The 72089-nt window shown below is 35.4% G+C and overlaps 2 protein-coding genes across 3 annotated transcripts in view; one reads left to right on the forward strand and one right to left on the reverse strand.

The window, feature by feature from the left end:
- The window catches only part of LOC111063739, a 13422-nt gene extending 205 nt beyond the window's left edge, over window positions 1–13217 (reverse strand). The window contains exons 1-5 of the mRNA XM_039422628.1: window positions 12849–13217; window positions 12130–12331; window positions 8493–8664; window positions 5915–6054; window positions 1–91 (exon numbers count right to left, since the gene is read on the reverse strand). The exon at window positions 1–91 is cut by the window's left edge and continues 205 nt beyond it. Coding sequence (XP_039278562.1) covers window positions 1–91; window positions 5915–6054; window positions 8493–8664; window positions 12130–12331; window positions 12849–13009 — 766 coding nt within the window. The 5' untranslated portion in view covers window positions 13010–13217. The remainder of the gene's footprint in view (window positions 92–5914; window positions 6055–8492; window positions 8665–12129; window positions 12332–12848) is intronic.
- Window positions 13218–14842: 1625 nt separating this feature from the next.
- On the forward strand, window positions 14843–58960 carry LOC120350174 (transcriptional regulator ATRX-like). 2 transcript variants are annotated; one of them, XM_039422626.1, is made up of 8 exons: window positions 14843–15229; window positions 26278–26371; window positions 31724–31845; window positions 33931–34059; window positions 37038–37183; window positions 40353–40413; window positions 48646–48944; window positions 55515–58960. In XM_039422626.1, exons 2-8 carry the CDS (start codon window positions 26281–26283, stop codon window positions 55984–55986), a joined length of 1320 nt encoding a protein of 439 aa, XP_039278560.1. In that variant the 5' UTR covers window positions 14843–15229; window positions 26278–26280; the 3' UTR covers window positions 55987–58960. The 2 variants fall into 2 exon arrangements, with proteins under 2 accessions (XP_039278560.1, XP_039278561.1); XM_039422627.1 differs by lacking the exon at window positions 14843–15229 and adding an exon at window positions 21638–21835.
- Window positions 58961–72089: the final 13129 nt, after the last annotated feature.

Consider the following 72089-nt stretch of genomic DNA (forward strand, 5'->3'; position numbering starts at 1 on the left):
TCTCCTGATTGAGGCCCAGGACATTCATTTGCATAACAGGTAGAGTTTCTTCACATACGTCTGCACCACTCTCAGTTTCTCGAATTTTTTCCTGGAATTGAATATTTTGAATTGAATAATTTGTATTCAGCCAATTCTCACTATCATCAATCGTAAATTATTATTACAGTGTAAATGTCTAATTTATGGTCCGAAATGTGGTTATCAAATTAATCCTATATACTATTGAACGAGCAACTTCTGTTTATTGACCGAGCGAAGTGAGGTCTAAGATTCAAGTCGACGGTTTGGCATTTCTCTTGATGTTTAAATGTTTGAATGTTGCGCATTTACGGCGAAACGCGGTAATAGATTTTCATTAAATTTGAGAGGTATGTTCCTTTTTTATTTGCGCGTCGACGTATATACAAGGTTTTTGGAAATTTTGCATTTCAAGGATAATATAGAAGGAAAAAGGAGCCTCCTCCATAAGCCAATATTAGAGTAAAAATCAGACAATAGAATTATTCATCACTAGCCGTCAGGCTCGCTTCGCTCGCCATATCCGTCTAGCCAGGACCCCCGACTGGATCGTCCAGGAATGAGATCAGCAGGCTCGCTTTACTCGCCTGCATTTTTAATTTGAGCATTTTTATCATATGTTAGGACAATCCAGTCGGGGGTCCAGACTAAACGGATATGGCGAGCGAAGCGAGCCTGACGGCTAGTAATATAATATTCCCAGGATTGAAGTAGCAGTGCCCAATCAATTTTTCCGCGCATTTTTCCGCGAGTGAGTGAGTCAGTCAGTCAGTGAGTGAGTGCTATTTCGCGTTTATATATATATAGATACCGGGAAATTTTGAATCACAGCTATCAATATAGAAGGCAGTGGGAAAAGAGAATTGGCAACCATGCAGTCCTATTATGGCCACTAAATGCATTTAAATCTAAAACTTGGTGCCAACCTAACAAAGTCAACTCAACTTAATGCCAACCTGACAAAATTATTAATTTAGTTGCCAGTTAACAACTGTTTCGAAGAGGTACTCTCTCTAGATTATAGTTCTATATTTCCCATATGGTATGGACATTTTTCAATATAATTAAGAGAATAAGAAGAAGAAATACATGCTAGAAGACGAACTTTAAACCCTTAAAAACACCCTTAGAGTAAAATATTGCCAAAAGATTTCTTAGTGCGCCTCTAAAGGGCCAACTGAACATACCTACCAAATTTGACGTTTTTGGTCCGGTAGATTTTTAGTTCTTCGAGTGAGTGAGTGAGTGAGTGAGTGAGTGAGTGAGTCAGTCAGTCAGTGAGTGAGTGCTATTTCGCGTTTATATATATATAGATACCGGGAAATTTTGAATCACAGCTATCCAATATAGAAGGCAGTGGGAAAAGAGAATTGGCAACCATGCAGTCCTATTATGGCCACTGACCATAGAGAAAAGATTACATAAGTAGATATCTCATGGTATAGGACGTTTATGTTCCAAATTTCTATGTTAACTAGAGCTATAGTCAAATGTGACGCTGGTAATCTCTCTTACTGTGCCGTTCTTACAATCTCACTTGGTCCAAACAGTAATAATAGACAGTAGTTGACATTAATCGGCTCGAGTTGACAAAAATCTGCTTGAAATTTAGATCTTAAACGACCTTCATCGTCTGTTGATGATGGAAGTGAGTGAGCGAGTTCATGTGTGTGGGAATGTGTGAAAATTATGACTCAGCTGTTGAGCTTTTGTAATCATTCAATCAGGTACTTAGTGCCGGTTGCAAAAAAGGCGGGTTATTTTCAATCCTGATTGATTCCAGTCGATCCATTTTTTTGAAATGGTCTTCTCTCATTTGGTTCACGTGAAGTTAATCAGGAATAAAATTCAACCGGCTTTTGTGTAACTGGGCCTTTGTGAGGAAAATTTTTGCATTCCTCTGGGAATTAATCTCAATTTACTGTGATTAGATAGAACATTTCTGTATGAATGTTATTATAATTTCTTCTTTCGTAATAAATTTTTTATGCTTTCGTACTCCAGAGCGAAGCTCGGTCATCGATATTTGAGATTTAAGAAGCAAGGTCAATTATTGAATAAAGGTAGCAATTTTAAATGTTCCAAGTAATTTTCGAGCAAATGCTAGAATTCAAGTCAGCTGTATAAACTTATTTGTGTAGCTAGAACCAATGACTAAAATTTAAATTAAAAGTCAATTTAGTTTAAAGGTCAATTCAAAGTTTTAAAAGTAAATTTTAGTTGCTAGTCATTAGTTTGCAGTTTTTATTCAATCGACCCAATGTGTCTACTCACAGAACTGCAGAGCTTTCGAGGTCAGGTACAAACTAGGAATAGATTAAGGCAGGGATCTCCAACCTTTTTTATTCAAGGGCCACATTGTTAATTCTTGGAAGGCTTAGAAGGCCAATAACAAGGATGTACGTGGAATCAGACTTGTGGGGACACACACGACGGGGGATTTGGGGGGTGTAAAATTATTATATTTTCATTAAAATAATATGAGGAGTTTCCAGTAGGTTTAATTGAAACACAGGAAGAAACAAACCAATTCATTTCATTTCAATACAAAGTCCAATTTATTGAGTGTAAAAAGGTCATAAGAAAACTTGACAATGCATGAATTTAGCAAGTTAAACAAAATGATAACTTTTTTAATAGTGATAAGACAACTTGACAATACACGAATTCAGAGAAAGTTACCAAGCTAAAAAAGAATACTTATTTTTAGTGAGAAGATTGCATTTCTTTTCCTCTCAGAATGTCCGCCCATTTAGGATAAAACTTTGTGGTTCCGATCATTAAAATTGTTTTCAAATGTTCATCTGACAAGGAAGATTTGTATTTGAATTTAAAAAACTTCATTTTTGAAAATGTCTGCTTACACTTGTAGGTAGATCCAAGAAGAGAAAACATAGCTTGAGCATGGTTTTTTATGTTTTTAGAGTATTTTTCTGGGAGAGACATGTACAGTCCGTGCAGACCATAAGCTAATATCTCGCAATGGTTGATCGCTGCTTGTTTACAGCTTATTTTACACTTATTAAGGAATGGAGTGGCTAGTAAGAAAAGAGTACTGAGCTCACAGTTGTTGTCAAAAATGTGTATAGATATATATTTTAAAAAATCTGTAGCAATAACTCTCGGCGGGCCGGACAAAATCTCTCCGCGGGCCCGGATGTGGCCCGCGGGCCGTAGGTTGGAGAGCCCTGGATTAAGGAGTCATCATCATATAGTCAGCACTTGATTAACATTGCTTTGCTCTCCTTGTCTGTCATTAGACAAAGCAGACAACTTTTTTAGCTTCTTGTCTAATAGTTTGCGGACCATGTAGGAACATAATGAACAAATCTAAATTATGAGAGTTTATTATTCAATCATTAAATAATATATTTTCTTGACAAATCTATAACAATAATGTTTTATTTACTCGAGAGCTATATCTATAAAAAGGCTAAGTAGAGCTTACAGAATATTTAATCTCAACTAGTAGTTCTGTGAACAGTAGACCTCACGCAGTATTCTCATCCACAAGTACCTGATTGAAACTATAGACCTTATATGGAAATACAGCGATAGACTGGCTTCTCCACACATCTGTGTAATCACTTGTCAGCTGATTTATGAGAATAATTCTATAGTCTGATTTTTACTCTAATATTGGCGTATGAAGGAGGCTCCTTTTTCTTTTATATTATCCTTGAAATGCAAAATTTCCAAAAACCTTGTATATACGTCGACGCGCAATTAAAAAAGGAATATACCTGTCAAATTCATGAAAATCATTACCGCGTTTCGCCGTAAATGCGCAACATAAAAACATTCAAACATTTAAACAGAGAAATGCCAAATCGTCGACTTGAATCTTAGACCTCACTTCGCTCGGTCAATTATGAGGGCCAAGAAAATATATTTTCTTGACAAACAAGAGCTATATCTATAAAAGGCTAAGTAGAACTTACAGAATATTTCATCTCAATTATGAGAACCAAGAAATATATTTTCTTGACAAACAATATACCGGGTGATTACAAATGAAATAGACAACTTCAATAGCCTGTACAAAATTAAACTGGTGTATTTCAACATAGTAAGTGATATAGGTTTGTAGGGAATTTCTTAAAGTTTATGTTGGTAGAACTGTTGCTGGCTATTGTTGGCTGCTCCGTGTTACAACAGCCAGTTTAGTTTAGCAATATGGCTGCTACTCAAGTGGAGAAAGCTTATTGTGTTCTTGAATTAGCCAAAACAAACTCTGTTACTGTTGTGCAGCGTCATTTCAGAACAAAATACGGTAAACCACCACAAAGGCAATCAATTTATGACTGGTATGAACGTTTTGAAAGCAGTGGATGTGTGTGTAAGAAGAAGAGTACTGGAAGACCTTCTGTTACAGAAGAAAAAATGATAGTGTTCGTGATGTTTTTGTACGAAGTCCAGGAAAATCGACTAGATCAGCGAGTGTAGAATTGCAAATTCCTCAACCTACTGTGTGGAAAATTCTGCGGAAACGTTTGAAAATGACACCTTATAAATTGCAGTTAGTACAAAGTTAAATGACAATGATAAAGTTGTACGTAAAAATTTTTGTCAAGAGATGCAACATTGTCTTGAAAATGACGACACATTGTTTAATCGCCTAATTTTCAGTGATGAATGCACTTTTCACATTAGTGGAAAATTTAACAGACATAATGTACGAGTATGGGGAACAGAAAACCAAGAGGGACTGTACAGCATATACGCGATTCTCCTAAAGTGAACGTGTTTTGGCTTTATCTTGTGAGAAGGTTTACGGGCCTTCTTCTTCCAAGAACCATCAGTAACCGGAAGAATTTATCTGGACATGTTAACCGAATGGTTAATGCCTCAACTCCATGAAGATAGTTGTAACTTCATTTTTGTACAAGATGGAGCTCTGCCTCACTGGTACTCAGACGTCAGAGGGTATGTGGATGAACATCATCCTAGACGATGGATCGGCCGTGCAAGTGAGGAAAACGTTGTATTTCAGCCGTGGCCACCTCGTAGTCCGGACCTAACGCCCTGCGACTTTTTCTTGTGGGGCTATGTAAAAGACAGAGTTTTCGTATTACCGCTTCCTGTTGATATCGATGATCTTAAACAACGAATCACAATGCTCTTGCTACAGTTAACCGTGAGATGCTTAGTCGTGTGTGGTCAGAATTTGACTACCGTGTTGATATCTGTCGTGTTGCAAATGGTGCACACATTGAACATCTGTAAATTTTCAATAAAAACTTCAAGAATTCTTCTATGTAATCATGTAAGTAATGATCTAAACTTTTAAATAATAAATTCTCTACAAGCTATTCAAACTGTCTATTTCATTTGTAATCACCCGGTATTATATTTGAGATAGAAATTATCATTATTAACAATACTCAACCTACAATATCAGATCAGATACACCGCGGTAACTCAACAGCTTTCTGCTACAGAAGGCTGTGGGAACAGAGAAGTGGCAACATTGCGTTCCTATCATATCGACTGACTTTATAACGTGAATCTCTATAGTTTATCGAATTACTTTTTACTGTTTCTATAGGAGGCTTAATACTGTTTTCTACTACCTTTTATGTTATGTCTATTCGTATTATAGATAGGTCCCGGCTGAAGTATGACAGTCGTAAGGTCCATTGACGGCTTAAATTATAAATTCAGGCGAGGTAGAACCTTCCCGCAAGGGTTTCCCCACCAACAAAAACCATAACAATTTACTTTTTACTGTTATTGACACTGTTCCAAATATACCTGTATGAATGGAGTTTTTTTTTCAATTCAACATAATTCAAAGATGAAAAGAATTTTTGGACTGTAGTCTTTGTCCTTCAGTTGATTGTAAATGATAAATAAATAAATAATTTTATAATCGTTCACCGAAAAATCTTACCTTTAAATGATCAGGAATAGATTTTTCCAGAACTTTTTGCGATTTCCAGTCATTGCCTAATGGAGTCGGTTCAAAGTCTTCTCCGAAATCAGCTTTTTTAAGCAAATTTTCCACTGCTATGAACTTCAAGTACTTGCAGTCTGTAATGAAAATTCAACATCATTGCAATAAAATGGGAAGATATCATTTTCATTTATATCAATTTCTGTAGTTCTGAAACTAAGTAGGCTTGTATATTGCACAACTTGAGAACAATAAATCGTTTATTAATCAATAGAATTTATTTATTTACATAAATACATACATGGAGACAACAGGTTAAACCCTTATATGTCTCCTTGAAACATTACAACATTCTTCATTCAAAAAATTAGATTTAAAATAAACATCAAGCTGAGAATAAAACAAGAGTAAAATAAAATAAGAACAAAATAAATTATATAACAAAAAAAAGCATCTTAACAAGAGAAATATGTGTTTTTTATTAAAAAAAAAAATCCTATCTTATAGCTAGGATTCCCATCTATCCTGAATCTATCTTATCCTATCTATTGCCAAAACTACTTTCCAAGATAAAATATGGGAGGCGGGAAAATATGCACTTAAAATATCTTACATGGGTACAAACCATGCAATACAGAAATAACAAAGAATCATGTGGGCACTGAGAAGAAAAAAAGAGTCATAAAAAAGAGAGAAAGAAAAATGTCATACGGAAACCTGGCTACAAATATCTATCCTAAATTAAGCCCTTCAGAGTGCTGCGGAATCTGCCACGAGAGATCCCAAAGACGTCTAGGCGCCCAGAAAAGAGATTGAAAAGAGATTGAATTATTACAATGATCTATAGCAATAGATATCATAATCTGAAAGAGGAAAAGTAAGCATAGCTTAATAGTATATTTCGCACCTAGGGCCGAAAATGAGACTTTTCCGGCTCGAAATCGGTTTTCAAGTCCGAGGCCGTAGGCCGAGGACTAGGAAAGATTGAAAGCCGGAAAAACATTTTTGCCCATGGTGAGAACGTTATTTTTCGCCACACAGAAAAATAAATAATATAAATATGAGAATAATTGTTTATTAGGCACTTCCGAAAGCAAAACAGGAAGGTCATAGCTCTAGCAAATCTGAGATAATCTGAATATCAGGAAATTGTCCAAGTATTTTTATTTTTATTCTGATTTGTCTATAGCTAGCTAAAAGATGTGTTAATTATGTAAGAGGTTGAGTTTATAATTTTTATTCTTCCAAATGACAATAAGATGATATTATTATAAATGTTTTGATTCTTGAATAATAAACACAAATAATGAAAAGTTTTTTGATCAGCTGTTTTAGCACACTTGAAATTTGGCCAATCTGAATGTCAACGTCAACAATGCTTGTTGTCGTTGACTTCGGAAGTTTAGGTTAGAAGTTCTATCCTACTCTGAAAATCGAATTTGAATAGTTTATAATAAAATATATATCTTATCTGTATTTTATTCATCCAAATAAAATGATAGTATCTTATTGCAGAATACTTATTCAATTCTAGAAGCATAAACTGATTCCGTTTCATAAACCATTTTGTAAACACGTTCACATCAAATCAGAATCAGCTGACTTCAATTTTACAGCCCTAGGGCCGTAAAACTTTTACCGGCCTGGTCAGAAAACAATCATTTTCGGCCTCCATATGACGCACGAAAACCAGCTCATTACATCCAAGTGGGGCGAAAAAACTATTCCTCTTTCAAATTTTAATCGAATTGGAATTTAATTCATAGTTATCACCTTATTAAGTCAGTGCATAGAGGAAAGAGATGGCATAAGAAGATATCCCATGGATTAGGTCGATTATGATCTAAATTTCAAGCCGATTTTTGTTAACTCAAGCCGATTAATGTCAACTACTGTCTATTATTACTGTTTTGACCCGGTGAGAGTGTAAGAACGGCACAGTACGAGAGATTACCAGCGTCACATTTGACTATAGCTCTAGTTAACATAGAAATTTGGAACATAAACGTCCTATACCATGAGATATCTACTTATGTAATCTTTTCTCTATGGTCAGTGGCCATAATAGGACTGCATGGTTGCCAATTCTCTTTTCCACTGACTACTATATTGGATAGCTGTGATTCATATCTTCCCGGTATATTTTATAAAATATTAATTAATATTCTTGTTAATAATGATCAATTAAAACTCAAATACATTATATTTTGCATGAAAATATATACTTTTATAAAAATAGTTTGGTATTTGTCCTAGGCTATTTTCACAAAGGTCAATGGAGTAGAGTTGGAAAAGGATAGAGCTGCTATGTCAAATGACAGACAAGGATAGCAAACTAATTCAAATGAGGTTTTAACTTAAAACGTATATCTTACTAAGTAAATCTTAGTACTGGAACTTTTTCAATTTATAGTCAATGCGTGAACACTCCCATAAGAAGCAATGGTTTACTTTTCTACCCTAACGTGAACACTCCCATAAGAAGCAATCGAGTACTTTACAACCCTAACGTAAACACTCCATAAGAACCAATCGTGTACTTTCTTCCCAAATTCATTAATTAGCATTTGCTTACCTTTAACGAATTCGATTTTCGGTATCGATCCCATGAGGCTGAGCTGCGAGAGACTATGGCGCAACTCAGGCGCAATTTCGGCTAGGCGCTTCGTTGTCTCGTTGTCCGCTTCCTCGTTTCCATCAGCGAGCCAATGAACATTGATCTGGTTCAAAGTCGGAGAAATGGCCACCTGTCTCAATAAAACATATTTATTTATTTAAAAAATTTTAACTTCAAACATCAAATTCCATCCATCCATCAAACACGTGAGAGACCCGAGAAAAATATCTATCCTCACCAAGATTCGATCATGTAAACTTTGTAAAGCCTCTGGTTGAAATATATCGAGATATTTTTTCTCTTTTTTTCTACTTTCTTCTCCAATACTACCCTTTTCTTCTCTTCTTCGTCCTTCACTCCTTACTCTTATACCCACTACCTGCCTATTACATGGGAAACCATAGTTGGCTAGGTATTTTTCCTCCTTTCTTTCTTTTCAGCACACCCCACTATGAAGCCTGTTTTTTGTTACAAATTTATTTTTTATTGTTTTTTGATTACTTTTATGTATATGTGATGTGGAAAGCAAATAGGGACCAGTTGTTTCAGAAAATCTAATTTGAGATATCATTTTTCCTCAATAAAGGAGACTATAAAGAACAATTTTAAAAGTTCAGATTCTTATCTATGGTTCAATGAATCAATACAATTGTTTTCCTACTTGTTCTAATTATTGGATGGTGTGAAATTTATGTTTATGTCTCAGCTTATCACTCCCTTTTTCATAGTCACATCTTGTATGGAATCCTCCTGTGGGGACACGCGCCTTATTGCCATGATGTGCTGCTCCTGCAGAAGAAAGCAATCAGGGCCATTACTTTTGTGGACTACAGGGAGCATTGCAGGCCACTCTTCAAGGAACTGAAGATACTCACCATCTACAGCCAATACATCCTGTCCTCCTTGATGTATGTCAGAGACAACCTGCAGCAGCTGTCAACAAGAAATCAGATACACAGCTACAATACACGCCATGCAACTGACCTGGATGTTCCCCGATGTCGGTTGGCTGCTACTCAGAGAGGCTTCCCATCAGCTGCCTTGGGCTTCTACAATGGACTCCCAACTGAAGTAAAAAGTGCATCACGTGCAAGATTCAGCGCTCTCGTCAGGCAAAAGTTGATTGATAGAGCAATTTACTCGTTGGCAGAATTAGCTAATGAGCCTTTATTTTAATGACACAGTCTGTCTGGTAAACCCGGTCAAGGACGACGACAACAAGTATCAAGTAAGTATCAAGTATGTTAACTGTTTTGTTTTTGCTAATTGTGAGTTTCAATCTATTGCAGGTGTTGGTGACTTCTTCCAATGTGGTGCCCATTGTGATCTCAGTTGTGATGACTCTTTTTAGTTGGCACTAGATATTGTTGTGTCGTCAGCAAATTAGAATGCAAGCTGCGTATTATCCTTATTAGTAGATTCCAACTTCCTTTAATAGTTTCACTACCAAATACATTGTGATAATTTTTTTAACTACATTGATTGAAAATGGGAAGCAAGAATATGATTCAAGTTATAAGAAATTCTGGAAGTCTAAAGTGACTCATTCAATACAAACACTAGGTACTATTTGCTAACCAATAGCAAAATAAACCAGACATAGTTTTGAGTTTAATCAACGTATAAACGTGGTAGATGTAATTTATATATTTTGAAGTATGCAGTGTGTGTTTCATCACATATTATCAAAGAGAGAGAAGATAGCATAAGAAGATATTTCATGATATAGTTCGTCTATGTTCCAAATTTCAAGCCGATTACTATCTACTACTGTCTATTATTACTGTTTTGGCCGGGTTATAGTGTAAGAACGGCACAGAAAAAAGACTACCAGCGTCACATTATCACAAAAAAACGACAATAACTATCGGCTTGAGTTAACATTAAAATCTACAAAATAAACGCACTATATCATGAGATGTCTTCCTATGCTATCTTTTCTCTATGATAATATTAAAAAGAACAACCCACCTTTGATAAATGAAGACCTGTACCATGGAGAGTGGAGCTTAGTTCACCAGTGGATAAAATGTCGCTTATATTTCTCATGAGCATTTTATTCAAGACAACGAGTCTTTTTTGAGGCTTTGAAGATCCTGATTGTTTTCCAACAAAATCGAAAAAATTTGTCGTTCCTCCAACATTGGGCATGTCAATGTCCGGGTAGTATCTCCTACGAAATATAAATATGCATTTTTTTTTCATTTTTTCTTTTATCCAATGTACTTGGACCATTGTTAGAATAGAATAGAATAAGTTTTAATGTAACCGCTTCTGAGGTCTTCAGAAGCATTACCTCCGTCACAATGTACAGCAAATGTCACACATACAATACAATAATTGGAAAGATACTATTCTAAAAGAACTACAAAATCATGATATGTCCAAACAAAGAAAGATATTGAAAAAATATATATAAATATTCAAATATAAGATATTCTGGTCTTGAAATATAATGCAGTTACACAAATAAAAACGAACAAACAGAAATGAAAAGTAGCAGTAGTTGATACAGTATTTACTTAATGTAGGTACCTCAACATAATATTAATAATTTTACAAAGTTCTAGCCAGTTCATAGAACTCCTGGAAAGTGTAAACGGGGTTACTGATTAGGAACATCTTCAGCCTCTGCTTGAAAACTAGATTTGGCAAACCTCTAAATTGTTCAGAGAGCATATTAAAAAGCTTCACACCAATGAATAGAAATGTTTTTTGCGTGCTAGAATACTCGTAGCGGCTGGTGATCAAATTATTCCTGCCTCTAGTCTGCTGCTCATGGGATACTCCCTGCTCAACAAAACCATTCAAATTCTCCTTCACATAGGTCAGACACTGAAGAACAAAAATAGAGGGAAATGTCAGTATTTCTAATTCTTTGAAGCTCTCTTTGCATTGAGCGCGTTTTGGCAGACCACAAATAAGCCTGATTGCCTTTCTTTGAATACGAAATAGTTGTGATGACTCTTTTTAGTTGGCACTAGATATTGTTGTGTCGTCAGCAAATTAGAATGCAAGCTGCGTATTATCCTTATTAGTAGATTCCAACTTCCTTTAATAATTTCACTACCAACTACATTGTGATAATTTTTTTAACTACATTGATTGAAAATGTGAAGCAAGAATATGATTCAAGTTATAATAAACTCTGGAAGTCTAAAGTGACTCATTCAATACATACACTAGGTACTATTTGCTAACCAATAGCAAAATAAACCAGACATAGTTTTGAGTTTAATCAACGTATAAACGTGGTAGATGTAATTTATATATTTTGAAGTATGCAGTGTGCGTTTCATCACATATTATCAAAGAGAGAGAAGATAGCATAAGAAGATATTTCTTGATATAGTTCGTCTATGTTCCAAATTTCAAGCCGATTACTATCTACTACTGTCTATTATTACTGTTTTGGCCGGGTTATAGTGTAAGAACGGCACAGAATAAAAGACTACCAGCGTCACATTATCACAAAAAAACGACAATAACTATCGGCTTGAGTTTACATTAAAATCTACAAAATAAACGCACTATATCATGAGATGTCTTCCTGTTCTATCTTTAATCTATGATAATATTAAAAAGAACAACCCACCTTTGATAAATGAAGACCTGTACCATGGAGAGTGGAGCTTAGTTCACCAGTGGATAAAATGTCGCTTATATTTCTCATGAGCATTTTATTCAAGACAACGAGTCTTTTTTGAGGCTTTGAAGATCCTGATTGTTTTCCAACAAAATCGAAAAAATTTGTCGTTCCTCCAACATTGGGCATGTCAATGTCCGGGTAGTATCTCCTACAAAATATAAATATGCAATTTTATTTTCATTTTTTCTTTTATTTAATGTACTTGGACCATTGTTATTATTTACAAAATATATTCAGCTTACTACAACTTTATCAACACAACATTACTAATATTGTAGTCTGTTCTGTAAGTATGTGAAGTCTAATCATAATATAAAACTGCAATAAAGTACTATCTTCTATCTCTACCACAGTAAGCCTACGTTTTTAAAGAAAAGCAAATCAACTAAGACTAAAGGTTACTTAACTTTGACCTTTGAGCACTTTTATGCAATTAATTACGCTCGACGTAAAAATTCAACGTTTAATTATTTATTTCAATTACCTACCTAATAAATATAATATGAATATGTTAATTATCTATGTGTATCCTATTTCTAAGATTGTGGAGTAGAAAGTACCTAAAAATAGTGTAGGGCTATATTGAGAAAAGCATTGCTTTTGCTACCTTGAAGCTTAACAAAACACACTGATATATTGTAATAATGAAATTTATTTCAACTCACTTGCTATTTGGTTTATTTTTTCTGCCAGACATGATCTTGTTCATCATTCTTCCTTCTCGATTTGCATGAAAATTACTATTGTTATACCCTTTGTAATCTACTGTTGAAATACTGAATTTCCGAACAATGAACAAGTTTGATATCCTATTAGAAATATTCATATTGAAGCAGTTTAGATAGCCTAAATTTTGCAGGTGCAAGATAACTATTATGCCAAGTGTAGGCTAAATAATATAGTCAAAATATGAAAGAATGAATGTAAACATTTTAGAAAATAATAACTAATCAGAAATCTAACCTAAAATGATCGGAACTGAAGACAAAGTTAGGTTAGGATTGAGGAAAACTCAGAATACGAAAACTTCATGTCACAGCTGTCTTAATATATAATTGTTGTTTGAATAAAATATTTCCCCAAAAAATAATGAATGTCTTCAACAATCATCTACAACTCTTCATGACCAATAAAATTTTCACTGTCATTATTTTTGAAATATTGCTCATTTAGAATAATGGTTAGAATGTTGGAATACCAGCCCCACTTCAAAGTCAAAGTCGCATAACATGGTAGCCAAAAAATGTCTCCGTCGAAATTCGGAAAATCTGACTTTAAAAATAATCTTTTTTGAGGCTTTGAAGATCCTGATTGTTTTCCAACAAAATCAAAAAAATTTGTCGTTCCTCCAACATTGGGCATGTCAATGTCCGGGTAGTATCTCCTACAAAATATAAATATGCAATTTTATTTTCATTTTTTCTTTTATTTAATGTACTTGGACCATTGTTATTATTTACAAAATATATTCAGCTTACTACAACTTTATCAACACAACATTACTAATATTGCAGTCTGTTCTGTAAGTATGTGAAGTCTAATCATAATATAAAACTGCAATAAAGTACTATCTTCTAACTCTACCACAGTAAGCCTACTGTTTTAAAGAAAAGCAAATCAACTAAGACTAAAGGTTACTTAACTTTGACCTTTGAGCACTTTTATGCAATTAATTACGCTCGACGTAAAAATTCAACGTTTAATTATTTATTTCAATTACCTACCTAATAAATATAATATGAATATGTTAATTATCTATGTGTATCCTATTTCTAAGATTGTGGAGTAGAAAGTACCTAAAAATAGTGTAGGGCTATATTGAGAAAAGCATTGCTTTTGCTACCTTGAAGCTTAACAAAACACACTGATATATTGTAATAATGAAATTTATTTCAACTCACTTGCTATTTGGTTTATTTTTTCTGCCAGACATGATCTTGTTCATCATTCTTCCTTCTCGATTTGCATGAAAATTACTATTGTTATACCCTTTGTAATCTACTGTTGAAATACTGAATTTCCGAACAATGAACAAGTTTGATATCCTATTTGAAATATTCATATTGAAGCAGTTTAGATAGCCTAAATTTTGCAGGTGCAAGATAACTATTATGCCAAGTGTAGGCTAAATAATATAGTCAAAATATGAAAGAATGAATGTAAACATTTTAGAAAATAATAACTAATCAGAAATCTAACCTAAAATGATCGGAACTGAAGACAAAGTTAGGTTAGGATTGAGGAAAACTCAGAATACGAAAACTTCATGTCACAGCTGTCTTAATATATAATTGTTGTTTGAATAAATATTTCCCCAAAAAATAATGAATGACTTCAACAATCATCTACAACTTTTCATGACCAATAAAATTATCACTGTCATTATTTTTGAAATATTAATCATTTAGAATAATGGTTAGAAGGTTGGAATACCGGCCCCACTTCAAAGTCGCATAACATGGTAGCCAAAAAATGTCTCCGTCGAAATTCGGAAAATCTGACTTTAAAAATAATCATTTTTGAGATTTTGGTTGACAATTCGGGATGATTGAGATGAATTTCTGGAGAAAATTTCGTGTAATATTTTGTTCATTGCAGTTGTCGACACTGCCTCACTCAGCCTTCCTCAACCTGAAACCAGTAAAGGAGGATCCATAAACAATAATGCATAGTAATGCGCAAGCGTAGTTTACATCATCAAATTTTCTAATGTGAAATCAATGTTTTTGTTTTTGTTTTCCGCGTTTATTATTATATATTATACAAATAATATAAGTTTACTGCCATTCAACAGCAGAAACTCATACTATCACCGACTTACACTCCCACCTCAAACATAAACATAAACATAACCGTTTAGGTTACTATTGGGTATTGATCCGTGTCAATTCTTGTTGCAGTTTGTGTTTATTTGTCGTTTTGTCGATATCATTATTTTTTCTTGTTGTAAATGCTTTGACTTGGAAGCATCGCATCTTTTGCCTTTCCTGTTACTTTTTTGTTCCTCTAAATTTAAAGTTACACCATAATACTTTTTAACAACCAGGTAAGTTGCATTTTAAATTTTGTTACTATAAATTTGTCGTATTTTCACTGTAAAGCTCTTTCTTGGCTAACCATTGCAATAATTCATCAGAGAAGTTAATTTCCAAATTCTCACACACTTATTTTCAATATAGTTTTAAGATTTCTACCTTGTAATTGAATAGTTTCTCATAAGTAAAAAGGCTCACTCAAATGTTTGTTTTCTATTCTTGAGTGCTAGGTATGTAATAGTAATTAAATAGGTAGTTTCTCATAAAGGCTTACTCAAATTTTTTGTTTACTATTCTACCGGTGAATTAACTTTTCAATCTTTTTTTGTTGTTGGTCACACATGAAGTTGTTTTTATATGGATAGCATTTCCATTGTATTTTCAAAGATTAATGACTGCTTCTTATATCTTACACTCCATAAGTTAAATAATTGAATTATTAGCATTCAAAGTTTGTGTAGGTATTTCTAACATCATAAGTAACGACCTACATTCCTTGAGTCCACGTGTTGCATTTATTATTTTACTATTTTCCACTTTGTTTTATGTAGATTGCCATATTTATTCTATTCAATAAATTTTACAACATTTGATTCGTGTAGGTACTACTTTTATTAACAATTTATCGGTAGGCCTATGCTTTCAATACCTTTGAGGTCTTCCAGAACAATATTCAATTTCTATTTGTAAGTTAGATTGAATCCTAAAAGTTATCTTGAATCAAGTTGACTTGATTGACTTAACATGTTCGACTTTTACATTCAACTTAAAAATACAATCTAACCTAAAAGTTGGATTTTTTACTGTATCAACAACCAAAATCCAAAATACAAAACCTATTGTAGGTCCCTTAAAAGTATACGGGCATCTGACATGCTGAATTTATTTTGCCGTGTTTCAGAATATAAAATTCAGCCTATCATGGGGTGAGACTACCCCATAAAAAACAATAGGCCTATGGTTAACGAGCGATAAAAAACAGTGCGTCCGAGACGCCCGTATTTTTGGGGCCGTACAGTTGAATTAGTATTCATAAAAAAATTCTGATAGATATTTTGTGCTCTTCCTATTTTAATATAAACATCAATTTAGTTTGTTACAATAGAAAATGAATGGAAACAGTCAGTATAGCCCGAATGTATAAAAACAAATTACCGTAAATCTTTATTATCGAAAAAGCATGGTACAGGTGAACAAGAAGAATAAAAAAGCTATCAAAATAATATAATTATTGTGATGAGCTATTAATGATAAAGTACTATTGTATACTTATTCACTTGATACTTGTAGATATCCCACTAGTAGCGCGACAGCGCCGTGGTCGTCATTGGTTGGCCCTGTGGAAAACACCGTCATCATAGAATTCCTGAATGCTATAGTAAGGCTTTTGTTATAGGTGTCTCTTCTGGAGGTCCTTGAAGGCACCTATGCTTTCGATATTTTTTCATTTCTTCTGAGAGATGGTTGTAAATCCTGCTGCATAAGTATCTGGGCCCCTTTTGCGCCAGTCCAGCTCTCACTGTCAGTATATGGGTGTCATTATGTCGCCTTGTGTTGTATCCATGTATATGTTGGTTCCGTTGGAAATAATCCGGTCTTCTTTCAACCATCAGAGCTGATTCAAAGACAAGGGAGTGTTTGTATTCCAGTCTCAATAAATAAAGGTTTGCAATGTGCCAGGTAGTTTTCATTGCATATAATTCTAACGATTAATAACTAGTTGTTCTGCGAACAGTAGACCTCGCTCATAAATAGCCTACAACTTTCAAACTAATGAGAAGGGTCATTAAGAAAGTGCAGTATACAGAAAAATGGAATATGCAGTAGGTAATGTACACGATAAATCGTCTCACAGATGATAGTGAGACGGAAAATTATTTTAAATTAGATGGGTTTGTTGGTGACAATGACAGGAGGTTGCTAATAATGTTTTTCATGAAAAGTTGATCGATTCATTACAACGAGCGGCACAATCTATATTCAATTCATATAAAACCGGAGGTCTTATCAAAAATCGTTACACATACGTTTCTGCGCCCTGTTTCAAAGAACTTGCATACCAAATTTTATCCAAATCGGACAATAACTGCGACTGAAACTGCGGTACAAACAAACAGACAAAGGCCGATCGAGTCGAAACTAAGACCTCAGCTTCGCTTCGGTCAAAAACAATATAAAAATCTTGAAGTACCCTTTATTTTTAAAAACTTTAAAATAGTTCAACTAGTTTCGTCCATTAGGTCATTGAAATGTAAAATTGAAATAAACAAGTTGATACCATTTATTTATTTTCTACATTTTAACTTGAAAATCACCTAATGGTCGAAACTAGTTGTTGGACTATTTCAAAGTTTTTAAAAATGAAGGGTACTTCAAGATTTTTATATTGTTTTTATTAATTTATTAAAAGTAGCCCATGTAAATGGAGTGTTTTTCATTCTAACGATCCTTTTCTGCAGGAGAAGCACACGTATTTCGCTAGGACTGCTCCCCCAGAATGTTATGCCTTAATTCATTATGCTCTGGAAGCAGCCATAGTACACCTTCATTAGTATTTCAGTGTCGAGTAAGGTTCGCAATCGGCTCACCATTAACAAACTACAGCCAGTCTCTTCGAAATAAGGTCAATGTGAGTCTGCCATTTCAAGTTGCTGCTGATAGTAACTCCTAGATATTTTATATTTTCATCGACCTTTACACTAGATCCCTCTAGTCTGAGAAGAGGAGTTGAATCGTGCTATAGTTTATAGAACTGCAGGGCTCTAGTTTTCATATTGAATGAAAAAGACTGAGAAATTGTCAAAAAACCACTGATTTATTGATAATTAGAAAGACCGGTTTCGGTTATTACACCGAATATATAAACTCGTTTATCAGAGATTTACAATGGTGTAATAACCGAAACCGGTCTTTCTAATTATCAATAAATCAGTGTTTTTGACAATTTCTCAGTCTTTTTCATTCAATATGAATAATTACCACAATATCAATTTCTCAACTACACAAAAAGCTCTAGTTTTCACTTCGTTTAGTATTAGACTATTAGCATGACACCAATCACTCACATTCTTTAATCCTTCCTGAGCTCTGATATGGAGGCTTTTCATATTGTCTTCCTGTATTAGGTGACTGATGTCATCTGCGAACAGCCTCGCTTTTCCCGTTCATAGATATTATCCGCCATGTCATTTATGTAAAGTAAGAACAATACCGGATCCAAAATTGAACCTTGAGGGACTCCGGTGTGTATTGGCGGTGAAACGGATGATTTATAGCATTTAGTCATTCCATCTTGTACTAAGTATCTTACATTTACAGTCTGGGCTCTGTTCTTCAAGTAGGTGGCAATCCATCTCAATGGTTTATTCTTTATTCCTAGGTTTGACAATTTATACAAGAGTATGTTATGAGAGAGAAGGTCAAAGGCTTTCGTCATATCATAAAATATAAGAATAAGAATATTTGTTGACCAATAAGTGCATAATATTATACAATAGGCTTTGTTCTCCAAGCAATTGAGAAATATACATTTGTTCTCCAATTTCATCCAGATTCTCATATATTTTAATTATCAGATCGAAGATGGCGTCGGTTGTGCTCCTGTTTTTTCTAAAGCTGTATTGGTATTCATTGAACAATTCTCTTTTTTCTAGGTAGGGTATAAGTATCCCAAGAAAAGCAATTTCGTATATTTCAGAGAAAACACTTTGGACTGCAATGGATCGATAATTGCCTACTTGGTTTTTCTCAAGCCGTATTGATATTCATTGAACAATTTTTTTTCTAGGTAGGGTGTAAGTATCCTAAAAAGCAATTTTGTATATTTTAGAGAAAACACTTTGTACTGCAATGGGTCGATAATTGCTTGGTCTTTCTCATTTTTCTTATAGACAGGTATTACTTTCGATATTTTTATTGGATCAGGGAACTGGCCTTGGTAAAAAGATTTGTTTATCAAGGTTGATAGGAGTCCGGCTATTGAGTCTACACATACCTGCATCAAACTACAAGGGATATCATCCACACCAAAGCTCGACTTGGCACTTATTTGATTGATGGTATCCTTGATCTCTTTCGTGGTAGTTGGCCAGAGCTGGAAGTCACTATCTGATATTTCATGGGCTGTATCAATGTTGGACTCAATTGTGGTGCCAGTTAACTTCCGAATTTCGGATATGAAGTAGTTATTGAAAATATTTGTCAGCAAACCAGGATCGGTTATAACCTTCTTATCTTGTTTCAAGCATATATTGAGGTGCGTACTGATATACGCGCCGCGAACATAGCAATTCACTTTTAATCAGCTGATGCCAAGCTTTTTATATCTGTATCTTACCGTTTCTGTAAAAATACAGATATAGTCAGCTGTTTGAAATTGAATTGCTCATGTTCGCGGCGCGTATATCAGTACGCACTTTACAGTGGTTTGTTATATTATCATCATTTGTTAAGGCTGTGCAATGGCTAAAAATAAACTTTCTACTCGTGATATTTTTCAAAGTTTTTCGATTTGTATATCATCAAGCTATCAAAATGAAAAAGTTTTCTCAGGAAAACATTTTTTCCGATCATTACTTTTTGGGATATGAGCGACTGAAGTTTGAATTTTTGGGACAGAACATTTCAAATACGGTACGAAATAAATCCATGAGATGGATTCTTCATGGTATTGTTGATCTAGTAAAACAAAAATTTTCTGAAAATATCAATTTTTGGAAAAGTTATTCAATTTACCAAAAATAACTCAACTAAAAGTTATTTTTAGTAAATTGAATAACTATCTTAAAAATTGATATTTTCAGAAAATTTTTGTGAAAAAGTTATTCATTTTACCATAAATAACTCAACTAAAAGTTATTTTAGTAAAATTAATAACTATCTTAAAAATTGATATTTTCAGAAAATTTTTGTTCTACTAGATCAACAATACCATGAAGAATCCATCCCGTAAATCTCATGGATTTATCTCTCACCGAATTTGAAAAGTTCTGTCCCAAAAATTAAAACTTCAGTCGCTCATATCTAAAAAAGTAATGATCAGAAAAAAATGTTTTCCTGAGAAAACTTTTTCATTTTGATAGCTTGATGATATATAAATCGGAAAACTTTGAAAAATATCACCAGTAGAAAGTTTATTTTTAGCCTTTGCAGAGCCTTAAGCTTTTTACAACATTCCATGAAGCCTTACTTACATTTTTTGATTTCTCTATTTGTAGAATATGTTTTTGTAGAATTTTCTTTTTGCTGTTCTACACAGGTAGGAGTATTGTTTCTTAGCTTCTTTGTACTCTATTTCTAGATGTTGTCCTCCGTGTACGGAGTGTACGCCAGTATAATTCTTTTAACTCATCTCTTGCTTCAACAATTTCACTCTTCATTCATCCAGAATTGAGTGACTCCTTCCTTTCTCTGTAAATCATCTTGGGAAAGCAAACTTCAAATATGTGTAGAAAATTGTTGTAGAAGAGCTTAACACTTTCGCTTGCATCGTAGATATGCCAAGAATTCCAATCCTGGTTAGAGACCAAGGATTTAAACAGGTCCTGATACGGTTTGGTAAAACTTCTTTTTTCGGTTCTTCTGTTCAAGATACTAATGCCCGGTTGCAGAGTCGTTACATAAAATCAAACATAGCTATGTGAGACATAGTTTAAAATCACTCACATAAATGGTTGGTCGTTGCACAGTCGTTTGCGGAAGCCCATTTAGCTATATCTCGAATTAGCATCACACATAGGTCACACTGTAGCTCTAATCACTTTTTTCTGTACATTTCCGTACACACTTCTATCCAAGCAATGTCTTGGCATCAGGGAAAGTTTTAATCGACATCACTGTGAACAGACCTAAAAGATCTCACATAAAATATTGATAAACTTGGCGACTCTTGGCTTTAGGCGAGATTTCTCACCATATTTAGTGATTTGGAGCTTATAAACAACTTGAAAAACATAGGGAGAGAAAAATAATTTACTTTTGGTGGTTTTTCGTAAACATCTTTCAAAAAAAAGCTATCACAACCTCTAAAATGTATGTGGTGGGAGTAGACAAAGACCTTAAGAGGTATCTTTATGGGAGTAGATATTGGATTTTACAGCACGACTTCGGGCCCATAACTTAAATGACAGTTTTTAGCGATTGGAGACATAAATAAGCTCTATTTGAAGAGTCTGCAACGAAATCATGTGTCTAATTGGGCGTTTTTAGTTTTATAGGAGCTATAGTTTACTTTGACATCTGTGCAACGAAAAGTGGAGTTATGGCTTCATAAATAAGTTAAATGCCTGATTTTTACTTTATGTGACGATTCTGCAACCGGCCGTAAGAGACTTTAAATTCAATTTAAGTATTATAATATTGTTGTCAGAGAGTGGAGGCAGTACTTTTGTTCTGTGGTGTTGATTAGGTACCGTATATCTGTTATAAAATCATATGTTTTGATGTGTACATTAGTATAATTTTGGACTTGAGTAAAATTTTCAATATTTTTTGCAATTGTGAAGGAAGATTTATGTTGAATTTTTATTTGGAAATTGATCAATCTTATAAATTCAAAATTGTAGTGTAATTTTTGTGGACTTAAAATTGTGTGCGCATTGAGTTATCATTTAAGTTACGTAAGTAACATAACCTTTAGACTGTATATTCCAAATTAAAGCTGCGTTTACACCAAAGTTATTAACAAAATGTTAATAACTTAATCCTTACAGATTCTATTAGATTGAAAGGAATTTGACAAACACATATCTTAATCATGTGTATGATAAGTTTTGTTCAATCTAATAGAATCTATAAGGGTTAAGTTATCAACATTTTGTTAATAACTTTGGTAAAAACACAGCTTAAGGTTTGAAGCAGTTTTGGGCAAATGCCTATTGTTTTTGCATACAACCTGAGTTGTATTTGCATATGAATAAATGGAAAATAGTCAAGTTGGCTGAGACGGTATGTTCTGTGGTCCACTCCAGTTTGCTGCTCGGTCACATGCAGGTTATAAGATCCAATTAATCCATAGTGAAAATCTTTTCCAGAGCTATCTACAAGGTTGTCAATATTAAGGTTATAAGATCCAATGAAGCCATAGAGAATATCTTTTCAAGAGCTATCTATAAGGTTGTCAATATTGAGACAATAAGATCCAATGAAGCCATAGAGAATATCTTTTCCAGAGCTATCTACAAGGTTGTCAATATTGAGGTTATAAGATCCAATGAAGCCATAGAGAATATCTTTTCCAAAGCTATCTACAAGGTTGTCAATATTGAAGTTATAAGATCCAATTAAGCCATAGAGAATATCTTTTCCAGAGTTATCTACAAGGTTGTCAATATTGAGGTTATAAGATCCAATGAAGCCATAGAGAATATCTTTTCAGAGCTATCTACAAGGTTGTCAATATTGAGGTTATAAGATCCAATTAAGCCATAGAGAATATCTTTTCCAGAGCTATCTACAAGGTTGTCAATATTGAGGTTATAAGATCCAATGAAGCCATAGAGAATATCTTTTCCAGAGCTATTTAAAATGTTGTCAATATTGTGGTTATAAGATCCAATGAAGCCATAAAGAATATTTTTCCAGAGCTATCTACAAGGTTGTCATATTGAGGTTATAAGATCCAATTACGCCATAGAGAATATCTTTTCCAGAGCTATCTACAAGGTTGTCAATATTGAGGTTATAAGATCCAATGAAGCCATAGAGAATATATTTTTCAGAGCTATCTACAAGGTTGTCAATATTGAGGTTATAAGATCCAATTACGCCATAGAGAATATCTTTTCCAGAGCTATCTACAAGGTTGTCAATATTGAGGTTATAAGATCCAATTAAGCCATAGAGAATATCTTTTCCAGAGCTATCTACAAGGTTGTCAACATAATATTGAGGTCGCCACATAAGACAATTTGGTGAACAAAGTATGAGCTTTGACCATGCATAAAGTATTTTCAAAAATTTCCATGAATTGCAGAAAATTATTTTCATAGGGTGGTCTGTATATATTTATTAATATAAAATTTTGCTTACCGTTTTTTACAATTACACCACAACATTCAAATATTTCTTCGACACATACTTCTTTCAATTTGGCTACTTGAATTAATTTACTAGTGCCATGGATTGAGTGTAAAATAGTAACTCCACTCCCGGTTTTGTTTTATCTATGAATATTAGAAGCAATAGTATAGTTCTCAATAGATAGATAAATAGATTAAATAACATCCACTGCCCACCTAAAACAGGGGGATCAGGAACTTGTCAAAAACTCTAAATGGTCGAAGAAAAAAGACAGCCCACAGTAACAATGACATGGAATTATCCTCCTTCTTCTCCTTCTCCATCCCTTTCTGCTTCTCTTGTATCCTCTCCTCTCCTTTTTTCGTTTGACTTTACAGAAGGATCAATATTCAGATAAAAAGAGTCCGTGTTCACCATTTCGACTTCCCAAAAGAAACAATAATTAGTCCACCTATATCATCGGCTTACAACCGTGCAAAAATATTCTGGAATCATTCATTTTTCGCCGTTTTCTGTGGGATGGAACCACGGCTAGTGGAGGTCTTAGCACCAGTTATTCGCCGCATTTGTTTTGGCATTGATACACGGTCTTTGGGCGCACGGAACGGGGCTGAAAATATGAATTGCAAATTGAGTCGATGTCCGGTTGAAACCTAAATTCGCTCAGAACCCGTTCGTTGTTTCAGACTTCTCCGGTTCTGAATAATTTTTTCCGTGAACTCTTTTACACTCGGAGAGATAAATGTGGAGTAATATTGAATGTACTCTTCCTTTGAGTAGAAAGCACTCTTGGAGATATCTATCTTTAATTGAGATCTAAAGTCGCGTTCATTCATACTCTTCATGATATCAGGTAAAATATTATATAATTGGATACCAGAGCTTCTGACGCCTCTCTTATAGAAAGTGGAGCGATGCATCTCATCTCTCAACAAGTGTTTATTCCTGGTATTATGAAAATGAAGATCATCACCACGAGTAAAATAACATTGATTTCTCTTAACAAAACAAAGGGCCTCCAAAATGTAGACACTGGGTAAAGGAAGAATTTTAAGACTTTTGAAATGGGGTCTACAGCTATTCCTTTGTGACTCCCCAACCATTACCCTAATAGCCCATTTTTGAATCCTGAAAACCTCAACAGAGTCACATGAACTACCCCAGAAAACTATTACATAAGACAGTAATGAGTGGAAAAGACCAAAATAGATCTCTCTAAGGGATTCCAAATTGAGAGATTGTTTTAATGACCTTAACGTTTTAATTTTTAGAGACTTGTATTTCAACTCATTGAGCCAAGTCTCAGCTAAACAAACAATGGCACATCCATTGTCATACAAAACAGACTCCAGCAATTCAATTTTACCCGTCAATGGTCTTATATTCATAGACATGATCCTAGTATTTTCACTATTGTTGATGTATTGTGTTTTATTTTTAGTGTTATTGCTTTTATCTATTTTATGGTCATTTCTGATTAGCGCAGGAAGTGATGATTGCTATGAGATGCACTCAGTAGGGGCTCCAAGATTCTTCTCCCTTTCAGTTTGTATTATACTACAAATGCCGGCCTTCAATATGTTAGCTCCCTCTTTAAGATAGACACACACAGATCGTCATCGGACGGACGGCACGCATCGGATTATTAGATTTGATACATTGTTTTCAATTGGAGTGCGCATACCTATCCGCATCCGCATAGGTATGCGCACTCCAATTGAAAACAATGCATCAAATCTAATCATCCGATGCGTGCCGTCCGTCCGATGACGATCTGTGTGCGCCTACCTTTATTGAGATGCACACCATCCCAGTCAAGGTGTTGCCTTTACAGTTCATAAGTCTAGTCCAAGAAGTTAATTTTCAGCTGATCCGCCATGAAATGAAGCGCCATGTTTGTTTCCTCAATAAACCTCATGTTGCAATCTTCTCTGACTGATATAGTGCCGACATACCACTCGGTGCCCGGAAATTTCCTCTGGTTTGCTTCGATGGTGAGCCACAATGGTCTCATGACATGGTTAGGTGTTCGCGCAGCTCTCATACTAGTTGACCGAGTGAAGTGAGGTCTAAGATTCAAGTTGACGGTTTGGCATTTCTCTTAATGTTTGAATGTTTATATGTTACGCATTTACAGCGAAACGCGGTAATAGATTTTCATGAAATTTGACAGGTATGTTCCTTTTTTAATTGTGCGTCGACGTATATACAAGGTTATTGAAAATTTTGCAGTTCAAGGATAATATAAAAGGAAAAAGGAGCCTCCTTCATACGCCAATATTAGAGTAAAAATCAGACTATATAATTATTCATCATAAATCAGCTGACAAGTGATTTGTGGAGAATCCAGTCTATTACTGTTTCTCCATAAGGTCTATAGTTTCAATTAGGTACTTGTGGATGAGAATACTGCGTGAGGTCTACTACTAGTAGTTCTGTGAACAGTAGACCTCACGCAGTATTCTCATCCACAAGTACCTGTTTGAAACTATAGACCTTATGGAAAAACAGCAATAGACTGGCTTCTCCACACATCTGTGTAATCACTTGTCAGCTGATTTACGATGAATAATTCTATAGTCTGATTTTTACTCTTATATTTGCGTATGAAGGAGGCTCCTTTTACCTTTTATATTATCCTTGAAATGCAAAATTTCCAAAAACCTTGTATATACGTCGACGCGCAATTAAAAAAGGAACATACCTGTCAAATTTCATGAAAATCTATTACCGCGTTTTGCCGTAAATGCGCAACATATAAACATTAAGAGAAATGCCAGACCGTCGACTTGAATCTTAGACATCACTTCGCTCAGTCAATTATTTGTACTGATATTCATAATTACCTTGTCTGGTAGGATAGTCTGTGTTTTGAGTTATATACTCATGTCCTGTGTTCTACCGCCAGGGATTATCTCGACTGTATTTTTAATATAATTATTGTGATAAGCTATTAATAATAAATTAGCCTACTATTGTATAGTGAAGAGAACATATCTTTCTATTCTAATACAACAATTTTTTTTGTTTTTTTTTTCAGAAAATGGTGAACGAAAAAGTGGTTAGAAACCCCTCGCAAAACTGCGTCGTCGAGGTGTCGCGTGATGAAGAGAAATTCCGTAAAAAGTTCCCAAGTAAGTAAATCTAAAGCTGCGTACACATATACGCTCTTCCAACCCGCACCGAGCACGCTCCTCCCTCGTACCGCCCTCGTTCCTCCATCGAACTACAGTCGCGCCGCCCACGCACCCATCATGAACGTTACGGAAGATGTTAGATCTTCTCGCGTTCCCCGGTCGAACCATTGTTGCTCCCCGGTCGATCATCAATCGCTCTGCTGGAGTGACGTTCGGTTGCGGAGCAGAGCGACAGTCTGTACGCACCTTAAGTTGAGTTTCAACGCCAGTTTGGCATTGTCAACCAATTGTAGACAACTATAGTGAGGTCCACGTTATGATGGCAGTATCTAATTAACATAGTTGTTAGATCTTGCCTCTGCTTGCCTCGAGGGGAAAAGACGTGACAAAACGAGGTTCCTGGATAGGAGTCACCATGTGAAAGACACGATTTGACTCAATGTACTTCGACAAAAAAACTTGAACACTGTTCAGTGTTCAAGTTGCACGTCTCCTATCGTGTGAAAGAGGCCTAAGAGTAGACTAAAGCTTAAATATATAGGTTAGGTGTTTTGGTTTAGCCTAGGTACTTACTTATAAGTTTGGTGTTGAGGTTTTCTGAAGTATATAATTGTTTTCAATTTACGTTAAATAGTAAGATATTGAATGAACTCCTCAACACAGTAAAAAGATTTAGATGCTGTGACCACTAATCATGTTGTAAACTTCCTACATTTTAACTAAACGGTGATGATGTTTACAAGAATCTAAAAGGGGTAAGTGAACATGTAAAGTAAAGCAAATAATTATGTATTTTATGTGCTACATTCACTGTAAACATAATTGTATTTGAATTACTGTATTAATAATTTCACTAATGTAGTTATTATAGATAAATTTGATAAATATTATTTTTATTTACAATAACATAACCTAAAAATGTAGTACAGAACTTATAGAGGCGAGCTAGGCCTTGGGATTTTTAGGAAATCTAAAAAATTGTATGTAGCCTGCCTTTTCACTGTAATGTTTCCAGTCAGGAACAAAGAAAATGTTCGTTTGCTTCAAACCATTTTTATTTGTGATCGAAATCAGACTGTATACATTTTCAAATAAACATTTCTAATGTGAAACAGCAGACTGTAAAACTTCCAGCATAATTATGCTGTGAAAGTAAACTTATATTGAAAACAAAATAATAATTAAAAATTTCAGGTAAGAATTCATGTGGCACTTTTACTTTCTCTTCAACTAGGCTTACCATAGCAGCCTACATACATAGTACTATGCACTACTTCATGAGACTTTCTGCTTTGGCTGTCCCAAAAAAATTTATTCGATCTGAATAAATACTGCAAATTGATGATTTGAGTGTTTATAACTTGAAAAAAATATTCTCAACTCTTAGAAATCTATTATTTCATTGATATACTCGTAAATGTAAGGTGATGTTTTAGACCCATAAGAATAACATGCTCTCTCTCCATAGCAACGGTTTGTTTAGAGACTAAAATGGCGTCGTAGCAACGGCTTACGTCACACTTACATCGCCCATTATTATGTGGGGTCTTTATGGCCGTAAATTTGAAATATTCCAATCTGTTCATAACAAAATCATGCATTATGCGTTTTAAAAACAATTTTCTGGTTCAGATAATATGTAAATTCAGGTTTTCGATTTTTTAATTATGAAATTTCAATAATAAATGGTTCAATAATTCATTTTTATTATTAAAAATTGTTCTTATTCCTGTAACTTGTTATGATTCATAAGGCATTGGGACAAAAGGCAAACCTCAAAAAGAATGTGAAGTTCCCAATCTAAAAATCAACAATTCAGTTCCTAGTTGGAATCTAAATATTATTATTCTGTGGGAAGAATTTATTTTACAATTCAAAGCCAAGCAATATCCCTTGAACAATATAACAAAATAACACATCATGTTGTTCAATCTATAATGATAACAGCTGATAAATTTGAAAATTGGTGAACTAGAACCCCATAAAATGGCGATTTTGCAATGCATCACGGGATTGTGTCATGACCTGTATTTACAGACCTTGGTTGATATCAGTGTGCCTCCTGATGTTGTGCTGATGCAATATTGACATCTCAACTGAATCCTGTGGAGCTCCCCTCCCAGCTGCAGCAATGACCTGTACATGTATTGGCTGAAGACAGTCAGTCAGCCCTTGCAGTCTACAAAGACTCAACTCACACTTACGCGACTCAGGTCGAGAAGAGACTCGACTCTAGTGGAGAGCATGTGTTTTCAAATGGTGACAGTCGCGGAGACTAGAATCGACTGGTCTGAGTGTCACCATTTGGTCGAGAAGAGACTCGACTCTAGTCGATAGCATGTGTTTTCAAATGGTGACAGTCGCGGAGACTAGAATCGATTGGTGACACATCTTGGTGACACAAATTGAGCCTTTGTAGACTGCAGCAATGACCTGTACATGTATCGGCTGAAGACAGTCAGTCAGCCCTTGCAAACTACAAAGACTCAACTCACACTTACGCGACTCAGGTCGAGAGGAGACTCGACTCTAGTCGAGAGCATGTGTTTTCAAATGGTGACAGTCGCGGAGACTAGAATCGACTGGTCTGAGTGTCACCATTTGGTCGAGAAGAGACTCGACTCTAGTGGAGAGCATGTGTTTTCAAATGGTGACAGCCGCGGAGACTAGAATCGACTGGTCTGAGTGTCACCATTTGGTCGAGAAGAGACTCGACTCTAGTCGAGAGCATGTGTTTTCAAATGGTGACAATCGCGGAGACTAGAATCGACTGGTCTGAGTGTCACCATTTGGAAACACATGCTCTCGACTAGAGTTGAGTCTCTTCTCGACCTGAGTCGCGTAAGTGTGAGTTGAGCCTTAAGATAGGGGAGGTGCACCACCGATGATGCGAAGAACTTTTTTTCTGCAGCAGGAGAATCCTTTCACATGTTCCTACTTGGCCCCAGATCAGAATACCGTAGTTGATTGATTGATTGAGTACTTTATTTATGTAGATTACAATATATACTGGCTTATACACTTATATACAATAGCTTACAATACAGCAAAATTATAGATGAATTTACATGATATAGACTAAGAAAATAATTATTGAACTGTATATGATATGAAAAAGCAATTTGTAATATAATAACTATAGATAATTATATTGTTATGCATCTACATAAATTGGCGGAGCTTTGGACATACCAATGTCCATTCTTCGGAAAGAATATTAAAAATATCCTTCTCACTAACTCTCTACCAAAACATTAATTTCATTAATTAAACTTAGGGTTTATTTATAAATGGAAATATTGTAAAAGTTTTAATTAATATGAATATTTAAGAGAAAAAAAACAGAAAATTAATAAAGTTAAATAATTATATAGGTTGATAAGATCAAATCATTGATTATTAAAATGGAGTAGGCTGAAAGTAGATCAGGGTAATCAACTTTCAGTAATTAACGGCAGTATGCAGTGGATAATTAAAATAACTTAAAATTGATGTGAGTATGGAAGAGGCCGTGATAGGCTGTTAGTAGGTACCTGGTGGGCACTTTCCTCTTCAGCTTCCGCATCAGATACGTTACCTTTCACTGCAAACCATGCTCACATGCTGCTCCCGTGACACAGAAGAGTAACACAAATTATCCAAAGAGCTTGAGCTCTCGTCCTCCAAAGTAAGGTGGTTCAAGCCTCAGTGTTCACAGTAGGAGATTCTGTTGAGGTTCAAGCGCTATGATCAGTTGATTTATTCAAGCATAACCAACTGATTGCAACTCTCACCAGCGGGCAAGGCTTAATTCCTTTTGCTGGTGATGCCAAATTATCATTGAAAAGTATCTAATTATGATTTTGGTATTATTTATGCTTAATTTTTATTTTATTATTTTATAAATAAATAAATAAATTTTTATTGTCATTAAGCAACATTGGCAATAGACAAGTCAAAACTATACTAACATTATGCAAGTCAGAAGGTTATAAGTTAATGTAATTGAAAGTATATACGATATACATATATAAACACATAAACATAACTACATCTAAAGTAAGCCCAGAAGAATTCAAATATTCATCACTATACAAACAGTACAAACAAGGCCCTGTCAAAATGTTAAAACAAGAAAGAAAACCTTCAAGCAATCAAGGAATCAAACATCAATAATCATATCGGAATCCAAGAACTCTTCTATAGAATACATTGGTGTTTTCACTAACCAGTTGAAAAGTTTCATTTTAAATCTATCATTTATTAAGCTTAGAGGTAACTTATTGTACAGTTTCAGACCAATAATAGTGTAGCTATTCATTGACTTTGAAAGCCTTTGGAATGGTATATTCAGTCTATTCTTATTTCTTGTTGCATAAGAATGTATGGTATGTCTTGGAATTTTCTCTACCTTTGTTTTTACATGTATTAGAACAGTATATATATATAAAGATTTATGATTGTCAAGATTCTCAACTTAATAAACAAAGGTCTACAATGCTCAGTACTATTACGCGCATCTGCTAATATCCTGATGGCTTTTTTCTGAAGTAAAAGTATATTGCTAACATGGCTACAATTAACCCAAAACAACACGCCATATAAAAGAATACTTTGAAAAATGCAAAATAGGCTGACCTTACATAGCTATCAGGTACATAATTTTTTAATTGCTTCAACAAATAAATAACCCTAGACAATTTACTATTTACATACTCAATATGTGGCTTCCATATTAATTTTTCGTCAATATATATACCTAGAAACTTGACATTATTTACACTATTATCTGTTGGAATCTCTCTTAAGCTAAAAATCATTTGTTGAGTCTTATTATTATTCAATAGGAAACCATTTGCCCTGAACCATATGCTTGCTTGGTTTAAAGTATCGTAAAAGCAAGTTTTTGAAAATCTGAGTCTGAATTGAAGAAAGTGGTATCATCTGCGTAAAGCATTGACTGAGTCACTGACTTTTGATAATAAAATTATGTATTTTTTTCTTTTATTATGTTTTGAATATTACCTAATTATGATTTTGGTATTATTTATGCTTAATTTTAATTTTATTATTTTAACTTATTGTATGGCGAATAAATGATTTGATTTGATTTGATCAAACTTTGGTCACTCCGCGATACCATATTACCATTGTTGGTAATAATACCATTGTTGGTAATAATTATACCATTGTTGAAGCACTAATCTTACTATTTCCCGGTCAATAGTAGACTGTGTCAAAGTATGAATTAAACCAACCGACTTTTGTGCAACCGAATCTTTGATGTTGGCAGTTGTTTTAATTTGATTTATAGTAGAAAAGTAGATAAAGTTTGATAGTAAATCTAATCCAATTGTTTTCTTTCAACAGAATTTGAAGATACCAAAGATAAGCAGCTGAAGTGCACTGTTTGCTCGGTGAACCTGACACCGTTCATATTGGCTGGGAAATCATGTCATTTGCATTCCTTCCTCAAAGTGCTAGTGTGTAAGGTAAGGCAGAGGTACCCTCTAACAATTCAAAATTTATTTACTCCAATTCACAATATTTACAGTATCAAACGGTTCACTGAAAGTGCTACAGTGCTTAAGTCAGCAACAGTCTGATCGACATTGGTTTGCTATACTTGTCTAACGGTAGAAATGGAAACGGTCTACAACATTCCAACTCGGCATTTTCTCCGCAACAATTGCACCAGCCCAAAACAAATGTTGTTGCAGTTTCGTATTTCGCAATTAATTACTCATATTATCTTCTGAAATTCTAACTTTCTTATGAATTCGTAATTCGCGATTGATTTCTCATCTTCACTTATGAAATTCTAACTTTCTTATTGACCGAATGTGGATGTGGCATTATTTCTTAGTCCCAATCCACAAAGAAGTGACAAAAGTTAGCGCCACTTCCGTGCGATACGGTGGTTTGCCGTGCCTTACGATGGTTTGCCGTGCCATACGATGGTTTGCCGTGCCATACGATGGTTTGCCGTGCCATACGATGGTTTGCCGTGCCATACGGTGGTTTGCCGTGCCATACGATGGTTTGCCGTGCCATACGATGGTTTGCCGTGCCACATAGGGTGGTTTTTATTGTTTCTAGAACCACAGTTTATTGAACCTATTAACCTAATAAAGCATTAAACTTATATAACAGTACAATATATTCAATAAGTGTCCTAGAAATCTGACCTTAATAAAATCTCATAATTGTGATGAAATACAGAGTGACACAGAATAAAGGGAACTTTTTAAAGTACTACAGTGCACGATCTAAAGTCAGCAACAGTCTCATCGACATTGGTTTGCTATCCTTGTTTGTCCTTAGACAAAACATATAGCTCTATCCTTTTCCAATCGCGCACCGTTGCCAAATTGTGCCTAGACAATGTAGAAGTGTGATAAACTACCAAAATACCGGGTGACCCAGAATAACGGGAACATTTGAAAACGTCATAAAACATTAGTGGGAAGGGAAAAATGATTTTATTCAAACTAATGTAAAGTTCAAGACTTGCCATTTGAGAATTATTAATGACATCTATCACTTTTTGACAATTACTTCTTCGAGATGGCTTCCTCCTGCACGAATACCCTTATGAAATCTATGTTGAGATTCCTGAACGATTGCTGCAATATTTCAGCTGGCATATTGTTAATTTCATTTTGAATTGTCTGTTATGATTCAACCACAGTTATTGGTCAAGTTGTAAAATGTTTGATTTGAGATCAAACATTTGAGATTTTGAATCGCAGGTGGACAGATCATGGGACCAGGAAACGCAGATGTTGCAGCGATCAATGAGGAATCGTCAACACAGATTTCAAGAGTGTATTCGTTCAGGAGGAAGCCATCTTAAAGAAGTAATTGTAAAAAGGTGATAGATGTTATTAATAATTTTCAAATGGCAAGTCTTAACCTTACATTAGTTTGAATAAAATCATTTTTACCATCCCCACTAATGTTTTATGGCGTTTTTAAAAGTTCCCGTTATTCTGTGTCACTCTTTATAATATAGAAATTATTAGCACTTATAATAGAAATATTTTATTAAGAAGTTATGTTCATTGACTGAAATTATTGAATTTTGTTCTAAATTGAAGGTAGTGCTGGAAACCACTACAATTAAGAACTATTCAATTTGGAATAACGCCAAAGATACGCCCAAAATCTGCGTTTTTTTTCACTTTCTCAGCTTTATCGAGTACAAATGAACAGAAAATGTACAAATTACTACAGAAGATCAGCTGGGGTGTAATAATGTTGTGTTAGAAGGAATTTGCAATAACGTCAAAGATAAGCCCAAAATTAGCGGTTTTTTGCGTTTGGGTGATTGAATCGAGCGAGGAAGTACTTTGACTTTCTGATGGAATAAAGCATGCTCAAATGAAAAATGCAGGCGAGCGAAGCGAGCCCGCTGATCTCATTTTTGGATTATCCAGTCGGGGGTCCAGGGGGCGGAGCCCCCTGGCTAGACAGATATGGCGAGCGAAGCGAGCCTGACGGCTAGTGTCGCCATAGATGTTTTGCAGTTGAGTATTCAATGCACTCAATATAGTAGCAACTTGTGTGATTTTCAGAAATGCCTCGACTTCTACGGTGATGGAGATTTCTCCGTTGATGAGGATGGGGACGAAAAGTACTGTCGCTGGTGCGGCCAGGGTGGAAATCTGTTCCTCTGCGAGAAATGCAACAGCGGATTCTGCAAGGTAATCTGGGCCTAGCCACACGGGGAGGTTTTTCAGTCGGCACGACAGGCTTTCCGATTCAAAATCAAATCATTTATTGTTGAAAAACATTGGAAATGTTACAACAACGTCAAGATATCATGTCCCAAATAAACAATAAAAACTACACTTTGTCATAACTAGTCTATATGACTAATATAAAAAATATTAACACAAAACATATAACACACCAATCAAAATTCAACTGCGAAAAACTCATCCACCGTATACAGACATTTCCCGATTAACAATTCCCTCAAATACGTCCTGTAAGATGCGTTATCCATCACTCTTACGGATTCAGGTAGACAGTTGAATAATTTTATGGACATTTGCTGCCAGCTCTGTTTTGATACTTTGTAACGGCAGTGTCTGACTCAAACTTTGTATTTGTTTAGAATGGTATGACTATGAAAGTCAGAGTTTATTCCAAAATCTTGAATGTTTCTCCTAATAAAAAGTAAATTCGTATGGCTTTTGTTGGTGGGGAGTCCCTTGCGGGAAGGTCCCACCGCCTGAATTTATATCATTTAAGCCGTCAATTGGCCTTACGACTGTCATACTTCAGCCGGGACCGACAGTAACGTGCCCATCCGATAACATTTCTCCTAAAGCAAGCATTCAAATACATATAAAGATGGCAATACTAAGACACCCCTTTCTATAAGTTTAAGTCTAAGGTTGAGTGGTAGAAAGGACTTTCTAGTCCTAACTCCGCCTAATAAAGAGTATTTTCATTTCATTTCATTTCTATAAACAAATTCCTACATGGTGTGCGAGGGGGCTTTTTACATAAAATTCTCAAATATTTTATCAGTAACCTGAAAAGAATGATTGCAGTAGAGAAATTTCCCCATACATTAATTCCAGTTTGGATTAAGTCCATAAATTAAGTCCAGTCTGGATTAAGTCCAGTTGAAGGGTTATAGAGGGAAAAGTTTGAAAGACAATTTTTGACTCTGCAGTTCTGTTTACTGTAGTGGGGAGGTAGGCTAAACATATCAAAAGTCCCCACTAATAACCTCTGTGCTAAGGGGTTGGGGGTGGTTCAAAGGTAACATTTTTTGGTTTCTCACATATAACTCGAAAAATATGCATCTTACATATATTTTGTAGTGTTTTAGCCTGTACTAAAGCTGCTGCAACAGTCGTTGCAGCAAGTTCCTTTTTACTTTCCTTGCCCTATTACCATAGGTAAGGACAGTATTGCTTTCCGAAAAAAATTAAGGTACCCCAATTTCTTAATTTCTATACGTTTCAAGGTCCCCTGAGTCCAAAAAAGTGGTTTTTGGGTATTGGTCTGTCTCATCTCCCAATTAACGGAATGACTTGAAATTTGGAACGTAAGGTCCTTACAATTTAAGGATCCGACATGAACAATTTCCATCAAATGCGATTCAAGATGGCAGCTAAAATGGCGAAAATGTTGTCAAAAACAGGGTTTTTTGCGATTTTCTCGAAAACGGCTCCAACGATTTTGATTAAAGTTATACCTTAAATAGTCATCGATAAGCCACAAGTCCCATATCTGTAAAAATTTCAGGAGCTCCGCCCCATCTATGCAAAGTTTGATTTTAGATTCTTAATTATCAGGCTTCAGATACAATTTAAACAAAACATTCCAAGTGGTAAAGATTGAGCATGAGAATCTCTACAACTAATGTTCAGTAACATTTTCACCTAAAATTAAAAATAAGCTCGAAATTGGAGAAAAATGTGTATATCCAATTGCAAACTTTTGGCAATTGTTGATTCTATTAAATGATTCACTATGAAGAGATAGCAGACCTCGTGTGTCTCCAGCGTTATTGCCCTGTCACCAGCTGGCTCAAATCTTTGAATAGTAGACTTGAGATGCGCGGGAACACTAGCGTCAGGTGATCAATTTTCATAACGGCAAGGAAAGTTGTGTGAGTGCGCCACACCAGATTTTTCAATTTGTATATGAAAACATGGAGATTCCACACTCAACACTAAAGCTGCTGAAACAGTCGTAGGGAAATGCGGTAGAGGGTGAAATTATTCATCAAAGTGAAGAAAATTCAATGATAAGGAACCCCAATTTCTAAATTTCTATACGTTTCAAGGTCCCCTGATTCCAAAAATTGGTTTTTGGGTATTGGTCTGTATGTGTGTATGTGTATGAGTGTATGTGCGTCAGCTCATACGTAGTGTGCGTCGTGTATGTGTATAAGCTCGTGAACAGCATGGACTTTTCCATCTAGGTATTTTTAAAAAGTTGCAAGACCAAAAATATAAAAAACTAGAGGCAAACTTCAAAAATGACGTCACACTTCAAGATCGGTTATCTCGAAAACTATAGAAGATATAAATAGTTGTAAGATAAATACTGTAAGCTCCAATTTTGTTACACAAATCAAATATTTAATTTCAATATTTATTGATACACAGAACACAATTCATTAAAATGATTGGGGAAGGATCAACAGGCACAGCCCAAAACTGTTTCTTCCCCGAATTTTTATTTATACATTATAGTCCAAAAAGTAGGTTATGTTCCATACACTTTAGTTTGCTAATGTGATCTAGTATAGTATTATTATTATTATTAGCGTATGGCTTTGAATGGTGGGGAGATCCAAGGGTAGTTCCACCTCGCCGTATAGTGTTGATGGCTCAATAAATGCAATATTATTTTCTTCAATATTTGTAATTGATTAATAATGCGGAACTGTCAATAATTATTCATTTCTTATGTTTGATTCAAATTTATATTGTCAATTTTTGTAAATGTTACTATAGGCTACAGCCTTGTAACAATTATCAATAAATATCTTATCTTTTGAATTTAAGACCAATTTTCAGTTATTAAGTTTTCAATTACATGTTATTTAAGTGTGGTGTAATGAATTAATTACGTTTTGACGTTGCGTATGTCTTGTTTGTTTCTTGGCAGTAAAATTTTATTTATTTATTACAAATGTTTATGTTTTTTCAAGGCTTGCGTGAAGAGAAATTTCAATAGAGACGTGTTCGAAGAACTGAAGGCATTGGATAATTGGGATTGTTTTATGTGTAATCCGAACCCCTTGTACGAGCTACGTGCTAAGGCTTGGGCTGCTGAGTCCTACTACCAGAGTCACAGGTACTTTGAAACATTAATATATATTTAACTAGTAGTTCTGTGAACAGTAGACCTCACGCAGTTTTCTCATCTGGTGTCACCTGTTCACTGGCTTCTCCAGACATCTGTGTAATGCATGCAATAAATAATCCACTTGTCAGCTGATTGATTATGAATAATTCTATATTCTGACTAGCCGTCAGGCTCGCTTCGCTCGCCATATCCGTCTAGCAAGGGGGCTCCGCCCCCTGGACCCCCGACTGGATCGTCCAAGAATGAGATCAGCAGGCTCGCTTCGCTCGCCTGCATTTTTCATTTGAGCATTTTTATCATATGTTAGGACGATCCAGTCGGGGATCCAGACTAAACGTCTGGCTAAACGGATATGGCGAGCGAAGCGAGCCTGACTGCTAGTAATAAAATATTCCCAGGATTGAAGTAGCAGTGCCCAATCAATTTTTCCGCGATAAATGCATTTAAATCTTCAACTTGGTGCCAACCTAACAAAGTCAACTCAACTTAATGCCAACCTGACAAAATTATTTATTTTGTTGCCAGTTAACAACTGTTTCGAAGAAACTCTATCTAGATTATAGTTCTATAGTAACATATGATATGGAAATTTCAATTATAATTAAAAGATTGGGAGAAGAAGAATATACATGCTAAAAGACGAACTTTGAACCCTTAAAAACAACCCTTAGAGTTGAAATATTGCCAAAAGATTTCTTAGTGCGCCTCTAAAGGGTCAACTGAACATACCTACCAAATTTGAACGTTTTTGGTCCGGTAGAGTTTTAGTTCTGCGAGTGAGTGAGTCAGTCAGTCAGTCAGTCAGTGAGTGAGTGCCATTTCGCTTTTATATATATATATATTATATTATGTTACTATAGAACTATAATCTAGATAGAGTTTCTTCGAACCAGTTGTTAACTGGCAACTAAATTAATAATTTTGTCAGGTTGGCATTAAGTTGAGTTGACTTTGTTAGGTTGGCACCAAGTTGAAGATTGAAATGCATTTATCGCGGAAAAATTGATTGGGCACTGCTACTTCAATCCTGGGAATATTATATTACTAGCAGTCAGGCTCGCTTCGCTCGCCATATCCGTTTAGCCAGACGTTTAGTCTGGATCCCCGACTGGATCGTCCTAACATATGATAAAAATGCCCAAATGAAAAATGCAGGCGAGCGAAGCGAGCCTGCTGATCTCATTCTTGGACGATGCAGTCAGGGGTCCAGGGGGCGGAGCCCCCTGGCTAGACGGATATGGATAGCGAAGCGAGCCTGACGGCTAGTGTTTTATAAAGACTTGTTAAACTCAAAAAGGTTTCCTTTTCGTTCTAATTTAGTTCACAGAGTACAGGATAGATATACAGAGTGAGTCATATGTATGGGAACCCTCTAATAAGTCGGAGACTGTTGTAAATATATTACTGTAACACTCAGGATAATTTATTGGTTGAATACTCTACTTTTGACGCACAACTGAATTTCAACCGCTCATAAGGGGATGACTTAGGGGTTGTAACTCGAATATTTCAAAATGTGAACACCCATTGTGAACTTCATCATTTTGAAGGCCTTTTTGAAACAAGGAAAATGGCATCAATGAAAAAGTTCTATGATGCTTGTATCCAAAATGGCGGCTGATTGAAGTTTTAGTTTTTAAAGAAATTATTGATAAAGTTCAATCATCCGCCATTTTGAATAAAAGTATCATAGAACATTTTTGTCGATGCCATCTTTCTTGTTTTAAAAAGGGCTTTTGAATGATGTACCACACAATGGGTGTTTACATTTAAAATATTCGAGTTACAACCCCTAAGTCACCCCCTTATGAGGGTTTGAAATTCAGTAGTACGTGAAAAGATAGAGTATTCGACCAACTTATCCTGAAAGTTACAGTATTTTATCTAAAACGGTCTCCAATTTATTGAAAGCTCCAGTATTATATCTACAACTGTCTCCAACTTATTGAAGGGTTCCCATACATATATGACTCACTCTGTATAGTGATATCCGAGTATGAAGGAAATTCCTTTTCATTTTCCTTTCATATTATCCTTAAAATGCAAAATTTCAAAAAACCTTGTGCATACATCGACGCGCAGTTAAAAAAAGGAATATTCCTGCCACATCTCATAGAATTCTATCAACGCTTTTGGCCGTGAATGCGTTACATACATACAGACAGACGAAAGAAAATCTGAGTTAAAACATAGACCTCACTGCGCTCGGTCAATCAAGGAAGAGATCAGGCGTTAGCCTAAAACGCCGCTTTGAGAATGTATTTTTCGCCACACTGCACAGAAAGCAGCTGTTTCCCAGTCCCTACGTAGATCTGAAAGACCTTGTTTGCAGACGACTCTCGTCTGACGTAAGAAACAGGTTTCTTTAGGCCGGAAAGAGTACCCTTTCCAGCCGCTAACATGAAACTAAGAAAGGTGATCAAAAAACAGCTGATCAAAAAACGTTTCATTATTAGTTTCATTATTCAATAATTAAAACATTTATAATAATATCATCTTATTGTCATTTGAAAGAATAAAAAAGTATAAACTCGACCTCCTACATAATTGAACATCAATCATCTTTTAGGTTATTTAGACAAATCAGAATAAAAAATAAAAATACTTTGACAATTTCCTGATATTCAGATTACCTCAGATTTGCTAGAGCTATCACCTTCTACTTCTGCTTTCAGAAGTGCTTAGTAAACAACTATTCTCATATATATTGTTTATTTTTGTGTGTGGCGAAAAATAGCGTTCGCACCACGGGGCATAAATGTTTTTCCGGCTCTAAATCTTTCCTAGTCCTCGGCCTACGGCCCCGGACTTGAAAACCGATTTCGAGCCGGAAAAATCTCATTTTCTGCTCTAGGTGCGAAATATACTATTACTTTATCTGGCTCTACAGTCCTGGGTGGACTTTGGCCTCCTCTACATGACGCCTCCATACGTCTTGTAGAGGAGGCCAAGGTGCCATTATAACGTGGACATCACTGTAGATGATTCTATCAAGAGAAAAATGTCGGCTTTAATTTGAACCTTTATCTCTTGACTGAGCATTCTATGTTTCAATAATATTAAATATTGTAGATATTTATACAGTTTGAACATTTTGCGAGTCATTATGTTCGACATGAAAAATGGTTAATTTTTGAAAACTGTTTCGTTTTTACAGGAAGGAAGATAGGAAAACAAAGATGAAGACGAACGCCGACGAGGATGATGATGCACCCAAAGTAATTATGAACATTTTATTCACCTACTAGCAGGTAACCCGTGCTCCGCGAGGGTCGGCTTCAAGGTCTGTGATTGGTCCAAGTTTACCTTGGACAGGGCAACAGGTTGTTGGAAAGGGTCAGCTTGTTCCTAGGTCTATGAATGCCCATTGTTGATGGCTAGTATGAAAGTTGGACCCAAAGGTGATTTGTCATCTAAAGAGAGCACGATTTGGAGTAATGTGGAGTACTAGGCTACACATGCGTATTGGCAAGTGGACCTATGGATTTAGGAGTCTAAGGACTATGATAATAATTGTTACTAGTGTTATTACAAAGCCCCCCTAATCTATTTTTACTCACTGATACGAAATTACACTTTTCCTACAGTTACGTTGAAAAGTGGCCATTGCTGCACTGATTACAGAACGCAAAGAATCACTTTTCCGCTCTAGTGCGGGAAAAATTTTTCCTGCACTCCAGATTTGCAACATGGCAACGCAAAATAGTTAGTAGGTTATATGGAGCACCAGTGCAGCAAAATCAAAATTAAGTTGGTAACTGTGACTGGTGCACGTTATAAGAATCTTAATGGTGTGGACAACAGTGGATGACAGCAGTTGACGGCACACAGCCGCCATTCAAACACACATACTACATTCTATTTTATTTATTTATTATAAAATTATAATTTTATATTCAATGGTAACTGTAGGAAAAACTCAATGTGAAATACGTGCGCAAAGTTCCTCTGCTGCACTCAAGAAGCCATTCCGCCCGAGCCGTAGGCGAGGGCGTAAACGTTTCTTTCGGTGCAGCAAACTGTCACTTTGCGCACTAGTTGCACAAATAACTATTACACATTTACCATTTTGATACATTTCAGCTACTATAATATGAGTAAAAATACCGAAAAAGTTAGATCACTTTGTCCAAGGAATTATTTGGCTCAGAATCAAGTTCGTGAGAAGTATAAGACGTTCAACTACCTACTAACCTACCTAGTTCATTTGATGAGAAGATAAAGTAAAAATATTGAGAAATTATACTCTCTAGAGGTCCATCTTTCTATGGTAAAAGAAAACGATTATCTGTGTGCCGTAGACCGATAGATCTCTAGAGAGCATGATTTCTCAATGCTTTTACTTTATTTTCTCGTCAAATGAACTATACTAGGTACTGAAACTCAAGGTTTGATTCGAAATGAGAATTTTTTGGTGTAATGAAAGTTTGTAGTGTAATTTTATAGCAGTTTTATACCGGGTTGAATAATACGACCAGTTCGAACGTCTCATGGGTCCACAAAATATCTACTCCGAAACGTGCTTTCTATAGTCAACAGCAACAGGGAATGCTCAAAATTAAGAAAATGATCAAACTTTCCAACTATGATAGAACAAGTATTATTAAACGAAATTCCAATAAATTGCTGTAAATCACCCCGAAGACTTCTGATACTGCAAATATTGACAACAGGGTAAACAGCTAGATGGAAATTCGATGAGCGCTACTATACAAAAATTATTTGTCAGCCCGGGAACCGAACCCAGTACCTCCTAATTGCCGGTCAGGAATGCTTACCCTTACACCAAACTGACAATCTCTGGATAGCAGCGCTCATTTTATACGAAGCCAAAGCGCCAGCCAGTCTACAGATGGAAATAAATTGGAAGTTGCAAGTGCTCAAATGCTAATTAATGAATAATTATTATTAAACGATATTCCAATTAAATGCTGTATATCACCCCGAAGACTTCTGATACTGCAGATATTGACAACAGGGTAAACTGCTAGATGAAAATTCGATGAGCGCTACTATACAAAAATTCCCGGGCTGACAAATAATTTTTGTATAGTAGCGCTAATCGAATTTCCATCTAGCTGTTTACCCTGTTGTCAATATCTGCAGTATCAGAAGTCTTCGGGGTGAATTACAGCATTTAATTTGGATTTTCGTTTAATAATAATTACAGTCGAACCTCACTATAACGAACCTCCACTTAACGATATCCTCTACACAACGAATTTTTACCTGGTCCCATGACATTCGTCCCACGACGAATTTCGGACCTCTCAACAACAAAGTTTTCTCTAGACTTCAACATACAAAATGTAGTGTGTATAGGAAGCGGTCATTTTCAAGGAATTTATTGTTCAGTTTCAGCAGAATGGTCAATAGACTAAAAATAATGGCAATTCAAGTAGGAAGAAGATAAGGTGGTCGGAAATTGAATGCAAGTTACTGGAAATAGACTTTCGAGAACTTGTCATTCGTAGATCAGGCAGGTAAACAACGACTGGACTTTCTTATTCTTGCTTTTGCCACACATTTCAATTGTTGGAACTCGCCATTCATGGATAAAGGAACGGGAATGCTGGATTCTTCCATCCTCCCACCATTTGCTTTTGTTACACATTTCAATTTTGCTGGTTAAGTTAATGCACTCAGTTTCATTGAATTTCTAAAAGATCGTGATCAGATTCTAATACTAAGTGCTGCTAATGATTTGCAACATTGTAAATTTGTACATTTGATAATACTGATAACCGGTGATAAAATGGGTGACTGTAATGCACGAGAAAAATCTCACATTGTCAGGGAATTTAATCAATGAAAAGGCTTTAGAATTCTCAATATCATTTGGAAACAGTAGCTTTAAGGTAAACGGGTGGTTAGAAAAACTCAAAAAATGGCATGGCATCGTCCAAAAAGTGATATCGGGTGAGAGTGCTAGTGTTGATATTTACCCTCTTGTGAATTCTGGAAAGAAAATGTTCTCAGAAAAGTTCTTATATAATATTATGAACCGAAAGACGATTTCAATATTGATGAGAATGGTATATTCTTTTAATTTTTGGCCAATAAGACACTTACTACAAATAATTTAATTACCGCCCTAGATATATTATAAAATCCATAAGATTGTGGCAGTTTTCTTGACAGAGCAACCTCTCAATAACGAATACCTCTCTGCAGCGATTTTTTTCACGGGATAATCAAGTTCGTTATACAGAGGTTCAACTGTAATTGTTCATTAATTAGCATTTGAGCAACTGCAACTTCTAATTTATTTCCATCTGTATTATAGAACAATAGAAAAAGGACGAAGGAAGAAATATTGCCACCTTTATAAACAATAGGACAACCCTTTCCGATCCCATCAACCTGTTGCATTTTCTACCTTCAGGTAGTTGGACCCACCAGAGACCTCAAAGCCTGCGGGTCTATTATTGTAGTATGAATACAGAGTGCGGCATCATAATTTATTTTTTCAAAACTTGAAAACACATTGTAAGAGCCAGAAAAGTTTTAATTCATTCTCAGAATGTGAGTATGTATTTGAAGTTTTGTTTCGTGCAGTTTTGAAGAGTATGTCATGATGTTGACGTTCCCCACTCTGACTACACTTTAGGCTCAACTCACACTTACGCGACTCAAGTCGAGAAGAGACTGCGACTCTAGTCTCTTCACGACGCAGCATGTGTTTTCAAATGGTGACACTCTGACCAGTCGATTCTAGTCTCCACGACTGTGAGACTGAGTCGAGCGTCGACTTGACATGTTGGTCGAGCCTCGACTTGAGATGCATTTTTAATGAATGTGAGGTTATGTTTTATGAAAGTGATGTTCTATCATTTCAAATAAGACAATAATAATTAGATAAGACAATATATTCATAATAATCATTATAAAATTTGTTACATGCGCAGTAGTGACGAATTTTATCTCATATTTTTAATAATATGAGGTAAGAAATGGAGTTAGCATGGAACTGAAGAAGTGACAATGAGCAAGAAAGTCGTAAGGTCGATAGACTGGAGTATCCTCGACTGGAGTCGTACGATTTGAGTCGAGATGGTGGGGGTTGAGCCTTAGAGTACCTATTTCTAAAGTCGTAAGAATGGTGCTGGCCCCTTCTCTGCAGCGGAGGAGCGCAGTCCCCCACTTATCTTATGTGGCGTATGGGCGGTAAAAAGGTTAGTGGAAGGGCGGAACACTCTTCTCCTTCTTCTTCTTCTTCTTCTTCTTCTTCTTCTTCTTCTTCTTCTTCCTCTTTTCCTCCTCTTCTTCTTCTTCTTCTTTCTCTTCTTCCTACTCTTCTTCTTCTTCTTCTTCTCCCTCCTCTTCTTCTTCTTCTTCTTCTTCTTCTTCTTCTTCTTCTTCTTCTTCTTCTTCTTCTTATTCTTCTTTCTCTTTTCCTCCTCTTCTTCTTCTTCTCCATTCCCTCCTTCTCCTCGTCCCCTGCTTCTTCCTCCTCTTATATTCTTCTCTCTCCTCTTCTTCTTTTTATTTCTCTTTTCCTCCACTTCCCCTTCTTCTTCCTCTTCTCTCCTCTTCCCCTTCTTCTTCTTCTTCTTCTCCCTCCTTTTCTTCATCTTCTTTCTCTTTCTCCCCTCTTCCCCTTCTTCTTCTTCCTCTCCTTCTTCTACTTCTTCTCCCTCCTCTTCTTCATCTTCTTCTTCTTTCTCTTTCTCCTCTCTTCCCCTTCTTCTTCTTCCTCTTCTTCACATGTGTGTGCGAGAGAGAGGGAATGAATATGAGGAAAGGAGGAGTGAAGGTGTAGCACGTATAGTAGGGAGAATGATTGACACTTGTGGCTGGTGGAAGGGGAAGGGGCAACTCTCCGCCAACTATCCACCGCAGGTAGTCAAGGCCAGCACCATTCTTATTCCGATTCGACTTTAGTATTTGATATTACCCTTACACGCATTGCAGGCGTAATTTTGGCAATTTCATCCTGTATGCTGTTCTTTAAATCTTAGAGGGTCGTCGGACGGTTCACATAGACATATACAGGGTGTTTCAGAAGTAGTGTCGAACATTTTAGGGCTCGTTCCTAGATGATAGGGGACTACAAATGTCGTATTTGGGGTGTCCAAAACTGAGCGGTTATCCTAAAAGCTGCCATTTTGTTTTTTCACTTAGTAATTTTTATCTCGAAAACGAAATGTTGTATTGATCTGAAATTTGGCATGAATATTTATGCTATGAAGACTCCACTTTAAAAAATAAAAGTAAAAATTTTCGATGTCAATTTTCAAAATGGCGGCCATTTTAAATTTTGATGGCAAATTTCACGAAAACCGTTCACTTAACAGAAAATTTACTAGTTTGCTTCGATGGAGAGCCACAATGGTCTCATGACATGGTTAGGTGTTCGCGCCGCTCTCATACTAGTAGTTCTGTGAACAGTAGACCTCACGCAGTATTCTCATTCACAAGTACCTGATTGAAACTATAGATCTTATGGAAATACAGCAATAGACTGGCTTCTCCACACATCTGTGTAATCACTTGTCAGCTGATTTTTATAATGAATTCTATAGTCTGATTTTTACTCTAATATTGGTGTATGAAGGAGGCTCCTTTTTCCTTTTATATTATCCTTGGAATGCTAAATTTCCAAAAACCTTGTATATACGTCGACGCGCAATTAAAAAAGGAACATACCTGTCAAATTTCATGAAAATCGATTACCGCGTTTCGCCGTAGATGCGCAACATAAAAACATTTAAACATTAAGAGAAATGCCAAACCGTCGACTTGAATCTTAGACCTCACTTCGCTCGGTCAATAAAGGAAATTATGGTGCCCGTGAATACTGAAAATTATAAAACTGCTAGAAATTGTAAAAACGTTGAATACACACACTATTTTATATATGACCACTCTCAAGCAAAGTATAAGCTTTAATGTTTGAGATTCGGCTTTGAACTCGACGAATGTTCTTTTTCAACGTTGAGCGCTTAAGAAACATTCAAAAACTTCATGAGTCTTATTGGAAATTTCTTCCTCTTCCCCACCATATCCTTAGAATTTCTATAGTGAGGTCCACGTTATAATGGCAGTGAAGGAAGATAGGAGAAAAACGTTGCCAAGTCTCTCCATTTTGCCACTGAGTGTACACAGCTGTTACTCAATTCATCCCATTGAATTTGATCTAATAATAATTATCATTTCCTTGATTACATAATCAATTTAATGTCAAATTAATCAAGGAGATTTTTTTCCATAATTTGATTCGAAAATTTGCTTCCATAACTGAGATCAGATTATTATTCTTATACAAACCTGAAATGGCGGCTGATTTAAAAAGCTGTGATACAACAATCTGAATTTCAAAACAACAGAAATTAAATTATTTGGTAGTTATTTTATTCCAATTTCTTTTAAAAATAATAGAAAAATAGAAACCCTATTTGAAATAAGTAATTTCAATGGAAATAATTCTGAAATAACCTTCTCAATATTATTTATACCGGTACAAGTAGGTCTAACCTATACGTGTAGGCTAACTGAAGCATGGATGAAGCCTAGGATGGTTAGTTATCAACTTTTAAAATGTCATTTCAGGGAATTTTAATTAGTGTTTCTCATACGGTAATGTCTAAAAATTATTTAATTGTTTCAAAAATACATTTTAAATCAATTATACGACTTGTGTACTCAAGTATTTCGATAGAATGAAGAAAAAAAATGGCGACTGATAATGAATTGTAAAAATAAAATATTCTGGCAAACTGACAACATTGCAAAGCTAGAGTGAGATAGCGCTATCTGTTTTGTTGTATGATAGGAAAGGACATCAACAGTATTGTCAATCGTACACCGCCATTATAACATGGACCTCACTATATTTGTTGACGTTTTAATAGTTGTAAGTAGGTCTATTTCATTAATATCGAAAAATCTATATATGTCGAAAAAAGGTAGATAAGAGAATTCTAATGCTCATTGTTTGTTGATTTCATGTCGAATCTATTGTCTTCGGCTGATACATCTTTCCTGGGACACTTTAAAGCTATAATACTCTATAATAGTACCTTCATAGAAAATAGAAAATTAATGATTACTTTTGAAATATTATTTACTAGCCGTCAGGCTCGCTTCGCTTGCCATATACGTCCAGCCAGGGGGCTCCGCCCCCTGGACCCCCGACTGGGTCGTCCAAGAATGAGATCAGCAGGCTCGCTTCGCTCGCCTGCATTTTTATCATATGTTAGGACGATCCAGTCGGGGGTCCAGACTAAACATCTGGCTAAACGGATATGGCGAGCGAAGCGAACCTGACGGCTAGTAATAATATTCCCAGGAATAGCTCCGATTGAAGTAGCATTGCCCAATCAATTTTTCCGCGATAAATGCATTTCAATCTTCAACTTGGTGCTAACCTAACAAAGTCAACTCAACTTAATGCCAAAATTATTAATTTAGTTACCAGTCAACAACTGTTTCGAAGAGGTACTCTCTCTAGATTATAGTTCTATATTAACATATGGTATGGCCTTTTTTCAATTATAATTAAGAGAATAAGAAGAATATACATGCTAAAAGACGAACTTTAAACCCTTAAAAACCACCCTTAGAGTTAAAATATTGCCAAAAGATTTCTTAGTGCGCCTCTAAAAGGCGGCCAACTGAACATACCTACCAAATTTGAACGTTTTTGGTCCGGTAGATTTTTAGTTCTGCGAGTGAGTGAGTCTGTCAGTCAGTCAGTGAGTGCCATGTCGCTTTTATATATATTACTAGCCGTCAGGCTCGCTTCGCTCGCCATATCCGTCTAGCCAGGGGGCTCCGCCCCCTGGACCCCCGACTGGATCGTCCAAGAATGAGATCAGCCGGCTTGCTTCGCTCGCCTGCATTTTTCATTCGAGCATTTTTATCATATGTTAGGACGATCCAGTCGGGGGTCCAGACTAAAACGTCTGGCTAAACGGATATGGCGAGCGAAGCGAACCTGACGGCTAGTAATAATATTCCCAGGAATAGCTCCGTTTGAAGTAGCAGTGCCCAATCAATTTTTCCGCGATAAATGCATTTCAATCTTCAACTTGGTGCTAACCTAACAAAGTCAACTCAACTTAATGCCAAAATTATTAATTTAGTTACCAGTTAACAACTGTTTCGAAGAGGTACTCTTTCTAGATTATAGTTCTATATTAACATAATATGGTATGGTCTTTTTTCAATTATAATTAAGAGAATAAGAAGAATATACATGCTAAAAGACGAACTTTAAACCCTTGAAAACCACCCTTAGAGTTAAAATATTGCCAAAAGATTTCTTAGTGCGCCTCTAAAAGGCGGCCAACTGAACATACCTACCAAATTTCAACGTTTTTGGTCCGGTAGATTTTTAGTTCTGCGAGTGAGTCAGTCAGTCAGTGAGTGAGTGCCATTTCGCTTTTATATATATATTATTTATAATTTGATTGATTATTTAATGAAATTTATTTTTGTGTCCACAGGAAAAACGCGCGAAAAAAGATCGTTCGGCTAACACTGAGCCAAAATTCATAGACGCCGGTCGCAAACTTCTGTGCGATTCTCTTGACAGCGCTAAGCGCCTGGCTGAACAGTGCAAGCTACAGGCGGAAAAGATCCAGAAATCGAAACTGTCGAAAAAACGGCTGAAAACGCCCGAAGACATGCGAAGTATCGAGACAAAATTGCAGGCGTTTCTCGACAGTTTCACCGAAAATGTCGAATCCATAAAAGATACTTTGAAGAAAAGCATGGAAGGCTGGCAGCAGCACTATGATGAAAGGTAACAATAATCTTTATTTTTTAAAGAATTTCTGTGTATTTGAAAAGAAAAATCTTTGAAAAAGAAAAAGAAAATGTTTGTGTATTTTTTTAAGAATTTCTTTTTTTTGAATTTCTGTGTACTGTGTGTAGTCCCCATTACTTCTCTACCTGGAATCTTAAATCACAAATTATAAAAATCTGGTGTGGTACACTCACACAATTTTCCTTGCTCATTGAACTGTAAGCCCCATTCTTAAACGAGAATAATTCAGGAGAGTAACATAATGACGATTGAGTGAAAAAGACTAAGAAATTGTCAAAAAACCACAGATTTATTGATACTTAGAAAGACCGGTTTCGGTTATTACACCATTGTCAATCTCTGATAAACTAAAACTAAATACAAGAGCAGCAGAATTTATACTAGTTGGCGAGTATTTAGTTTTAGTTTATCAGAGATTGACAATGGTGTAATAACCGAAACCGGTCTTTCTAAGTATCAATAAATCTGTAGTTTTTTTGACAATTTCTTAGTCTTTTTCATTCAATATGAATAATTACCACAATATCAACTTCTCAACTACACAAAAAATAATGACGATTGGCGGCAGCATATTTGAAACCACGACTAGTGTATTTATGTGTATTAAATAATTGTTTTCAGAGTACTTTTTCCTTTGTGTAATGTGAAATTCGATGATGTTTTAAAAAGTCGTCAAAACAGCTGTTCTACAGATGAAATATCTCGACCATTTGTTCTTTTTATAAATTGCTCTACCCACCTACCTCATGCACGAGAAGGAGGTTACAAAGTGCATTTCTCAAGGATTGGGTGGACCCCCCATTAGTTTCCCAGGAAAAAGACACATGCCAGTTGATAGAGCTGATAGATAACCCTTCATAAAGGGTATGAATTTGAAAAAAAAATCGGTCAAGTTGTCATTTTTGAGAAAATCGTGGAAAACATGGGTTTTTAGTAATTATCTGTCATTTTACTCAAGAATGTTACGGAGCTCTTGCAATTTTCCCAGAAATGATAGGGCTTGTGAATAGCTATCCACGGCATAAATTTGAAGAAAATCGTTAGAGCCGTTTTCGAGAAAAACGTGAAAAACATGGTTTTTTAGTAATTATCCGCCATCTTGAATTGAATTTCTTATTGTCGGATCCTCATGGTATAAGAACCTTAAGTTTAAAATTTCAAGTCAATCGGTTAATTAGGAATGGAGTTATCGTGTTCACAGACACACACACACACACACACACACACACACACACACACACACAGACCAACATCCAAAAATCATGTTTTTGGACGCAGGGGACCTAGAAACGAATAGAAAACTTGAAATTAGGGTACCTTAATTTTTTTTGAAAGCAATACTTTCCTTACCTATGGTAATAGGGCAAGGAAAGTAAAAATGATTGTGCCATATGAATAAAGTTGAGCATTTGCTTATGTACTTCTAAAATATGGAGCATATGCTTCATTTTCTATGAATAAATGTGAGCAAAACCCTTTGTAGTCCAGTCAAGGAAGGGTTATAGAGGGAAAAGTTTGGAAGACAATCTTTGACCCCGCAGTTCTGTTCAGGGTAGTAAGGAGGGAGACATATCAAAAGTCCCCACCCCTACCCCATGTGATAAGCGGGTGGGGGTGGTTCAAAGGTACTATTGTTTGGTTTCTCGCATATAACACGAAAACTATGTATCTTATGGGCATAACTGTTATACACAAAATTGAAGCTCACGTGATCTCCTATAATATTCATCTTACAACTTTTCCATATCTTCTCTGATTTCCGAGATATCCGCTCTTAAAGGTGTGACATTTTTGAAAAAAAACACGTTTGCCTCTAATTTTTTTTATTTTTGCTCTTATAGCTTCTTAAAAATCGATGGGAAAAATCCATGCTGATTATGAGCTTATAGAGCATTAAATTCTCTTCAATTTAATGTATAATTTCACAATTTCACGCATTTCCCTACAACTGTTGCAGCAGCTTTAGTGTTGAGTGTGAAAACTCTAGTTTTGCAACAGTAGACCTATTGATAAAGGAATTCGGAGGGAATGTTTTGAACACAATTTTAGACTTTGCAGCTTTGTTGAGACTAGTTGGGAGGAGAACATACTACAAGTTTCCATTCCTAACTCATGTGCTAAGGGGATGAGGGTGGTTTAAATGATGAATTTTTCAGCTTTTTGCTTCCACGATCATATCTTGAAAAGAAAGCGTTGAACCGCTTCAATTTTGTATATAACAGTTATGTCCATAAGATACATAGTTTTCGTGTTATATGCAAAAAAACAAAAAATAGTACCTTTGAACCACCCCACCAACTCAGCACAAGGGGTATATGTTTTGATATATATGTACTTTTGATATGTTTACCTCCTTACTACCCTGAACAGAACTGTGGGGTCAAAAATTGTCTTCCAAACTTTTCCCTCTATACCCTCTTTTGAGCATTCATTACCTGGACTATTGCTCATGCTCATCAAAAAAATAGTTTGAGCATTTGCTCAAAAGTAAAAGCTTGTCCTCAAAATTGTATGAATAAACTAGAGCATTTGCTCAACTTTTGAAGCAAATGCTTCAAAAAAGGTGAGTCTAGTCTGGAGCAGTTTTTCACCTTTTTCTCATAGTAAAATGGCTCAACTAATTCGTGTGAGTAAGAGGAAACTATACCAGATTCGATCACAACCAATAGTTGAGAACTATAAAGCTCTTTTTAGATTCAACCATGATATAATATCACTATTATTCCTACAAAAGAAGAAATACAAAAGATACCTATCCAATATAAAGAAAGCCATCACATAATAGGAAATAGGTATTTGAGAAGAAGATGAGAGTGTAGACGATTATAAGAAGGCTATTGATATTATAAGATTATGATAAAGATGACATTTTTTCACGCTATTACTTCAAAATTCCGAACTCAACTAACCTAAAACTCAATTCATGGATAGAGTGATAGAGAACAGAGCAGACGATCAAGCACAAGCGGTGTTTCCTACTTGCATATTTATTTATATTTTTTAAAAGAAACACTGATTGGGAGAGAAAAACTAAGGATACTCCTTGTACTATTTCTCTCCCAAATTTATAGATAGGCTAACATTTGTAAAGTCATTTAGCGCTTACGTGAGCTATAAAAATAAAGTAAGGCCACAAAGGCGAATCAGCTGATGAAAAATCTTCAAAGTACGTGAGCATTTGCTCCAGAGTTCAGGAGCATAAGGTAAGAGTATAAGGTAAAGCTTATTCATATAAATATGAGCAAATGCTTATGCTTCTACCTAATGCTCATGAGTAAAACCTTATGCTCATGCTAATGAGCATAATATGCTCTGTTTTTATTCATATGCCCCATTGTCTCTGCAAGTTCACTGTTCATTTTTACTTTCCTTGCCCTATTACCATAGGTAAGGAAAGTATTGCTTTCCAAAAAAATTATGGTACCCTAATTTCATGTTTTCTATACGTTTCAAGGTCCCCTGAGTCCAAAGACATGATTTTTGGGTGTTGGTCTGTGTGTGTATGTCTGTGAACACGATAACTCCATTCCTAATTAACCGATTGACTTGAAATTTTAAACTTTAGGTCCTTATACAATGAGGATCCGACAATCTCATGATGGCTAAGAAACGTATGTGTAACGATTTTTAATAAGACCTCCGGTTTTAATATAAATTGTCCCGCTCTAAAATGTGCTGTATTGAATGAATGGTATCGTTGGAATGCTATCGATAGAGGAAAAGAGTTGTCAGCGGTAAACCTTGAAACGTCTGAGCCGCTCCAAATCATACTGTATTTATTAACTGAAGAAAACAACTCACTTGATTGCACCATTTCTTCCCTTTTCAACACGATATTTCCCTGTTTCATAGATGAATAGTTTCTAGACCTACCGAACCGGCCGGAGACATCACAGCTTAGTTAGTTAGCTCTTGTTTTCGTTTTAGTATGTGTATGAGATCGGAAACCGACTTGTGAGCACAAAACATTCTGCATAGGCATAACAAGCCGCCATAACATTGAATCCACTTTTCATGAAAAACATTATTAGCAACCTCCTGTCATTGTCACCAACAAATCCATCATTTTTCGTCTCACTATCGTTTGTGAGACGATTCATCGTCTAAATTGCCTACTGCATATTCCATGTTTCTAACAGTTGACCGATTTCTTATAATTGATTGTAAGAAAAGTTGTAATATTGTAAATATGGGACAATATGAAGGTACCTCCTTGAGAGACATTTATAAGTCCGGTGTCCCTGGAAACAATGTCTTTAGCACTTTCAATGGAGAAAATAATAGATGACATGGATAAATCTTCACAATATACTGTACTTTCTCAATGGCCCTTCTCATTAGTTTGAAAGTTGTAGGCTATTCATGAGCGAGGTCTACTGTTCGAAGAACTACTAGTAATAGACAGTAGTCGGCAGTAATCGGCTTGAGTTAACAGAAAATTGGCTTGACATTTGGAACATAAACGACCTGTACCGTGGAATATCTTCTATAGCGAATATGCTATATTTCGCTGTGCTATTTCTCATTAGAATTTCGACTGCTATGTTGTAACTTGAGTATTAAAAGAGTGATCATTTAGAAGCGATTCGTAATGGAAAGTGAAATTGAAGAGTCTATAGAAATGTGTATTCATCGGTTTCACTAGCCCAGGTGAAGATGTGTTGGTTTCAACAAGTTACTGTAGTAAGTAAAATAAGAAAGTGGAATTTACAATGCACACTCTCAATTACTAGTAGTTCTGTGAACAGTAGACCTCGCGCAGTTATAACGACGTCCCAAACCATAAGCACATCCACACTGATACACTAACTGTTTATTTGATCAGATCATGCTTTCGCAAGATTTAATTATCATATAACGCTTTCCGGAATTTAGCGCGAGAAACCCAGAAGACATCTAGGCGCCCAGACGAGCTGTTATAAGCTCTTTGAATCCTATTTAATAGTGCATAAAAATTATTGCATTCAATGAGGCATGCAATTTATAGTCTACACAGCTGCTAATTTTCTACCAAGTTACATTGAGATATTGAATTGCATGCGTCATGGCATGCAATTTATAGTCAACTCGACAGCTGATTTATGATGAATAATTCTATAATCTGATTTCCACTCTAATATTGACGTATGAAGGAGGCTCCTTTTTTCTTTTATATTATCCTTGAAATGCAAAATTTCCAAAAACCTTGTATATACGTCGACGCGCAATTCAAAAAGGAACATACCTGTCAAATTTCATGAAAATCTATTACCGCGTTTCGCCGTAAATGCGCAACATATAAACATTTAAACATTAAGAGAAATGCCAAACCGTCGACTTGAATCTTAGACCTCACTTCGCTCGGTCAATGATTGGATTAATATTTGATGGAAGAGATGACATGTACATTATGAAAGATTGATGATCAAGGATTAGACAACTATAAGACTATAGTGTGGTCCACGTTATAATAGCAGTGGAGAAAGATAGAACAACTTTGCCGATCCTCTGTCTTGTCAATGCCTTCTATGGAGGGTAACTGATACCGGTTTATTGACGTAATATTAAAAGTTCATTCTCGTTCAAAATAATCAATTATATTTTATGAAGCAAGAAATTATATTTTTCAATGATTTTATAATTAATTTTCATAATCAAGATTAATTATTTTGTTGATTAATTGTTTTTTACATTGTTGAAAAATGATCTGGCAACAGAGCAAAGCGAGAAAGAGATAGTGATATCCGCTTTGTTGAATGAAAGACAAGGATAGCAGTACTATTGCTAATCAAACACTGCCATTATAACGTGGACCTCACTATATCTATTTTGGACTATGTGTAACGTAACCTTATCTAAATTTGGGAGAGGAATAGCACAAGGTTACCGTATTTTTTCTCTCCCTATCATTTTTGATGATGTACTTATTGTATGAAACAATAAAGAATATGAATTGGTCAGAATTTCAATTTAATTTATTGCCAATTAGAATATTCAAAACATATCTTTATAATATGACATATAATTGAAAATATAAATAAATAAGCATAATTACTCATACATATACTTGAATAAAATTAAAATAAAGAATTGGATCATTGGTAGCTTGATATGCACTATTTGCAAAAATATAATTTAAATAAAAATATAAATATAATTTTACAATAAAGAAACACAATAAGGAAAAATATAAACAAAGTCCAACGTACATGGGAATAAAATTTATTGGTTGTCTCCCAGGTTGCATAAGACATGAACCTGATAGATCAAAATTTAAGGAATTGCTGAGAGCATATTTGATGGATTTAGCATGCTACAGTATAAACGAGTTTACTGTAAAAAAATGAATTTTATACAGTCACTAATTTCTCTTTAGCTTTAAGTTAGTTTTTAGTTTTTGACTTTTTCATGTACATTTTCATGTATGTTCTGGAAAGAAATAAATGATTGATTGCAATACCGTATCTGTAAAATTTGTTTTCATAGTGATTAAAAAATAGTGAGGATTTGTAGGAATAGTGAATTTGTTTTCATAGTGAGAATAAATTTTGTTTGTTTGTTTTAAAGGTTCAAGAACCAGACGAACGGCGATGGAAAGAGTGAAGAAAACGGAAACGAATGTGACGCAGAAGAGAAGGAGGGAGATGAAGACGAGGAGAAGAAGGAGAAGAAGAAGAAGGGAGGCGAAGAAGAGCAGAAGGAAGGGAAAGCAGATGATGATGAAGAAGTGGAGAATGAGAAGGAGGATGAAAAGAATGAGACGGAAGAAGATGGAAAAGAGAAGGAAGAAGATGGAAAGGAGAAGAATGATGAGGTGAGTAGTGACAATGATGAAGCGGATGGAGAGACAAAGAAAGAGGATAAGGATAAGGAGGAAGAAGAAAAGGATGAAGAAATGGAAACTACGGAGGTGTCAGATGCAGAAGAGAGTAAAGTTATTTCAGATTCTGACGCCAATGATGATTCAATCATGGACACAACCGCAGCGCTTGAAGAAACTATTGATTTGGATAGTGAGCAAAAAAAGACTCAAGACTAGAGCATTAAAGTTTTTATGAATTTCATTGTAAATAACTATTCCATTAGACAGAGTTAAGCTGAATTCTCTCACTCATCAGTGACAGGCACAGTGAAAATATAATTCCCATGAATTTTGATTGGACTGTTCTCACTCAGTATGAATACTCCCATTAGGATTAGTGGGGATAATATTCTCACTATACCGGCCACTCTCACTGACACAGATGTCCAGTTTTTTCTAAATTATGGACTCACATTTGAATAATTTTTTCTACTGAAGTACTTATGCGAAATAACGAAACAATGGAAAGAGGAAATTTCAATTTTTTTTTACAAATAGCATTTTGGGGCTTTGGCCCATATTGGATATCACTCGACAAAGCAGATAGCCTTACCCTTTCCCAACTCCACAACTTTGCCAGATCGTTTTTAACAATGTAAAGCACGGAGCACACTGGGAACGCGCCGCACCGCGCCGCGCAGCCGTTTTCCGGACATGACCCACAACCCCACCACTGTCTCCATTCAATGGAGTGCCATGTACACACATCAATAAATGATTATGATAATGAACCTCTGAATTCAACTCATGAAATGTGGGTTATAAAAATAAGATTGGAATTATGAAGTTATGTAGTTCAAGTAGTTCTAGACTATGTAAACTATATAGTTTCATTCTGTGACGTGTGAGGTCATGTCTAACCTATATATATATACCGAACTTCATTTAATTTGAATGCTTAGATAATATATTAAGTAGACGCTAAAATGAATGGAAGATATGCCACAATATAAATACAATACAAAATTGAAACCATAGAGAAACGATAGCATAAGTAGATATCCCATGGTATAGGGCGTTTATGTCGCAACTTTTGCTGTTATCCCAAGCCGATAGTTCACATAGTTCTTTCCTATGCTGCTGTGTGACGCTGGTAGTCTCTCAAATTGTTCCATTCATACACTATCACCCCAACAAAACAGTAAAAATTGACAATAATCGAAAGTCATCGGCTTGAGATAACAGTAAAAGTTGCGACATAAATTCCCTATACCATGGGATATCTACTTACGCTATTCTTTCTCTATGATTTAAACTTACCTGTAATAACTTTGTGTATGTACGCAAAATTTGTGCAGTTTGTAGCGAGGAGCAAAATTGAATGAGATAACCTAAACAAGATTGAGCTAACCGAGGGTAGCAAGAGCAAAAGCTTCCAAGGGTAGCGAAGAGGCACCCGAAAGGTGGCGGCGCTCAGAGGAAAAATTCCTCTCCTATCGCACATTGGAGGCGCGCCGCGCCGCGCAGCCACAGAGGAAAAATTCTGCTCCGTATTCTCCCAAAAGTTCCGGCAGCGGAATAATTGCACGGCTGCGTAGCGCGGCAAGGCGCGGCGCGGCGCGCCTCCAGTGTGCTTATTCTAACTTATTTACATGAAAAGAATTCAACCGGAATAATTCCACGGCTCCACGGCTGCGCGGCGCGGCGCGTCCCCAGTGTGCTCCGTACTTAATATAATATAACCAATAAACAAAATATTTGATATCAATTTTAAAAATTCATTATTCAATCATTGAAAAATATATTTTTTGGCAAGTAAAATTGAATTGAATTTATTTGTTTCCAACAATATACTGCATACAATGTACATTTATACACAGTATACATAATATAAAAAGAATAAGTACACAATTAATGAAACTATGCTCAATGGACCTTGAGGTTTTTTTGTGAGTCGCTGTGAAGCTATCAATCGAATTTTGCGATAGTCCGTCCCGATATACCCATGATTTTTAATTTTTCTAGTACAATTTTGCGGTCTATTGAGTCAAAGGCTTTTGACAAATCTATAAACAATAGAAGAATATATTTATTTTTATTTATTCCTGCCCTCAAATAATCGCTCAATTGATAAAAACAGTTAGCGGAGTTACAGTCATCTCTAAAGCCAAACTGCCAGTCTGTTAATATTAATTATTTTATTTGTTTTCAAGTATTGAACAAGCTGCTTTTTAAAGCATTTCTCGACCACTTTAGCGACAACATTTAATAAAGATATGGGTCGAAAATTGTTCAAATCAAATCATTCTTTATTGTTGCAAAACAATACAATAATGTTAAAAACAAACGTCATATAAGTTAAAAGAAAGTCAGTTATACAAAAGAAATAAAGACCGTCAAATTCCTAATAGCCTAGCTAGTCAAAACAATCTTAAAATATAAGATAACATTCAAGAATATCAGATTTGTCAATAGTGATAACAATCTCAAGCAGGTACCTCATTGAATTATGAAAATTTTTAATTGAAATTCATTGACTCCAATCTATTTCGAAATATTCAACAACAGAATACAAACATTTTTTTATTAATATTTCTTTTATCACGCTCTTAAATTTATTCGGAGGCAGCAATTTGAAATTATCTGGAGTAGAGTTATATAATTTTACAAAGTGAAATTTTTTTGAGATTTTGTGTGAGTGTACTGCTCAATTCTAAGTTTGTGTTTATTTCTTGTGTTTAATGTGAAAATTACTGTTTATATTATCCTTTTCCAAATTACTATGCACATAACAAACAACATATAAAACATGCAATGAGGGTAGTGACAAAATTTATGAAGAGAGGCTTACAATGTGTATTAAATGGAACATTGATGATTATCCTTACAACCTTTTTTTGTGGAATAAAAATAGATTTCGCTTTCACACTATTCCCCCAAAAAATAACACCATAAGTGAGGATACTTTGAAAATGAGCAAAACATACATTAAGCAGGATGGATGTACGCACTGTCACACTAAGTCTGCGAATCATGTAGGAACCTTTTGCTAATCTACCAGATAAGTAATCTAAATGCGCATCCTAAGACAAGTTCTCATCCAAATAGATACCCAAGAATTTTAGGGAATGCTCCCTTAACTCCCTAGTGAATCTAAAACTAATATCAGCGGTTTTACTCTTATTAAGTGATAGATTGTTTGCTGCACACCAGTCATTTATAATTAAATCACTTGAGTTCTTCTCTCTTTCCAGCTCACTTTTGGACTGACAATTAATTTTCAAACCCAAGTCGTCAGCAAAAAGGTAGCCATATTTTTTTAAACACTTTTATTGCCCATAAAACAAAATACAAAATAAAAAAACTTACAAAAGAAATATTCTAGATTATAATATTATGCTATTTTACAAATAAATTAAAATTACATGGCACCACCCAGCAAGGGCAAAACCCTGACCGCTGAGTGAGAGTATCAGCTGTTTAGACAATATAAAAATTTATTTAGTAATAATCAAAGCTACAAAAATCGAAGTTAACAATAAATTACTAGTAATTATAATATTTGACTGATGTCGAAGAAAAATTTTTGTATCACCCACTTATTTATCTGTTCCATCCTCTGTCTGCCCCTATTAGAAAGATATTCTGACAATGCATTTGGCATGATATTTATTATTTTTGAGCTAAGATACCCCAATTGTCTTCGCACTATTGTCAAATCTGAATAGTTGATATTATAAATGTTATGAGATGTAACTCTTATACATAGAAACGTTATTATTCACTGTAAATTCATCCTTCCTCATCCATGCATAATAGAGAAGTTTCTTTATATAAATTTTTATTTATATATTACATGCTATCAATATTACATAGTAGATCATTATAATGCAGAAATTGAATAAACACATCTCCCTTCTCGTCTGACTTATACAGTGTTATAACTTTTGCCATTTTGAATGTGTCGGGAAAAATACCAGTTGCGAAGCTACGGTTGATGATATGGAATAATAATGAAATCAATGTAGTTTTTTATCAAGTATACAGGAATATTGTCGCAGCCAGGAACAGAGTATCCTCGAATCTCGAGCACACACTGTTTCACCTCTTGCTCAGTTACCTCTCTCAAGATGAAATGCAGTCGCAGACCGGGGCAGGCGCAGATAATCTAGCAACGTCATTATTCTCTATTATATCTACAACCAGTCTCGCACCAACATTTGAGAAAAAATTGTTGAACTCATTCGCCACATCTAGGGTAGATCTGGTATTATTATTACTAGCCGTCAGGCTCGCTTCGCTCGCCATATCCGTCTAGCCAGGGGGCTCCGCCCCCTGGACCCCCGACTGGATCGTCCAAGAATGAAATCAGCAGGCTCGCTTCGCTCGCCTGCATTTTTCATTTGTAGGACGATCATATGTTAGGAAGATCCAGTCGGGGGTCCAGACTAAACGTCTGGCTAAACGGATATGGCGAGCCTGACGGCTAGTAATATAATATTCTCAGGAATAGCTCAGATTGAAGTACCAATGCCCAATCAATTTTTCCGCGATAAGTGCCAACTCGGTGCCAACCTAACAAAGTCAACTCAACTTAATGCCAACCTGACAAAATTATGAATTTAGTTACTAGTTAACAACTGTTTCGAGGAGGTACTCTCTCTAGATTATAGTTCTATATTAACATATGGTATGGCCTTTTTCAATTATAATTAAGAGAATAAGAAGAATATACATGCTAAAAGACGAACTTTAAACCCTTAGAGTTAAAATATTGCCAAAAGATTTCTTAGTGCGCCTCTAAAAGGCCAACTGAACATACCTACCAAATTTGAACCGTTTTGGTCCGGTAGATTTTTAGTTCTGCGAGTGAGTGAGTGAGTCAGTCAGTCATTGAGTGAGTGCCATTTCGCTTTTCTATGTATATAAAAGCGAAATGGCACTCTCTCACTGACTGATTGATTGACTCACTCACTCACTCGCAGAACTAAAAATCTACCGGACCAAAAACGTTCAAATTTGGTGGGTATGTTCAGTTGGTCCTTTAGAGGCGCACTAAGAACGGATTTGGAAAAATTTTAACTCTAAGGGTGGTTTTAAGGGTTTAAAGTTCGTCTTTTAGCATGTATATTCTTCTTATTCCAATCTCTTAATTATAATTGAAATGTCCATACCATATGTTAATATAGAACTATAATCTAGAGAGAGTACCTCTTCGAAACAGTTGTTAACTGGTAACTAAATTAATAAATTTGGCATTAAGTTGAGTTGACTTTGTTAGGTTGGCACCAAGTTGAAGATTGAAATTCATTTATCGCGGAAAAATTGATTGGGCACTGCTACTTCAATCAGTGCTATTCCTGGGAATATTATATTACTAGCCGTCAGACTCGCTTCGCTCGCCATATCCGTTTAGCCAGACGTTTAGTCTGGACCCCCGACTGGATCGTCCTAACATATGATAAAAATGCTGAAATGATAAATGCAGGCGAGCGAAGCGAGCCTGCTTATCTCATTCTTCGGGGGTTCAGGGGGCGGAGCCCCCTGTCTAGACGGATATGGCGAGCGAAGCGAGCCTGACGGCTAGTATATATATATATATATATATATATAGATGAGGAGCGTCTTTTCTTTTGGGAAGTTTATGCGCGATTAAAATGTCTATTAATTAATTTTTTATTGATTAATTTTAAAATCCGAAGATGGAAACTGCACATTTAGAATTCCTGCGAGTTTTTCAACAATAAAAAAAAACGTTTTCGCCCTCCATAGAAGGAACACCCGATGTTTCTATATTAGTCAGTCTTGTGTAGGCCTACTGGTGGAGCTGAGCTATTTGTTTTTTTAAATTCGAGTTCTCGGACATGAGCATTTTGCAGTCCCCCTTAACCGTAGCACAATCCTCTTTCACGGCGCTAATTTCTTCTCGCAAATTACTGATTTCAGATCGAAGTCCTGAAATTACGGATTCTAGCTTTCCAAATTTAGTGTCGAATTTCTCACTAAGGTCTTTTATGGCTTTGGCCAATGCGCAGCTATTTGAATCACTTCTCAAAACCGAGTTTTTTATTTATTATTATTTCATCCTCCGTCCACCTGTAAAAGGGGTATAAGGATATGTCAATTTGTCATTAATCAAACAGTAACATGTTATCTATCTTCTTAAACCTCCATCTTGAGGTTTGTAAAAATCTTTATATTCCTCCACTGAGTAGGCACATATGGATAGAAGCTCTTTTTTCAATAAAAATCTGAAATCTTTACCTGACTTTTCTTTTATGTGAGATGGCAATAAGTTGTACATCCGGATACCTGAACTCCATTCAAAAATAAAAAAAAATAAAAATCATTTATTTGCCAATTATAAAGATAACAATAATGAATAAAACAAATACTTCATACTTATACAGAATAAATTATTACCCCTCGCTCATACATAGTACTTCGGTGTGCATCATCTCTCAAATTATTTCTGTATCTGGTTGAATATTGGTGAAATGTTTCTCCTGTATTGAATTCATTTATATGTTTTTTTAAAAAGCAGCCTGTTTCCAGAATATATGGGCTAGGGAGTGGGAGAATTCCAAGTTATTTGAAGTAGGGCCTACAACTAGTTCGGATTGACTCTCCTATCATCACCCTCAATTCCCACTTCTGTAGTCTAAACACCTCCACTACACTGCTAGAATTACCCCAAAAAATATAATTCCATAGTTCAGAAGGGAGTGAAACAGGGCGAAATAAACACTTTTAAGAGCCAGAGAAGCCTTTAGGTTTCTGAGAATGAAAATTGCTGAATTAAGTTTGGTTTTCAGGCATTCCAGATGTGGTTTCCATGAAAGATGGAAAGATTATCCGCCTGATTAACGTCCTTGCACTCACCACATACTAAATTGATTATTATCACAAAATAAATTGATTATTTTAAACAAGAATGAACAGTTAATATTACATCAGATATACCGGTATCAGCTATCCTCTATAGAAGGCGGTGGCAAGGCAGAGAATCGGCAACGCTGTTCTCCTATCTTTGCCCATTGCCATTAAAACGTGGACCTCACCATTGACTAAAGAATGGAGTGAGCGACCACACACCTGTCTGACCGCGCGCATTACCTGGCTGCCTGGTATAATAGGGGCCTGACGTGATTTTTTTTTTTAAACATCTTTATTGCCCATAAAAACAAATACAAAATAAAAAACTTACAAAAGAAATATTCTAGATCATAATATTATGCCATTTTACAAATAAATTAAAATTACATGGCACCACCCAGCAAGGGCAAAACCCTGACCGCTGAGTGAGAGTATCAGCTGTTTAGACAATATAAAAATTTATTTACTAATAATCAAAGCTACAAAAATCGAAGTTAACAATAAATTACTAATAATTATAATATTTGACTGATGTCGAAGAAAAATTTTTGTATCACCCACTTATTTATCTGTTCCATCCTCTGTCTACCCCTATTAGAAAGATATTCTGACAATGCATTTGGCATGATATTTATTATTTTTGAGCTAAGAATACCCCAATTGTCTTCGCACTATTGTCAAATCTGAATAGTTGATTTTTCTCTTTCCATTTGTATAAAGATTGTTCATTTCGGATAAGTACTTTGGGAATATGGATTTTTGAAAACATGACCATCATTTAGAATAACTCTGTACATTTTGTATGTTGTATCCTTAGGATTTTAAGTACAATGTATGTTATGTGTAATAAAATAATTAGTAATACAATATAATAAATTAATAAAGTTTTTCAGTTTATCAGTATTACGGTATCGGTTTCATTTTTCATACAGTACAGTAAAAAACCTATTTTAATTTGACCTACCTTAGTCTGTTTCATTTTCGCCAATGTGGTGCGAAATTGAAACAATTGTGGTACTTTCAACTTTGAACTCACCATCTCAACGTTGATAAGACCAAGTACCTACCCATGTATTCTAAAATCAATAGTGCCCCATCGCAGGACCTTGTCTAAACTTCATTCATGCGATGATTATAAGTCGGCCACTTGTGGCTGTGGTGTATTGCAACGTGTGGAGCAATGTAAGTATCTTGGAGTTAAAATAGATCACAGACTGAGTTGGGCTCCACATGTTGCATACCTAAGGCAGCGGGTTCGAAGAATGATATATGCATTCAGACTCCTAAAAGAGGTTCTTCCTCTTTCTCAACTCAGAGTAGTTTACTTTTCATATAATCCCTCATATAATGAGGTAGCCTCATCAGCTACCTTAGAGCCCCTGGCAGTAGCACAGCGTGCAATTATTAAAAAATGCCTGAACAGGGATACGGTAGTCGCTACCCAACATAGTTAGTTTATCAGGAACTCCTGATAAATATCAGATATCAGACAGATTTATATTAAACTTTTAGTAATTTTCATCTGGCATAATAAAAACACAATTTTCATTCTATCGAATCATATCTACAATGCCAGACATCAACATAACATTGGCATTGTGCAGCCACGCCTGCTAAATAATTGTACCAGGACTAACAGCCACTATCTATGTCACATTCTGTACAGGAATATCCCAAACCATCTGAAGCAAATGGAAAATGTTGTCAGCATAATCACCTTTAAATGCTGCCTTAAGAGGTGGCTGTTTGAAATTGGTAGGGACGCCGCATCGCGGCTCATCCAATCCGCCTATATCCATTGAACATTACTAATTTATATATATTATAAATTTTTTCTAATACTACAGAAATTTGAGGTGTGAGGTTTTTAGCTCGAAAATGTTTAGTTTCAATCAAAATTTAGACTTTTTGAATAATTATTAAGTTACTGTTCTAGTTTTTTTGTTTCTAGGCTCTAATGGTATCTATTTGGTTCAAAATTTGCTCGTTTGAAGCCTGAGTATTGAAGAGCATAAATTTTATTTTGAAAAGTGAAAGTGACATAACCAACATTTTGATTTGGACAGTATAGTATAAATTAGAAATGGGACAGTTTTGGGTATGAGCCTGTTGTGCCTCTCCTCATCTCAAGTATTTGTACACAATGTGATAAATAAATAAATTTAGGGTTAATAGTATTAAGTGCTCTCAACATCCTTTAAAGAAGCCTTTTTATTTTTTCACTCTACAGTACCTTATACATATTCTTTGTTTTATTATTCATTGTAAATCTTCAACTGTTAATGTTAATATAATGCAGTTCAAAGAACTCATTCCCCACACCCAGACTTGATTTGACAGTTCAAGATTTTGACAGTACCAGCTATTTACATTCTTGAATGTCTTATGTATGTAAAAATTAATTTAGCAAGTATTTCTGTAAATAGCAACGTTCACAACCATTACACTAGAAATTCTGAATAGCTTAGAGTGAACCAGTGCAATTATGCAAATACATTGAACTGTTTTAAGGAGTTCGGTATAAGAGCTTATAATAAGCTTCCTGCACATTTAAAAGAGCTAGAAGTTGGTAATTTTAAAAGAGCCATAAAAAAGATGTTAATAGAAATATGTCCATATAGAAAAGAGGAGTTTCTAATTTGAGGGTATTTTGTTTGATGTTTGTATGCTCGTGTTTGTATTTTTATTTCTTTGAATGTAGCCTAAACACTTTTATTTACCATGTTTAATCTATGACGATGCTATGCATTTGTATAAATGTTTTCTGCAATAAAGAAATCTTGAATCTTGAATCATTTTATTTTCTATTAAATAATACACAAATCATATGAATGATTGGGAAAATGTCAACAGGATCTGTCCCTTTCATAAATGTTTATCAGTGTGAAATAGAGAAATAGTCACTGATCCCACACTGCGTGCAAATGGCTTTTTGATTTACCACGGCACCTCTGGGTATGGTTGAATAGGTTCAGGACTGGGCAGGGCAGATGCCAGAGAAATGTGCACAGGTGGGGTTTTGCAGATTCTCCTCTCTGTGAGTGTGGGGAGGTACAGACGATTAGTCACATCCTGGAGTCATGCCCACTAACCAGATTCCATGGAGGACTGTAACAATTAAATTTAGCTCTTGACGATGCTATACTGTGGCTTGATATTATTGTTTGCTAAACGTTATGTTAACAAACTCAGTTCACGTTTGAATTTGTATTTTTCATATGATATAATTCATCCAGTTCCGTGATGATCTTTCTATCTGATGAAAATTAATTTTTTAGAATCAAAAATATTATAATTTATCCAGCATTTATTTAGTTCATTTGTTTATTTTTATTAACCTATTAAATTGGTTTTTTCGAATGTGAGAATATTGATACTGATGGGCACGCATAATAATACCATGACTGCAAAACAAAATATTGAAACCAAAGACCTTAAAGCTGCGATTAGACCAAATTTATTTAAAAAATGTTAATAACTCAATCCTTTTAGATTATATTAGATATTGAACATAACTTATCATACACATGATGAACATATGTGTTTGTCAACTTCCGTTCAATCTGATAGAATCTATAAGGATTAAGTTAAAACCATTTTGTTAATAACTTTGGTGTAAACCAGCTTAAAGATGCATACCTCTTTAATGTCTTTGAAACTATAGACCTTATACAAATACAGTAATAGACTGGCTTCTCCACACATCTGTGTAATCACTTGTCAGCTGATTTATGATGAATAATTCTATAGTCTGATTTTTACTCTAATATTGGCGTATGAAGGAGGCTCCTTTTTCCTTTTATATTATCCTTGAAATGCAAAATTTCCAAAAACCTTGTATAAACGTCGACGCGCAATTTAAAAAGGAACGTACCTGTCAAATTTCATGAAAATCTATTACCGCGTTTCGCCGTAAATGCGCAACATATAAACATTTAAACATTAAGAGAAATGCCAAACCGTCGACTTGAATCTTAGACCTCACTTCTTTCGGTCAATTAAATTGAGTACTAAATATATTTTTTTAATTGGCGGATGATGCCCACATGAACTTTTTTGCTTGTGCGTGAGTACCGGTAATGGATAGTGCGAGCGTGAAGCAATGATATGTTCAAACGTCCATGCCTATTTGATGGGATTCAGCGGGATTCGAACCCACGACCAGGCTCGCGAACATGAGCAATTCACCTTTAATCAGCTGACTATATCTGTATTTTTACAGAAACGGTGAGATACAGATATAAAAAGCTTGGCATCAGCTGATTAAAAGTGAATTGCTCATGTTCGCGGCGCGTCAATCTGTATGCACCTTTAGTCGACTCGGCTATCCTGGCCAGCAAATTTATCAATCAATCAAATCAAATTTATTCAGCAATTAACAACAACGTTACAAGAAAATAAATGAATAATTTTTGGTTAAATAATTGATGTGGCTGGAAAAAGAAATCTTGTGCCAAGATTCGCTTAAACCCATTGTCAATGCAACAAATATAGTATTACAAAATTAATACCTTATTCTCAACCCTTATTTCCAACACTTCAGGTAGAAACCCATCCTTAATTGTTCAAATTTAACAGAAATTCATAAACTACAACATTTGAACAGTTTGAAATTCGCGGTTCATTTCAACATAATTTATCACTATTTTGAATTACAGCAGTTTAATTCAACCAAACTCAAAACAATTAAAGTTAATAATATCAATAATCATTTTACTGTCGGATAAATAATTATTGTAAAGTTTTGAAGTCAATTTTTAATAGTTTTACCGAAATTCATAACCTAAAAAATTTGAATCAATTTGAAATTGGCGGTTCAAGTTGACATGATTTATCACTATTTTGCATTACAGTATTTAATTCAAATAAACTCAAAACTATTAGAGTTAATAATATTAATATTTATTCTATTGTTGATTTAATAATCATAGGTTGGTTTTGTAGTTTATTTTTGATATTTGTATCGACATTGAAGAAGAAGAAGACGAAGACGAAGAAGAAGAAATAGTACCTAGGTACCACTTGACCACAGAATAAGTACAGAATGGAAACTTGTAATCAATCGCCTATCTAACCAATGCTTTTTACATGACCCCAATACTTAACACGTCACGTGACCTTGGGAAGTTCCAATCCTGGTCTTCTGATTGGCTCGTAGCAGTGAACGAGATCAATTGATCCGGATCATTGAAGTGATCCGAACCTACCATCAATACTATTACAATGCGGCGCTTCCTAACAAGATGGCGGATTTTAGCGTCAGGGTACTAGCCAAGTTTCCGTACTGTATGTATACTGTGACCTGACACTGACGTCAGATGTTTGTGTCAGAGCTGATTTTATTTCCAGGTCTCATTCTCCGTGTTGAATTCGTAGTGAGCAGATGAGTGTTACTTGTTCTTCAAGATTCTGCGCTCAAAACTCGTCGAATGGCTATTTAATTCAGTTTTATTGATACAGTTAGTAAAAGAATGATGTGCTACGATAATATCTAATGAGATTACTCCAGCCTAGATCATGGAACTCAATTTTAATACACTTAAGGTTAGTTCAAACTTTTATTTTTCGATTTGAACTTGTACTGTTATTCATACTGTAGCTTCATAGTAGTCTTCAAATTATTATTGCTTTATTACTATTATATTTTCTTATTCATGATTATAATTAGAAAATGAACAGACTTGGACTTTTATTAGAAACTCTTTAAGGTTAGTTGAAACTTTCTTTTTTTAATTTGATTCAATTTGAACTTGTACTAAGTCATTCATACTATAGCTTCAAAGTATTCTTCATTGATTGCAAATTATTATTGGTTCATTGCTATCATTCTATTTTATTTATGACTTTGACTAGAAGATGTATTAACTTCACTTTTAAAAATATCAAAATGTTTATCAACTTATTATTTTACATTAAGTCATCCATATCATAATAGCATGATTAAATAATACCCTACATAATCCTTCAATTATTATATCACTAGTTTTACATGATCCATCAATAACTTTTTTTACAATTTTTCATAGGCTAATTTAGATGACCTTGAACGTTATTTTTTGAATTAAAAATTATTAGTTAGCAGGTTTTATTTTCAATTGAATCATAACTATCATAGCAAAATAAAAAATCTTCAATATACCTGTACTCTTTTTAATACTTTTACACAGATATTCTAAATAGCTCAACTAATATTTCAATTGATAATAGAGGTTATTTATTAAATTTCAAATTATTGGATAGCTTTCATGTTTTATCTTCCCATCAATGCAAACCTATCATAATTTTATTAAGTCTACTACTCTCCTGAATTAATTTTTCAATAAACTTAATTTAAAATTTAAACGGTTTTCAATAATTACTGAACACTCAATTAAAATTGATTTAGAAAACTATTTGAATCTTTTGGGATGTATTGTTGCTAATAATTATTATTTCTACATGTTTATCGGCATTCCTTTATTTCAAAATCTATTGAATATCTTAGGTTGTGCAGAGGCTAAGAAAAAAACTTTCTGCTGGTGATATTTTTCAAAGTTTTTCGATTTGTGTACTATCAAGCTATCAAGACAAAAACGTTTTCTCAGGAAAACATTTTTTTCAGATCATTACTTTTTGAGATATGAGCGCATGAAATTTAAATTTTTGAGACAGATTTAAAATTCGGTAAGAGATAAATCCATAAAGTTTTGAGGATAAATCTTCATGGTTTTCTTGATTGAATAAAACAAAAATTTCCTAAAAATATTAATTTTTGAGATAGTTATTCAATTAAATGAAAAAGACTAAGAAATTGTCAAAAAACCACAGATTTATTGATACTTAGAAAGACCGGTTTCGGTTATTACACCATTGTCAATCAGAGATTATCTCTGATTATCAGAGAAGTCGGCAACCTCTATGCTGTCTAGAGCCCTCGTCGTAGCACGTTGAACATTTTCCAGAGTCCCGAACCGCGTCCCCTTAAGTTGTCTCTTGATCTTGGGGAACAAAAGGAAATCCGGTGGTGCCATATCCGGGCTGTAAGGTGGATGTGGCAACGTTACCCTCGACTGTTTGGCCAACTGCTCGGTGACGAGCTGGCAGGTGTGCGACGGAGCATTGTGGTGATGGAGGATCCACGAATCGGCAATCCCCGAACGGACTCAATGAACTCGGGTGGTTAGTCACACCGTTCAAAAAGAGTTTGTGCCACCCGGCCAAACTGTAAACGACTAGTACTACAGAGAGGTGCTCCGTCGACTAACCACCCGAGTTCATCGAGTCCGTTCGGGGATTGCTGATTCGTGGATCCTCCATCACGACAATGCTCTGTCGCACACCTGCCTGCTCGTCACCGAGCAAATGGCCAAACAGTCGAGAGTAACGTTGCCACATCCTCCTTTCAGCCCGGATATGGCACCACTGGACTTTTTTTTGTTCCCCAAGATCAAGAGACAACTTAAGGGGACGCGGTTCGGGACTCTGGAAAACGTTCAACGTGCTACGACGAGGGCTCTAGACAGCATAGAGGTTGCCGACTTCCAGGGAGCGTTCAGGAATTTGAAAATCCGGTATCAGCGTGTTATCGACTCCAATAGGGACTACTTTGATGATATCCAATGGAAAATTGTACATATTTTGCCAATAAAAAGTTTCCTGAGTTCAGTCCGGTTACTTATTATACAGACCCTGTATTCATATGATTTGTAATTAATATGAAATATTTTGATAATTAGTCATTAATTCCACATTGTTAAAAGATGATCTGGCAACGGAGCAAAGCGAGAAAGAGATAGCACTATCCGCGTTGTTGAATGATAGACAAGGATAGCAATACCATTGCTAATCAAACACTGCCATTATAACGTGGACCTCACTATAGGAGAGGAACGTTCCTCAGAGCGCCGACACCTTTCGGGTGCCTCTTCGCTACCCTCGGAAGTAGGCAGTGGTCGGGCGGAGAGTCGTGTCCGGTACGCGGCGGCGCGGCACGCTCCCAGAGTGCGATATGCAAAAACGGCGTCTCCGGTGTGCGACTTGGCAGCGCGACGCGTTTCCTTTTTGCTATGAGCTTCAAGCTTGAAGCAACCTTTGCCGCTTCACCTTTTTTAATCCATGTAATGTATTTATTATTTATTTATTGATACAATTACACATCATATGAATACAGGGTCTGTATAATAAGTAACCGGACTGAACTCAGGAAATTTTTTATTGGCAAAATATGTACAATTTTCCATTGGATATCTTCAAAGTAGTCCCTATTGGAGTCGATAACACGCTGATACCGGATTTTCAAATTCCTGAACGCTCCCTGGAAGTCGGCAACCTCTATGCTGTCTAGAGCCCTCGTCGTAGCACGTTGAACGTTTTACAGAGTCCCGAACCGCGTCCCCTTAAGTTATCTCTTGATCTTGGGGAACAAAAGAAGTCCGGTGGTGCCATATCCGGGCTGTAAGGTGGATGTGGCAACGTTACCCTCGACTTTTATAATCTGACCCATTCGAAGACATGTATTATTTTCAACACTCCTCAGGCTCTATTATGTTTCAACTGATAGTCATATATATTTGATCCCCTATTGGAACCATCATAAGACTGTTTATTTATTTATAACTGATCTATCAAGTACCGTATTCAATAATTATATTCAACCTAAAGCCCGGTCAAGACGCTCAAGTTTACTATTATCAGTAAAAAATACATAATTATATCAGTTTATCAGTGTTTTGCTCAAGCAAAAGACGGATCGTTTGGTTCAAGCAAAAGACGGATGTAAAATTGCGTCCACACGCATCCATCTTATGTCGTCCGTTTTCTATTTTTGTGCTCACAAGCTCAGTTCGTCATCAACATCTACCATTGTATCCGGTAGATGAGTAATAATTATATCGTATTTTTTCGCTGATTCAACTGGATAATGCTATATTTAACAACATAATGACAAACATATTACTGTTAACCGCTAAATGGCTTTGTATACATGTCATATCTCGAGACACAGTGATTGTAAATGGATTGAAATTTTGTAGATAGTATTCTTATCAACAATATAGTACATCTTAATATATCATTATAGTAAATTGTAATATCAACATCAAATTCTGAGAGTATCATGAGAATGAAGAAAGAAAAAAAGGGTTAAATGACGTTATATGCAATCGATAAAAAACACTTGCTTATTTTAAAGTACTCGCGAGGCATTTTATTAATTTGAGGGCGCTGAATCCGAATCTGAAATCACAATTTCCTATCTCCATTTTTACGCGATTTAGGTTTTGGTGGATAGGCAAAAGACGGACGATTTGATGGAAAAAGATTGCCGGCCGATACATTTTAAGTTTGACGACTTAAGCTTGAAGACCGTCCGATCCGTTTTACCGTCCAGACGCAACGACTTACATGCTCCGACTTTTGCTTGAGCAAAAGACTGAAGCTAAACTTGAGTGCCTGGACCGGGCTTAAGACTGCTCTGTTGCCCGCTT

This window comes from Nilaparvata lugens, chromosome 3 (genome assembly GCF_014356525.2).
Source record: "Nilaparvata lugens isolate BPH chromosome 3, ASM1435652v1, whole genome shotgun sequence".
Taxonomy (NCBI): Eukaryota; Metazoa; Arthropoda; class Insecta; order Hemiptera; family Delphacidae; genus Nilaparvata; species Nilaparvata lugens.

Coding starts and splice junctions, on each gene's coding strand:
- LOC120350174 (XM_039422626.1), top strand. CDS start 26,281: ATGGTGAACGAAAAAGTGGTTAGAAACCCCTCGCAAAACTGCGTCGTC. Junction 31,846..33,930: donor TCAAAGTGCTAGTGTGTAAG/GTAAGGCAGAGG, acceptor TGTGATTTTCAG/AAATGCCTCGACTTCTACGG. Junction 34,060..37,037: donor GCAACAGCGGATTCTGCAAG/GTAATCTGGGCC, acceptor TGTTTTTTCAAG/GCTTGCGTGAAGAGAAATTT.